This window comes from Vipera ursinii (assembly GCF_947247035.1).
Source record: "Vipera ursinii genome assembly, chromosome: 4".
In the NCBI taxonomy this organism is placed as follows: Eukaryota; Metazoa; Chordata; class Lepidosauria; order Squamata; family Viperidae; genus Vipera; species Vipera ursinii.
In genome coordinates, this window is record NC_139514.1 from 20,753,631 (window position 1) to 20,825,719 (window position 72,089).

At 40.3% G+C, this 72,089-nt stretch overlaps 1 long non-coding RNA gene across 1 annotated transcript; it reads left to right on the forward strand.

Moving 5' to 3' along the window:
• The first annotated feature begins 2,047 nt into the window (after positions 1-2,047).
• Positions 2,048-43,474, forward strand: LOC310639747. The gene is made up of 3 exons (XR_014492395.1): positions 2,048-2,102; positions 37,686-37,744; positions 43,436-43,474. It is a non-coding gene; the product is annotated as an uncharacterized lncRNA (long non-coding RNA).
• The last annotated feature ends 28,615 nt before the right edge of the window (positions 43,475-72,089 follow it).

The following is a 72,089-nucleotide window of genomic DNA, read 5'->3' on the forward strand; positions in this document are numbered from 1 at the left end:
ATATGATCCCGGGAGACTGCAACCATCATAAATATGAATCAGTTGCCAAGCATCTGAATTTCGATCACATGACAATGGGAATGCTGCAACAGTTGTGTGAAAAATGGTCATAGTCCCTTTTTTCAGTGCCATTGTAACACTGAACGGTCGCTAAATGAACTGTTGTTTACCAAGGACTACCTCCATCATGATTGGAACATGGTTTACACATTTGAAGGGTATTGAGTTGGAAATGTTTACTTTATAAATATGCCTTGGAGGTCTTCTGCCAGTAATTCACTGGTGGAGCAACTTTTCTTTTTCATTTTTTTAGCAGCACATTCAGGATAAGCTTCCTGCTTGTTCTTCTATAATATCCACTATTTTAAGAACTGTCCTATTTAGAATAAATAGAAACATGCTCTGAACATGCAGAGGCATATATTTAATTATAACTGGGTAAACTGATAGTCGGCTCCATACACCTGGCCACCAGTTGAGACAGGTATTGTTCTTAGGAAAGTAAGAGATGAGAAGGCATATTTGGTATATTGATCTTGAAAAGCAATTACTGTGTAATAGAGGTTCCTGCAAACAAAAGCACCTGTGATATTAAAATTATAGAAGGTAAAAGCATGAAGAAAAGATTTTAGAATGGCTGAAGATATCTGATTCCATAGTGCACTTAACAGTTTTGTGTTAATCTGGTTTGGAGGATTTCTTTTCTGAAAATGTCTTGTATGTTTTGTACAGCAGGTTTGTATAACATTTCTCCCTAGTAACTAAAAGACTTCAGCCAGAAGCTATTGTTTATCAAGCTCTATATTCTAATCATAAAAAGTAACCTCTAGTTTTTAATTGATTTTGATTTCATTACAGAAACTCACATGGCTGTGGGATTTTCTGTAGCCTTACTGGAATAAGGGGTACGTAATCAACCTTCTTCAGATTTCTGACATTAGATGAGTTTTTAAAACAAAGTTCTCAGAACATCAAGAAATACCTTTTAAAGGCAAAACCCCTTTTGTATAACTCAGTTCTTTAATGTGGAGCTAGAAGATATCAATAGTTAGGTTCATGAAAAAAAATAACTTCTCTCAGTTTTCCAGTTTGGCCACATTTTCAATGACCACAAATTAAACTGTGTTTGACCAGTGTCCAATATAACTGGGTTTCAATCTAGCTGAATCATTTATCAGATTCTGTCAGAACTCTGGCATCTAAGTTGGAACAGATGCTTTTGTAATTCTATCTACAAAAGAAGTGCAGCAAATTTATCACAGCAGGTTCACAAAGGTTCTGTTTTTACACAGCGGAGCCACACCAAAGAACTTTTCACCTATTCCTCTCCAGGAAAAATTCACCTTGATAATATCCTGTTTCTCTCTGCTTTTACTGCTTAGTGTCCCCTAGAAAATATGTGTTAATCATATTTGAAAATATGTGTTAGAAAATATGTGTTAATCATATATGCAACTTCAAATAACACTTCAATTAATTGAATTTCAGACTATAGAAACTTATGGCACTCTTTCAAAATAAAATAAATAACTTCAGGATTATTCTCAGATAGCATTAATTTTTTAAAATATTTTTTCAGAAACAACTGGCAAGCATGGTTTTCTCTTCAGCTGTTAGCTCTAACAGCAGAGCCATTATTGTCGAAGGACAGCATGTCAATCAATTCACACATACTGGAATTTTGCTTTTTTGTTGTTGTTGGGATTTCTAACACTTGCCTCTACCTACAGCTGCTAAAGTTTTGTAAGGCTGGACTGAAGATGCATACACATCTGGAGGGCACAACATTGGAGAAGGCTGTTCTAAACAATGATGTTGTTGTTATTATGATTTGGCATTGTTGAAGATCTCCTGGCAGGGACTCACAAAACCTGCTGTCATATCCATCACTCAACAAAAGCTTGCAGAAATTCTTTTCAGGCTTCTGGAGGAAGTAATTTACTCAGCCACAGATTAAAAAACTGGAAGTGCCAGCTTAACAAAACTTGACTCTTCTCCCTCCCTCCAATTTCTTTCTTTTCAGGATGAAAATGCAGGCGGAAGACCAGAAAGCCTCAGTTGTGTTCATGGAAGCATGTAAAGTAGCAGCAGCAAAGGAAAAGGTGTGGGGCACCTTCCCAAAAAATTCTGTGTTAGATGATACCATATGCCAATGAGCCCACACACATTCCGGCATCTGTAGTTTTGTATTTTTCAGAAAATACAGAACTAATATTAATTTTGTACTTTTAATCTTTGTGAGCTTTGGGGTGAATTCTCCCAAATGTAAGTACATAGGTTTCATCTTCAAAAACTGTAAAAGTGAGAAGTGAAGCAGACAATAATATACTGTAGAATGATGGAAGGCAGTTTTAGCTTTCTTACTGTTCTTAACTCCAGACTAAAATCTGCTCTGAGACATGCACTTTATTGGGGATTGGATACTTCAAATTATATAATGCCTAATTTATGAGATGCAGCCTGACTTGAGTCAGAATTCAGGATTATGATGATGATTAAACCACAACCATGATTTTATTTATTTATTTTCTATATTTATTCAATTTCCATAGCTTCCCAACTCAACCAAGAGACTCTGGGTCGCTTACAATTCTAAAATTATAAAACAATTAAAAACATTAAAACAGTAAAGTTTTAACAGTAGGTTATGCTCACGCTGTTCAAGCACATTTCCATGAATACAAATTATAAACCACTGGAAGGTTACAATATTACTTGCAACAATAATTATATAGATAGTCCTCAATTTATGACCACAATTGAGCCCCAAATTTCTGTTGCTAAGCAAGACATTTGTTAAATGAGTTTTGCCTCATTTTACCACCTTTCTTGCCAGGTTGTTAAGTGAATCACTGCAACTGTTAAGTTACTAACATGGTTGTTAAGTGAATACAGAATTTTGCATATACCCACATATATTATAGGACACAGAGAAACAACAGTCTAGTTCAGGTTATGTATACATGTGCATGGTGAGAAAAACGAATCTTGCGAGTTTACCAGATGGATGGCGTAGGGAACAAAGCTGTTACAGAATTGGGTAGTCCTGCTAGAAATACTTCAAAACCTCCTCCCAGAGGGGATCAACAGAAACAGACCGTAGAGTGGGTGTGTGTAGGGTCTTTAACGATGCTTTGAACTCTAAGCATGTAGCGCTTATAGGCAGCATCCTGAATACCAGGGAGCAAGCTTCCTATGATCTTCTCAGCTGTCCTTACCAATCTCTGTACGGACTTTCTGTCTGAGGCTCTGCTGCCACCAAACCAGACAGCGATGCAGTTTGCTAAAATGCTCTCAGTTGTGCCTCTGTAAAAAGCGGCAGAGAGAGAGAAAGAGAGAGAGAGAGAGAGAGAGAGAGAGAGAGAGAGAGAGAGAGAGATTCGCCCAATTGACCCAGTTTGCCTCCATGTCTAAGGCAAGATTAAGACTCATTTCTAGTTTAGCACTTTATCCATTCAAACACACTTTATCCATTCCAACAAATTGACCCTCCTGTATTATGTAGCCCATTCTAATCTACTTTTTTATTTCTGAGGCCAAAATTCCATAACTAAACTACTAACTCTGGTCAACTCAACATATATATAACTAACTATGGAAAGAGATCTTAACTGTGCTGCTCTTGTCTGAGAAGCTTTGCTCAGTATGATACACTTGAGAGCTGATGCACAGTCTTATTTTTTTTTAATTGTAGTTGGGGGCTTTTTTCCTTCAGGGTTTTGTAAACATTATTTAAATTTGGTTTTATTTGGATCAGAGCCAAACAGAACGATGGCTATGTTTCCTTACAGAACAGGCATGTAACTGCTATTTTATTCAATGGAGCTTATCTTGCTCTCCCAACATGTTGTAAGTAACATGAATTGTATTTAAAGAATGGAAATAGAATGTCTACCATGGAGAGAAAAAAATTGTTTACATGAGCTCTTTTTTTTGTATATAAACCTTTCGTTTTTAGCATAAATCCAAATTGGATCCATTTGCATTGAGAGTCTATGTCTTCCGTACTTTTAACAATGTAGATTTAGCAATGTAATATATTCATATGCTAATGTACAGATGGGTCAAGATTAAGATGCATTTCTTCCTGTCATGTGTTCTTTTTATTGTGTGATACTAGTAATTTTAAAAAAAATATTATTGAAAAAGTCCACATACTTGCTGAATTGAAAAATACAAATTTGGAATTGGAAATGGTGTCTTTCAAGAACTTTTTGTTAAAATCCAGAATAATGTAAAACCAGAAATATAAAAATTTAGATAATATCCAGTTCTACCTACAGGTGAAGTTACTAACTACACTGTAGATAGTACAGATGGCCTGGTGGATTTTTCAATTTTGCTGTATTAATCCAAATCAAATCAGATAAAAGTAATCAAAACATCAACCCCTGCTTTGAAATAAGCTAATTTCTAGAAATATACTTATGAGTAATTTTTGTTCAGAGTGGATATAGCAATGAGAGTTTGTTTTACATGATAGATAAATTCAATTTGGAAAAGAGGCATTTAGTTTGGACCTCTATAGGACTGGCATTTGGTGAAACCAGGAATCTGAGTCAAATACACAATTGCCTTAGTCTCATATCACTCCCATCTTTCTCAGTCATTGTGATTTTGTGCAACTGTCACATGTTCTTCTCTTCCCAATAACTCTATCCTTAAACATGACTGCGATCTACAGATAACAGCGATACCTTGATTTGGGCAAAATACTATATTCATATAAGCAGTGGTGGGATTCAGATATGTGAACAACCAGTTCTCTGTGTGGATGCCACTTCCAGAAGTCCATTCTGGGCCTGGGCAACAAAAAATTAGCTACCGATTCTGCTGAAGTGGTGCAAACTGACTGAATCCCACCACTGCATATAACCCATAATAAGGACTTCTTAAGCATGACTAATGTTTCAGTATAGTGATTCATCTCATTGAAATTAGAGAAGCATCTTTGTGAAATTAGAGAAATGGTTAACTTGAGCACTCTGAGTGATAAAAACAGGAACTTGGGGGAAAAATGCCCTAAATGTGGCAAGTCTATTGAATTATTCCTGCTAAATACGCTTTGTTGATAAGGGCAATCTGTAATAAAATGATGTCTTTGGGAGAGCTTCAGTATTCTATACCAGTGATAATGCTATTCTCATTGGATTGTACTTTGAATGAAGGCATTTCTCCTCTTATTTTACAAACACTGAACATGCTGACATCTTGTTTAATTCCTCAGTAGCCCAATGTTGACTACATATAGTAAAAAATTGGCATCTGGCATTGGTATAACGAATAATCATAATCTTGTGTCCAGCTGTATGGTATCACCTAAGCAACTTTTGTTCTTTTCCAAAAGTTAAGTTGAATGGTTTTAGAATTGATTGAGAGATCACCAGGAAATACAAGGTCAGTAGACCACAGTGAAGGTCTTAAAAGCTACAAGAAGAAAACAATACTTCCATATTGTTGCCAAAAAAACCTACATGGGCCTTTCCATGAAGCCATTGGGAACTGACTCAGCCTATTAGGCATTGCATTTTATACTGACCTGGCAGAATATGAAGACTTTTGCTCTTCAGTGGATCACTGGGAAAAATATGAATATGAGAAAAAGAGCTTATTGCACATTATTTGATTTAGAAAAAGCATACATTAAAGGATTGAATTATATAGGGTGTTACAACTCTACATTTGAAATTTGGTTGCTGCATGTAAGAAGAAAGCAAAGCATGTAACTAAGAACAAAGAGAATGCTCTCAGTGGTACTGAGTAAATCAAGAGATGTCATATTGTTTTGTTTAACTATTTATGAATTAATTTATAAGGAATGCTTGTTGTGATGTCTGAAGTGTATAGAATGAGGACATGCATGTGTGCATATTTTTATATATATTTATCAAGGCAGCTGAGCTTGATAGTAATAGTGATGTGAATAATTGCCCACTTTGTTATATGGAAGTCAAAGTAGGTTATGTCACATGAAACATACTTTGTTTCAAATGTAACTGAAGATGGTTACTTAAGAAGTATGTGTGATAAAACAAGAAAATTTGTAATTCACAAATAAGTGCACATTGAATGAATGTGAACTGAATACAGAAGTGAATGATCAGTACAAAAGAAGAATGCTGAAATGGTTTGTTCACATACCAAAAGTGCATGAGAATCAAAATTGTAAAACAAATATTTGAATATAAGCAAATGGGTTGAGAGGTTGGGGGGGGATGAAGAAAGAAAAAAACTGAGATTTTAAAGACCCAAAAGAATTCAGTGAAATGGTATGTGGAAGCAAGGATGTTCTGGAAGGACAGAAAAGTCTGGAGAGACATGGTGAATGATTTTGTTATAAAATATTTATTTATTTATTTATTTATTTATATTTATATACCGCCCTTTCCCGAAGGACTCAGGGCGGTTTACAGGGTGATTAAAACAAAAAATACAAAAGTTAAAAACAGATTTAAAAAATTATATCCGTCCCTGAACAAATAAAACCCCAGTTAAAATTAAAATTAAAATTAAAATTCTCAGCCTGGGCCAGAGATCTCGAAGAGCCAGGTCTTCAGGTCCCGGTGAAATGAACGGAGGTCGGGGGCGGTCCTAAGCTCCACTGGCAGCTTGTTCCAAAGGGCAGGCGCACCCACTGAGAAGGCCCTATCCCTGGGTGTTTTCCGCCGGCAGTCTCTTACCGGCGGTACCCTGAGAAGACCCTCCCTGTGGGAGCGCACTGGACGAAGGGAGCTTGATGCCGGCAGCAGGTGTTCCCTCAGATAACCCGGACCCAAACCATTTAGGGCTTTATAGGTCATATATATTTAGCTATATTTCTTTTTCTTTTCTTACCTCATGACTTTAATTTCTCTGCTTTGGTATTTTTAATTTCTTTTTTTACATTTGCAGAATATTTCTAACCCTGAACAGAAGCTCCATAATAGAAATGTATATATCCGTGTAATGTATTAAGATGGTAATGATTGGATTAGCTGTTTTAAATTCTCAGAGGGATATATTCTCTGGCATATCATTAGTCTAATTCAGATCTGATTATTTGATTGATTGATTGACTGATTATGTGCCATCACATCAGTGTTGCTTGAGATTACATAGATAGTGGCTCAGTGGGTTAGGACACTACGTTGGGAAGGTAACAGCGTTCCGTGCGCCTTTGGCATCTAGTCATGCCGGCCACATGACCATGGAGACATCCTCGGACAAGCGCTGGCTCTTCGGCTTTGAAATGGAGATGAGCACCGGTTCCTAGAGTGGGAAACGACTAGCACGCATGTGCAGGGGAACCTTTACCTTTACCTATGTCCATGATATACTGCACTAGTCAGGCCACACTTGGAATACGGCACACAGTTCTGGTCGCCAAGGCACAAAAAAGATGTTGAGGCCCTAAAAGTGTGCAAAGAACAGCAACAATGGGGTCTGGAGCCTAAATTATCTGATGAATGCCTAAAGGAACTCAGTCTGTTTAGACTAACAAAAAGAAGGCTTAGGGGTGACATAATAACGGTCTTCCAATAGTTGAAGGGCTGTCTCAGGGGAAAAGGCATCACTTTATTTTCCCAAGCACCTGAGGGCAGGACAAGAAGCAATGGGTGAAAGTTCTTCATAGTGAACCTGGAACTAGGGGGAATTTTCTGATGTGAGAAGAATTAATCAATGGAACAGCTTGCTTTCCAGAATTGTGGGTGTTCCATCGCTGGAGATTTTCAAGAAAAGATTGGACACCATTTGTCCAGAATGGTATAAGGACTTCTGCCTTGGGCATGGGGTTGAACTAGAAGACTTCCAAGGTCCCTTCCAGGCCTATGATTCTACCCATCCCTAACTCATTTAGTCAAATCTAAATCCCCAAGTTATGAGCATTCACTTAGCGCTCATTCAAAGTTATGAGAGCAAGTCTCAAAATTATGAATATTGAACCACCACAGCAGTTGTTCACCCTTACAATGAATGCAGATGCTCTGCAACATTCACCTTATTCCCCCCCCCACACAATTGGATTGCTCTCAAACAATAAGACCCGGGTGTGTTGCTCGCTCAAATGCACCGGCCTTATTGAGAGCAATCCAGCTGCTGCGCCTCTGCTTTCTTCCAATTTGGATGGAATCGGGCACCCAAGCTGGTGGTGGCCATTTGAGTGAAGAGGATGAGGCGAAAGAGATAAATAGTGAGACTTTGTGCCAGCCAGCCAGGAAAGGAGTAAGTCAAGTGGGGGTGCTGTCTGGCTGGGTAGGGGGATAGTGGCCACCACCTGCAGCTTGAGTGCCTTGCCTCCATCCAAGTTGAAGAAAGTGGAGGCACAGCAGCAAGATTGCTCTCAAACAGTAAGGCCTGTCTGCGCTGCTTGCTCCTGTGACTGGCCTTATTAAGGGCAATCACACTGTTGCACCTCTGCTTTCTTCCAACTTGGATGGAATCAGGGCACCCAAGCTGCTGGTGGTGGCACCTGAGTAGTCATAATCCCCAGCCAGCCAGCACCCTCGCCCGACCTACTCCATGCCTGTCCAGCTAGCACAAAACCTCCCCTCTCAAGCAGCTGTGAGTTCCATGGAACAATGGGGTCTCATTCCTCCCCAGTGTAGTGAGTTCTGGCAGACTGGACATGGGTGCGAGGGGCTGGCCCCACAATGCCTTCCAGATCAGTTGAAGGCTTCATTCTTGCCCTCAAATTAAGACCAGCACACATGAGTGAGCAGTGCACCTGGGCCATGGATGGCATTGGTTCCCGCACCCATCTGACTCTGATTCCACGCTTGCCCCATAGGCATATAAACGAAGCAAACACTTCCCCACCAGAATGGAAGTTTTCAGGGCCATGATCTCTTCTGCAGAGAATTTGTGTTTGAACTTGGGCAATATTACAGCAGCCAGGAGCTTCCATTGTTGGTGTGAAAAGCATTTCCAAGCAAACTCTCCTCTCCCTCAATGGGAAAGAAACTGTGGCAGAGAGGAGACAAATTTTGCAAGGTGAGTTGGCAGGATGGGAGGGGGAAGCCTTGGTTGCCTGTTCCATCACTAGCCCCCCATGGCCTATTTTCATGGGTCGGGGAGCCCTTCATGCCCTGTTCCATCACTAGCCCCCCCATGGCCTTCCCCACCCTGTGATATCTTATGTACACTTAACAAACTGTGCATTTGCCCCCACATTCGATTAGCAAATGCATGAGTGGAAGCAGGGAGTGATCGCATCCGAAATATGAGATTCACTCCTATGAATCCTCAAGTTACGAATGGAATGGGCTGGCTCCATTACATTTGTAACTCGAGGACTACCCGTAACAGTATTATCTGCATGATTCTAATCTTTGTAGGTAGACATATTGCAGCATTTGAATATATTTTGCAAGGCCTTCACAAATGCTCTACCAAGCATTTGTCTAGGGCACAGGTCGGCAACCTGCGGCTCCGGAGCCGCATGCGGCTCTTTGAGCCGTCTCTTGCGGCTCCCAGCCGCCCGGTGCGCGCGCACCTCTTCCAACGGGCAGTGGTGCGCGCGCACCTCTCCAAATGGAGAGTGGCACCGCCCGTTTGGAGAGGTGCACGCGCACCTCCCCAAACCTTTGGGGAGGTGCGCGCGTACCTCCGCGCGAATGGGCAGCGGTGCCGCTCTTTCAGGAAGCCCGCCGCGGCCCGTCTGTGAAGCTGCCGAAAGCGGCAGCTTAGCAGACGGGCCGCGGCAGCTTCCGCAAAGAGCGGCGCCCCTGCCCATTCCGAGAGGTGCGCGCGCACCTCTCCGAACGACCGGAGGTGCGCGCGCACCTCCCCAAACTTTTGGGGAGGTGCGCGCGTACCTCCGCGCGAACGGGCAGCGGTGCCGCTCTTTCAGGAAGCTGCCGCTTTCGGCAGCTTCCTGAAAGAGCGGCGCCGCTGCCCCTTCGCACGGAGGTACGCGCGCACCTCCCCAAAGGTTTGGGGAGGTGCGCGCGCAACTCCGGTCGTTCGGAGAGGTGCGCGCGCACCTCTCGGAATGGGCAGGGGCGCCGCTCTTTGCGGAAGCTGCCGCAGCCCGTTTGCTAAGCTGCCGCTTTCGGCAGCTTCACAGACGGGCCGCGGCGGGCTTCCTGAAAGAGTGGCACCGCTGCCCATTCGCGCGGAGGTACGCGCGCACCTCCGGTCGTTCGGAGAGGTGCGCGCGCACCTCTCGGAATGGGCAGGGGCGCCGCTCTTTGCGGAAGCTGCCGCAGCCCGTTTGCTAAGCTGCCGCTTTCGGCAGCTTCACAGACGGGCCGCGGCGGGCTTCCTGAAAGAGCGGCACCGCTGCCCATTCGCGCGGAGGTACGCGCGCACCTCCGGTCGTTCGGAGAGGTGCGCGCGCACCTCTCGGAATGGGCAGGGGCGCCGCTCTTTGCGGAAGCTGCCGCAGCCCGTTTGCTAAGCTGCCGCTTTCGGCAGCTTCACAGACGGGCCGCGGCGGGCTTCCTGAAAGAGCGGCACCGCTGCCCATTCGCGCGGAGGTACGCGCGCACCTCCGGTCGTTCGGAGAGGTGCGCGCGCACCTCTCGGAATGGGCAGGGGCGCCGCTCTTTGCGGAAGCTGCCACGGCCCGTCTGCAAAGCTGCCGAAAGCGGCAGCTTTGCAGACGGGCCGTCGCCATCGGGCAACCGGGAACCGGTTCCATCTCATTTTTTAAAAAATGGCAGCCGCGTGCGTCCGCGCATGCGCAAAAAACCTTTTTGCACATGCGCGTGCATGGACACACGCACGCGGCTCCCTCTTTTTTTAATTTGTGATGGAACCGGTTCCCAGTGGCTCTTTTTCTTTTTTAGGTTGCCGACCCCTGGTCTAGGGCATAGTTATTTAAATTTATATGCCACCCATTTTTTTATCACATTTCTTGACGGTTTGATCCTCTGTTATTGATGATTGATTCTAAAAGGTAGAATATATCATTTAAATAACTTCATTATCATTTTTAAGACTGATTATTCTATCACGTGTCATTAGCTTGGTCTTTTTTATATTTAATCTTAATCTCGTTTCTTCACTGTGCTCCCTAACTTTTATTACTAAAGTTGGCTAAATTCAGATCATATAGAGATCTGTAATTAAGACAGTACAGAAGCATTGTTTTATGAGACAGGGGAAGAGATAAATTTACAATAGTCCAAGGAAAGCAATAGATTAAAATCTACAGAACAGCAAACAGATAAAAAGGTTAAAGATAAACAATAGAAGAAATTTGAAAATGGAAGGAAAAAAAATGGGCAGACAGGAGAGAATTTCCCTGAGCTAGAAATATGAAAGGTCAAGATCAGCATGTTTATTTAAAATAATACCTAGGCACAGTAACATCTATACTTAGTTTTCTCTTCATCCAGCTTTGCCCTTCATTTTTTAAGTGTAGGTTTGAATATATGGGTTTAAAACGTGTTTTCACATTTCATTTTAAAAATATAAAACAGGATGACATTGTACAGCATATTGTTGTTTTTTTCTTTTCTCTGAACCCACATGAAGTCTACTAAAATACCAGTGATGGTCAACTTCTACTACTCAAGCATATTACAGCTGTATATATATATATATTGGTCAAGGTGAAAGATGCTACTTAATCCCCTTTATTCTTGATGACTACATTTTTCATCATGTTCCAATTCAGTTAAGTTTGTTTCATTCACCACAAGCCCTCTTCCAGGCTCATCCCATTGCTCCTGCCATTTTCATTACTTATTTTACAAAAATATGTACAAAAGCCATTTTTGTTCACCCTGTGGGATGTAATTAATTCCAAAAAGTCCTCTATTTCTCTTCAAAAACAAAATAAAAAACTCACCATAATTACTATGCTGATTCTAGCTGGCTGCATTTGATGTGGGATCAGTTTAAGTGCATAAGCTGATAGAAAATCAAGTTTGATGTTTCATCACTATATAGTGAGATATATTGCATATAGAGAACTGGCTTTATTTAGTGCGACACACACACACACACACACACACACAGAGAGAGAGAGAGAGAGAGAGAGAGAGAGAGAGAGAGAGAGAGAGAGAGAGAGAGAGAGAGAGAGAGAGACAGAGACAGACAGACAGACAGACAGACACATGGTCACCCTACGGAATAACTGTAATTTCCTTCCTATCAAGAGACACCAGAATAACCCAGTTTGATATGAAATGGCTAGAAAACAGGTTTTCTAAAATGACATTTAAAGTTTAGAAGATCTTGGATCATTGGGGGAGGGGTGAATCCATGTCACTGAAGACTAAAATAGAACATAGCCTATTGACATCATCCTAAAAGGGGGTTAATTATGCACTGCCATGTTGATTTGTATAATACACTATAATTGAGACTGAGAATTGTGTTTGTATTAAGAAAGAGAACTGGCTTTATTTAGAGAAAAGTGTATATGAGCTAAAGGAACACATAGCTTCAGGTTAATGAATGAAACCCTGTGGATATATATTCACTTCTTTGGCAACCCAGCAAGAATACTGTCTCTCAGAGCGTAGGTGTTCTCTGAATGTGCATTTATTTTGGGAGAAATTGATACAAACAAACAAGCATGGAGTGATATGTGGGCACAACCTGCAATTTGCAAGCCACATACTGAGAAGCAGTTGTATTAATCCCATTCTAGCTGTGGCTATAATGTGTGTTGCGTGTACTACATCGCTAGGAAGGGCTTGGCAGAAGCCCTTTCATTTTAAGTAGTATTTGCAGACTACATTTGAAAGTTGTATTTTTTTTCCTTCAGAAATGCTCACAGTAGAAAGCAGAGAGGACCAGTAAATAAAAACCATAAAAAGGGCATATTTTTAGCACACACAAGACCTATAGTATGAAGAAAGTCTTGCATGATGGCAGTAAGAGAGCTGTGATGTGAAAGGCTTATGCTACAGTAATTATGACAGTATTTGAAAGCTAAAACATATAAAGAATGGTTGAAGGAATTGGGTATGTCTAGTTCAGGGGTAGGCAACCTCGGCTCTTTTATGACTCATGGACTTTAACTCCCAGAATTCCTGAGCCAGCTATGCTGACTCAGGAATTCTGGGAGTTGAAGTCCATGAGTCATAAAAGAGCTGAGATTGCCTACCCCTGGTCTAGTTTAATGAAAAGAATGACTAGAGGTGACAAGATCCCAATATCTAAGGGGCTGCCACAAAGAAGAAGGGGTCAAAACACCTGAAGGCAGGACAAGAAGCAATGGATGGAAGCTAATCAAGGAGAGAACCAACCTAGAACTAGAGAGAAATTTCTTGACAGAACAATTAATCAGTGGACCAGCCACCCTTTAGAAGTTGTGGGTGCTCCAACACTGGAGTTTTTTAAGTGACTCTGTTATTCTGTTCTGTTCTGTTTATGTATGTTTATGTTTATTGGACTTATATACCGCCCTTCTCCCGTAGGACTCAGGGCAGTTCACAAGGTATTTAAAATAACAATACAAATTACAAAAGTTAAGAACAATTAAAATAATTAAATTTAGTCCTTGAATAAAATAAAACCCCTGTTAAACTCCAATCAAAACCCAATTAAAATAAAATTATAATTAAAATTCTCAGTCCTGGCTGGAAAGCTCAAAGAGCCAGGTCTTCAGGTCCCGGCGGAATGAATGAAGGTCAGGGGCAGGCGCCAGTCATTATCTCTTTACTTTGGGTTAATAAATTAATTCAGTTTTGGCAACTGTTACCCAGATTTAGTTGTGAATAAAAATACAATTTGGCAACATCAATAAACCTGCAACCTCTTACCTAAACTATATTGAGTAGAAAATAGCTAAGTACTAATCAGAAAAAATCCTTTAGGTTTTAGCTTTAAAGCAACAGTCAAGGGCAACGTCTAAGGTGATAGTTGGCAATCGTTCTGTGCCTGGATGATCTTCTATTATCACCAGGCTGCATCATCTTCATCCACATCTTCATTTTCATCATCATCATCATCTGCCTGTGGAACAAGCAGTTGTAATATTTGTGCCATAATTCATAAGGACATTTGCCAAAAAATTTTTGGTAAATTGTCTTCTAGTCTACATCAAGCTAACTTATATAAATAGAACTGTACAGTTTTCTTGGCCTGCTACAGAAACTGTCTAGTTTTTATTTTTGTTTTAATTTTCCAGCCTAACCTACAATCCTGGACTTGCCAGTAGTTTTTCTATCCAAGTACTAGTAAGAGTTGGCTCTGCTTAGTCAATGTCTGTTAAGTGTTTCCACTTGCTGAGGCAATCTCATGTGAATTTGCCCCAAAGTATTGATAAGGTGCATAATAATGCCAATTTTTATTTTATTTTGGGGAATAAAATAAGAGGGGGTGAGAAGTGGGCCCCAACTACAAATCTTGCTTTTTTCTAACCCTCTTCTCCTACAAGTGTCATGTAATATGCAAGGACTGAATTCCTTGCATTGGAAATTTGTCTTTTGGTTAAGAAGTTTCAGGGAAGAAGATTCCCGAATCCTTACCCTTCATCTTCTGGGGCAATCTACTCCTCTATTGAACAGTTCTTGTAATTACAGTATATTTTTGTGATCTGCTGGCAAATTTGCTAAATGCATATTTAGGTCATTATTTCTGTAAGCTAAAGTTTCAAATTTCAGTTAGAGTTTCAATTAATTTTGCTTCTCAGAGCCACTAAAATAATTTAATACAGAACTATGATATACACTTTAAATTTTGGCATTTGATTGAAAATTGGATATTTCTTAGAGATAGTTTCCTACATCCTTCTCTCCCCATTCTAATTCTTTTCTGAAATGATTACCTTTTCAGAATCATGAAGTTATCATGATAGCTCTATGATCTGCATCAGTCCAAGCCAGGGGTAGGCAACCTTGGCTCTTTTATGACTCGTGGACTTCAACTCCCAGAATTCCTGAGCCAGCATGGGAGTTAAAGTCCATGAGTCATAAAAGAGCCAAGGTTGCCTACCCCTCGTCCAAGCTATGTGATGACATCATTAAATAAAATAAGATTTGTATGAAGGAAAAAAGGGAAAGAAAAAAAATACTGTGTCCAGTTCTGAAGACTTCATTTAAAAATGATATGGATAAGATTGAACAAGTCCAGAAACAGGCAACAAAAATGGTACAAAGTCTGAAGGACAAAAGCTGTCAGGAGAGATTGAAGGGACTGACTACTCTATAGTATGTACATCCTGGAGGACACAAGGGAAAGGGAAAAGTAATGTTAGAAAGTATTACTTTACACAGAGAGTAGTGGAAGCTTGGAACCAACTTCCAGCAAAGGTAGTGGGTCAATCATCAGTAATTGAGTTTAAACATGCATGGGATAAACACATGTCCATAATCCAACAAAAAATAAAGTCAAATAAATAAAATGTTAAACAAACAAAGAAAAAACTTACAGGGCTGACTTGATAGAACACTAGATCTTTTTTTGCCATGTTTCTGTAAAAGAAGCAAAATGTTCTGGAAAATGCATCAGAAAGAAAAAACTTTTTCACAGTGGAATAAATAACCAATCAAACAAATCCTGCACAACTTCAAATCATATCTATTAAAAAGAGATTTTTAATGAAAAACTAAAATTGTGGCAAAATTACTTTTGGCTGAATTCCTGAGATAGGCATTTTTCATATTCCTCTTTCAAATTGTTTTCTCTGTGGCCATCTCTGTTAATATTGTCCTTTTCGTGGATTAATAGAAGGAGTTCTGACTGTGGTTATTTGATTCCTGGCAAGCAGAAAGCACACAGTGAATGTGTAAACCAAGTAGTCTAACATAGTTTCTTATCCCTGTTATCTACTAACACATACTAAACATCCAGATTTTAACAACTTCTGCCAATGTTCTCAACATCTTGTCAGGTGCATTCCGAACATCAGGGCCACTAAGTGAAAAAAAAATGTATAGAGAAGTCAACTTCCAATACTGTTCAGCACTTATAAAGAAAAAAAGGCATTTTTAAGTATACTGAACATTCTGCATTATCTTTATCCCCATTGCACAAACCTCCTTCTAAAATCTACAACATATAAAATTCCATTAGATTTGAGCAATTGATACAAGCACAAACCACACAACCACAACTACACACACACTTCATGGCTGGGGGGGGACCCACTGCTCTTCTAAACAGAAAGTAAGTAAGGGTCTTACTTCGACATTTTTGGATAGAATGAAACTGCCTTGTTATGCCTCAAGGAAATGTAATTTAATATGCAAGGTGGACGCCCTTTGCCTGAACTTCGCTGTCAGCATTTATGAAAACAAAATTCCAGCTTTACACAATAAAACCAATTTGCTTCTGGTTTTGGATGAAAAGGCCTCATCAAATGAACGAGTGGCCTTTGCGTAGCTTTTTCCTTACCCACTGAGATCTTACATCAGAATTCAAAATAGCTCTGGATTTGAAAATAACTTGCAGGCACATCAGTCAATCAAATAAAGGCACTGCTGCAGGAGGCCCCCAGATAGCTTAGTCACAACAAAGACAACTATTTTCAGAGACTTCTAAGCAGGGTCTGCTTGCAGCTGCAGTCTAGCCCTGAAAAAGAGCGGCAAGCTGGCTTTGGAGAGTATCCAGAAAAGGAATCAATTTGAACTCCATCAGGGCTCTTCTTACCTTCTAAGTGAGTGTGAGAAATTTAACTTGTAAGCCCACCACAGCTGTCAAGGGAGGTAAATGGGTTAAAGAAAGAGAGACCCCAAATAAACTTAACTTCATGCGAAGATGAATGCAACACACATTGCATAGTATTCAGTCAGAGACCTGCAATAAAAGGCCTATCAGCAAAGAATCAACTATGTCATTTATTTAAGGAGCTGGATAACATGAACTTCAGCTTTTGGTGCAACTTCCAGAACTGCAGCTGGAAATTCAGGGAGTTGCAGTGCAAACACATCTGGAAGGAGCCTTATTAGGGAAATAGGGAGTAGATAATCCTCACGTAATTTCCATGCTTCCAAGTCCTCTTCATATGGCAGACTCAACTGACTTCACCGATTCCCATTTCATATGCTGATCCTTTTCTACTATGACCCTATTGTTTTGGGATAGTCTGCTGTCTTATCCACATCTCAATTTATTTATCATGGCTTCCACTACATTCTTTCAAGGATGTCTGCAAAACCTCAAAATTAACAGAATAACAGAATAAAACACTTGGAAGAGACCTTGGAGTTCTTTCAACCCCCTGCTCAAGCAGGAAACCCTATACCATTTCAGACAAAATTGTATTTTAATAGAAAAAAAAATCTTACCAGTTCTCCAACTTGCATAATAACTCCCAAATTATCAGGGAACATTGATGAATTATAATTAGATTTGGCAATCATATGAGGTCTTGGTCCTTCCCCCCCCCTCCCCGACTTTCCTGGAGCTTGCTGAATTTTTACAAGATTGTACTCATAACTATATTTTGTAAAAAGAAAAAAAGGTTTTGTTGAAGATCCAAAGTTATATTCCAGTACAAAATATATTTCTCCATTTTGCTTGTACCCGATACCCAACCATAGCAACCTAACAGGAAAAGAAAGGACCATTTTTTTTACTCCCAAAAAGCTCCTGGGTGGAGGTGTGGTTTTTTTCCTTTTTTTTTCACAGTGCAAAGCCAGCCTTTTAGGACCCAGGAGTATGGTAAAAATGGGGATTTTGGTGTACTTCAGCTCATTTAAGATGCTTAGCCAGACCCATATGGCCCAATCTGCCTCAGCAGGAGGAGCATTGGAGACAGTGGAGGAGGTCAGCTGAGGCAGTAAAGGGCAGAGTGGCAGGGGGACATAGGAGAATTTCGATCATGGTATGCTGCAGCAACTGTTACTTCAAGCACGAAGAACAAGTTTCTTTGTTCAGCACCATCATAACTTTGAATGGGCACTGAATGAATGGTTGAAAGTCCAGGATTGCCTGTATTTGTGTCGCCCAGATCACGATTGTCCCAAAGGTACATTTTTGAAAGGCAACTGGATTTAGTTTTTCCTTGAAGATGTTTTGCTTCTCATCCAAGAAGCTTCTTCAGTTCTGAAAAAAAGTGAAGTGTCTTCAAGGAAAAACAAACTAAATGTATTGCTGCCACTGGATTATAACAAAGGTAAATGCTGTGGAAGAATTTGAATAGAAGGCTGTCAAAAAATAAGCAGTAAATGGGAAAAAAATATGGAAGCTCATTGGGAATGGATCTTGTTACACTCGTATAATATTACTGGGCATGACCAGGTGTAACTGGGAACTGATTCAAATAAGCTAAAATATTTTTCAAGTTTCAGAAATATCTGAATTATATGAGAAATCTGAGATGTCTGTCTAGAATTGGTGGTCCCTTTTTTATGAGGAATTTATGGCAACTAAAAGATACACTCTTTTTTATAATTAGAAGAGAGGGAATATAAATAAGTTTATTTGGTATTTACTTGCTACTTTTTACTATTCACATTTCTTCATAGCAATCTAAGAAAGACATTTTGGAAACTTTGCTGGTTTTGACCATATAGACATTCAGGAAAAAAAATGGTGCAGTATGCCAGCTGTGTATTTTACTAGCTTAGGTAGAAAGCTTTTGTTTCATGTAAACATGTGTTTGTGTGTATGTATATACACACAAACTAATATTTTAAGATAATTTTCAGTACCACTGCAAAAGCAGGAACAGATCTACAAAAATTATGTGATTTCAATTTAATATAATGGTTTTGGTGATATGGAACTGAATGGATTTTTTTTTAAAAATATGAAATTAGAAAATTATGAATTAGAAAACAAATATGGTGTTGTATGGCAGTTTATCGCTGAGAACAAAAAAGAAAGCAGCAAGTGGAATAGTTTATAGATGAAAAAACAAGAAATGTTAAATATTTCAAATGTAAAGTGATAGGACAATATATATAGCAAAATTATAAGTAAGCATTCATAATCCTCTTCTCTTTCACACTTCATAAATACAGTACATCAGATATTCTATGTCAAATTTGTAGATACCAAAATTAAGTAGATGATTTCTCTAAGTTCTCTAAAAGAAGGACACATTCTTGACACATTCTCAAAGCTTGGACTCTTCCTTGCAACAAATAGAAGCACTGGCCTAATTAAGAAAGACTACTGGGAGAATTAATCTTTCCTTGAGTTGTGGGAAGTCAAGGAGATATAAACCATTGGAGAGATATTTGTACAATAATTCAAGCACATATCTTGGCTACCTCATTGCTAAGTGCTAGGATGCTATAGTCTAAAATAATCTTCTCTTCTGAAATAAGTACAAATGCAAATTCTCTTTCAGCAGACTGTATTAGAACAACAACAATGAATAGCTAGCTAGCTAGAGATAGGTAAAAATGCAAGACAATTACTTTTTAAATTATTATTAAACATATATATATATATATATATTTTTTTTTTTGCCGGCTCCGAAGATGGCGGACGCGCTGGGGAGAGCTCCGTAGCCCCCAACATCAAGGCGTCCCCCCAGGAGCCCCCCAGGGACGTCGATGGACCCCTGGGGTGGGGCAAGAATTTCGGGCAAATGAGCTGGGTAACTATGCCGCCCGCTGCCTCCCGAAACAACTGCAGGGGTGCCAGGACATCCCTGCCCCGCCGCCTGGGTCGCTGGCGACCGTTATAAACGGAGCCAGCACCCTCCGCCCTGCCTCTGCCGCTTGTCAACTGCCGAGCAAGGGCTGCGCCTCCGCCGATCAGCTGTGCGGCGGAGGCCCCGGCGGAAAGGATGGCAGCGGCTGCGGCGGCGATTTTCAAGCCCCCAGGCTGGTCGCTGATCCAGGGAGCCTGGCAACGGCGATGGCGGTGGCGGCGGGGCGTCTCCAGGCCCCCCTGGCCATCCAGGAGGGGCCGGAGGCTCTGCTCTGCCCCGGCCCCCCCACTGGCTCCCGGGTGACGGCGGCGTCTCCAGGTTATCAGCGGAGACGCCGCGGACCAGCTGGACCAGCTGGGTGACGGAGGCGGAGGCATCGGCGGCGCCGGAGGTGAGAGACCCGCCCCTGGACCTGGACCATGACAGCCGTCGCAGCCATCCAGGAGGGGCCGGAGGCTCTGCTCTGCCCCGGCCCCCTGACCGGCTCCCGGGTGACGGCGGCGTCTCCAGGTTATCAGCGGAGACGCCGCGGACCAGCTGGACCAGCTGGGTGGCGGAGGCGGAGGCATCAGCGGCGCTGGAGGTGAGAGACCCGCCCCTGGACCACGACAGCCGTCGCAGCCATCCAGGAGGGGCCGGAGGCTCTGCTCTGCCCCGGCCCCCTGACCGGCTCCCGGGGACGGCGCCGTCTCCGGACTATCGACGGAGACGCCGCGGACCAACTGGACCAGCTGGGTGGCGGAGGCGGCGGCATCGGCGTCGAGAGGCCCGCCCCTGGACCACGACAGCCCTGGACCACGGCAGCCCTCGCAGCCATACAGGAGGGGCCGAAGGCTCTGCTCTGCCCCTGGCCGGCTCCCGGGTGGCAGCGGCATCTTCGGCGGTGAGAGCCCAGCGAGCCCTGGTCTGCGGTCTCCTCCGATGCCGATCACCGGGCAAGGGCGGCGTCTCCGCAGATCAGCTGTGCGGTGGAGGCGCCGGCAACGAAACCAACAGCAGCAGCAACGGGCAGCGGCGGCGTCTCCGAGGATCAGAGGAGGTGCCACGGATCAGCTGGGCGGTGGAAGAGGCGGCAGCGAGGACGACCGCGGCCGGGACTGCTTCTCCAGGCCTAGTCGTTCGCCACCCATGGGCCTTGACAGCGGCGGTAGCACTGACGGCGCGGCATCTTCGACCCGCCCCCTGTACCGCTACGGCCGTTGCAACAATCCTCAAGGAGACGCCGCAGACCAGCTTTACAACGGTAGCGGCAGCAACGAAGACATGGGCGGTGAGGCAGCTACTCTGGGCCCTGGTCGACCGTCCTCCGAGGGGCCTTGACAGAGGCCCTGACAGAGACGCTAGTAACAGCGGTGCGGCGTCTCGACCACCGTGGGCTGCCCCTGGACGGCGGTGCCTCCGAAAGATTCACACCAAAGGAGACGCTGGACAATGGAGGCGACGGCCCGAGCCACCTCCTCGAGACACCTTGATCGGAGACGGCAACACCAGGGGCATGACACCAGGGACTCCCGTACCTCTGGGAGACCACGCTCTGGACGGTCCTCAATCAATAGGCCGGGAGCAACGCCCAGAGGATCAGGGAGAGAACTGTTTGGGGCGGCTGAACCACCGGAGCTGACGCCAATTAATGGATCCCTCCATCCTGCCTTCTGCCCACTCTCACCCATCTTTGCCCATTCTCTCCCCACAGGACATAACGGGCCTGGGTGCTAGCCACAGTGGCAGAGTGGCTGGGCCTTACACCTGCTACCCCATAGAGGTGAGAGCTCTATGGGGTATGCCTCACCCAGAGTACGTTCTGGACCACCTCCGGAAGCAGAGACACAACCCATCGTGAGAGGATGAGGAGTGGCCTGCTTCTGGGGGTTCGCCCGGCCAAGTGGCAGTGGCAGGGCGACGATCCAGATACGCACCTACCCGACTCGACCCTCCTGCAAATTCACCATCCGGGGGACAGCCTTCCCGGAACCACCTGTGACTATGCTCGTTCAATACTCTAGCATAGCACTGCACGCCCTCAGGGGTTCCCCACTCTCCTGGGTGCGACCCGCCTGCATCACATCCAATCTTGATGACGGACCCAACCACTGGGCCTCTGAGAGATGGCCAGGCAGGGTCAGGGGCCTCCAGCATAAGCCCAACAAGAGGCCCCTGATTAAGTTCTTAGTTAAGTTTTTTGTGGGGTTAGGGAGGGGGGAGGGAGGAGACTATGGTTGTGCGGGAAAGGCACGCCTTCCAGCCACCATAACGCATGCCAGGCCCACGGCCGTTCGCGACGGCGTACAACGAGGACCAGTCGCCGATAACACCCAGTGGCGTACTGACAAACGTCCCATCCCTAGGATGGTGGGGAATGGCAGAAGGTGCACAGACAGAGGGCCGTATCGTCACCGGGAGTGTCATCTCCGCTCTGTACAGGCGGTGAGACGCTCCGACCCTCTGTTCTCCCCCGGAGGACCCGGGAGCAAAGGTGCGCACCCTCCCATGCTAAGGCTGGTCTACCTGAATGCAAGGTCCGCAGCTAACAAAGCTCACCTCATTCGTGACCTAGTGGAGAGTGAGCATGCGGACCTGGCCTGCATCACGGAAACCTGGCTGGGCCCAGAGGGGGGTGTTCCTCTGGTAGACCTCTGCCCGCCAGGTTTCCAGGTACTGCACCAGCCCCGGGCTCATGGGAGGGGTGGGGGAGTGGCAGTTATCATCAGGGAATCCCTTAGCCCGCGAGAGACCACCGTCCCTCAGATGGTCGGGTGTGAGTCTCTCCTTCTGAGATTCGGCCCAGGGGCGCAGTTGGGTCTGCTGCTGGCGTACCTACCACCTAATCGTGCAGCGGCGGCCCTACCCGAGCTACTCGATGTCCTCTCAGGGTTGGTGGTTGAATTCCCAAGACTCATGGTCTTGGGCGACTTTAATCTACCGTCCCTGGGAGGATCGTCCGAACTGGCTCGGGAGTTCATGGCTTCCATGACGGCCATGGACCTGCTGCAAATAATTTCTGGGCCGACTCATGAGAGAGGCCACAACCCAGACTTGGTGTTCTTGTCTGGACGGTGGCGTGATGATGTCGGTGGGGGTGCCACAACTATTACGCCCCTGTCATGGACCGATCACCACCTCCTGCGGCTAGACTTCCCCCTTGCCACCCCCCACCGTGGGTGCACGGTGCCAGTCAGATGGTACCGCCCTAGGCGCCTAATGGACCCTGATAAGTTCCAGGCAGCGCTTAGGGACTCGCATGCACCCCCTGCTCACAGCTCGGCAGAAGCCTTAGTGGAAGCCTGGGAAAAGGCAGCCACGGAGGCTCTGGACCGAGTTGTACCCTTGCGGCCTCTGACCCGGCGCAGATCCCAGCGAGCCCCATGGTTCACCGAGGAGCTCCGGGAGATGAAGCGTCGGAGACGGGGCCTAGAGAGCCGTTGGAGGTCCAGTCGATCCGAATCCGACCGATTGCGACTAAGAATCCTCACCAGGTCTTATCTCGCTGCGATAAGGGTGGCAAAATCCAACTACTTTTCCACCCTCATCGCGTCCGCAGATAATCGCCCGGCTGCCTTGTTCAGGGTGACTCGCTCCCTATTAAACCAAGAGGTGAGGGAGGAACCCTTGCAGGGTCGAGCCGAGGAATTTGGTCAATATCTGCTGGATAAAATCGCTCGGATTCGAACTGGTCTGGACTCCAACTGGGCTGAGATGGAAGAACAAGACATGGACAGTCTTGTCGACGTCATCTGGGAAGAATTTGATCCTGTAACTCCTAAGGAAGTGGACAGGATTATGAGAAGGTTGAGCTCCTCCACATGCTTACTGGACCCGTGCCCTTCCTGGCTGGCCTATACAGCTCGAGAGGCGACACGAGGCTGGTTCCTAGCGGTCATCTCTGCTTCTCTGAGTGAGGGTCACTTCCCCACCGCCTTGAAGGAGGCGGTGGTGAGACCTCTCCTCAAGAAGCCCACCTTGGACCCATCCTCTTTGAATAACTTTCGTCCAGTCTCCAATCTTCGCTTCCTTGCGAAGGTTGTTGAGAGCGTGGTGGCGCACCAACTTCCTCAGATCCTGGATGAAGCGGTTTATCTAGACCCGTACCAATCGGGTTTCAGGCCGGGCTACAGCACGGAGACGGCATTGGTCGCTCTGATGAATGATCTCTGGAGAGCCCGGGACAGGGGCCATTCCTCTGTCCTAGTCTTATTAGACCTCTCGGCGGCTTTCGATACCATCGACCATGGTATCTTGCTGCGACGCCTCAGGGGACTGGGAGTGGGAGGCACGGTTCTACGTTGGTTCTCCTCCTTTCTCCAGGGTCGCTCGCAGTCGGTGCTGACAGGGGGACAGAGGTCGACCCCGAGGCCTCTCGCTTGCGGAGTCCCTCAGGGGTCGGTCCTCTCGCCTCTCCTGTTCAACATCTACATGAAACCGCTGGGTGAGATCATTCGCAGTTTTGGAGTAGGGTACCATCAGTATGCTGATGACACCCAGCTTTTTATCTCAACTCCTAACAATATCAGTGATGCCCTAGACGTGATGTCCCGCTGCCTGAAAGCGGTCCGGGAATGGATGGGGAGAAACAGGCTTCAACTGAACCCGGACAAGACTGAATGGCTGTACGTACCGGCAAGCCAGGAGAGTCAGAACGTCCCACTGCTTAACATTGGGGACAAGTTACTTCCCCCGGCTGATAGGGCCCGCAACCTGGGTGTCCTCCTAGACTCGCAGCTCTCCCTGGAAGACCACATTGGAGCTGTGACCAAGGGGGCCTTCTCCCGGGTTCGACTAGTTCGCCAACTACGGCCTTATCTAGACCTGGATTCCTTACGTACAGTCACCCATGCCCTTGTGACATCTCGCCTAGACTATTGTAACGCTCTCTACATGGGGCTGCCCTTGAGATCCACTCGGAAGCTTCAACTGGTGCAAAGTGCGGCGGCACGGACACTCTTGGGAGCCTCCCGATACTCCCATATCACACCTCTCCTCCGTGCGCTGCACTGGCTTCCGGTTGCCTTCCGTGTGAAGTTCAAGGTGCTAACAATGACATTCAAAGCCCTACATGGCATGGGTCCGGACTACCTACGGGAGCACCTTCTGCCGATGTCAGCACCCCACCGTCCTGTGCGCTCCCACAGAGAGGGCCTCCTCAGGGTGCCACCGCTCAAGGAATGTCGGCTGGTGGCCCCCAGGGGGAGGGCATTCTCAGTGGGTGCGCCAGCCCTCTGGAACACCTTACCTACCGAAATCCGGATGGCCCCTGACCTCCGTACCTTCCGTCGCGACTTAAAAACTTTTTTGTTCCAGCAGGCTGGCCTGGCATGATAGCGTTAATTGGGGTCCCAGTTTGTGTGCATTAGTGTTTCTTATTATTTTATTGTTCGGTCTGTATACCTTCCCTTCCTCTGTACACCGCCCCGAGTCCCTCGGGAGAAGGGCGGTTTATAAAAACTAATAAATAAATAAATAAATAAATAAATATATGCCTCCTGGCTTCCAATGACTCTGTAAAACATTGGGTTTTCAATATATGTATTCCAAACTGCCCAAAACCTGTTTTGGTTAGATGAATTGGAGGACAAATGCTATCATCTGCTGCCTGCCTAACTATTAGTCAATAGGTTTACAGAAACAGTATGCACAAGTCATAAGATTTACTTCAGGCTTGCTTTAGAACAGTGTTTCTCTTTTTTAAAACATCATTAGGATTCTCAAAATATAAAATACAAATGAAAATAAAGATAGAAGGGAAATGGGAAAAGGAAAGAATGGGGAAAGAGAAATATAGGGGAAAAGGGGGGAAAAGCGTTGACTTCCAACTTTTTTCAGTGCAGTAAAATACAAAATGGAATTGCAGCCTCGTTTTTTACTTTATCAAATTAACAAATATCAGCCATTTCTATAACAATAAATTTAATAAGCGAAAACCAAAGTCAATTTTTTTTCTGTCTCAAGCACAAAGCCCAGAAGCAGTTTCCAAGTAGAAACAAACCTGGATATATTCCTTTCTCTAATTAAAACAGTAAATTTTGCCATCTCTGCTAGTCCACCACTTTTTCCATCCATTCTTCTATTGTAGGGATTGACATATCTTTCCATTTCTGTGCATGTAGAATTCCTGTTGCACTCAACATGCACAGTATCACAGTTCCAAAACTTTTTTCCAAGTCCTTATCCTAAAACTAAATCCTAAAACTAAAGCTACAGGTTTCAAATTTATGTTAGTTTTAAGGATCTTTTGCAGTATAACAGAGATCTGACCACAATATGTTTTTGCCTTATCACAAGTCCACCAAAGATGATGGACTTGTAATAAGATAATGGATGATTATCTTGTTTTGAATTACATTTCCTACATACATTTGAAACACCTTCATACATCTGTAACAACTTATCAAGTGTTAGATAACAATTGCACATATTATATAAAATGTTTCTTTCAAATTATAATTCAGTGTAAATTTAAAACTATTTCTCCACATATTTTCTCATTGTTCAAGATTATATTGTATCCAAAGTTCCTTGCCCACTGAATCATATATTGTTTCACATATTCATTTTCCAGATTCAATTTCAACATCATTTTATACACCTTAGCATGATCTTCATTAGTACATATATCAATTTCAAATTCATTTTTATAGATTAAAACCCATAGCTTTTTTTGTCTATCTGAAATCTTTCCTTAAATTGTAAGTATGTGATCCAGTGGCTTCCAATTCCAATTCTTCTTTTGACTAGAGATTATATTCAGCTAAAACGAGGAAGGGGAACATCTACAGGGGATATCAAAAAAGTTGAGATGGTAATCGCAATGACCTGTAATCAAAATATTGCTGCTTATGATGTGTGTCACATATATCTTACAAATAGAAAGAAACAGGACTTCAGTCATGTTATGGTCTCTAACTTGATTATTTTTTTCAAATACCCTCCTCCCTCCTGATTATATAAGATTTCAAATTTCTCAGTGAAGGCAGAACTAGATGTATTTATGTTACAAAGCTTGATAATTTACCTGGAATTCTCTGCTATTCCAATAAAATAAAATTTGGAAGTGTTCTCCTTACTCACTGAAGCACAAGAAGGAGAAAATACATCAAAATCAACTTTGCAAGGCTCTGTTATTGTAGCCAATCTCACTAAAAATTGTTTTAACCTTGCTATAGAGTTGATTTCCTGACAATATATACTATAAAGAAAAGATGTCCATCAAAGCAAAAGATGTATTGGAGCATCAGATCACAAAACCCAATTCATACTGAAATCTTATTATGAGAGAAAGGCCAAATGTTTTTTTCTCTGCTAGTATGTCTGTAGCTGAAAATGCACCTGGCTAAAATGAAAGCACAGTCTGGACAAATCAAAAACATAGAAGAAATGGCATTGTGTTTTCCTGTGACCACCTGCCATGATTTAAAGAACAAAGAAGGAAATGAAACTGAAAAATCATTATTAATTCAAAGGTAGTCAATTGGTGTACAGAAGGCATGTGGCACAATGCTGCCCATGTTTAGAAAGAAATTAAGTTCAGTGGAGATGCCAGATTTTCAAATGTTGTCTCATTCAAAATTTCCTCTCCATTGTTATAGAATAATAATCACTGTTGGCTTTGTAATGGAAAATGAGCTGGAAATCATTCACTGAACTGATAAAAAAATCAAACAAATTGGGACGTTGAATCTGTAATTCTTAAAAATAATGAACAGGCTTTATTGTTGTCTAACCATGACTGCTGCTTAAATTTTGAGACTTCTGTATTGCTGGATGGTGTAAATGTATGAATAGAACTTGTATGGACAGTGAACTATGTTCACCTGGAGAAGGTACATACATGGATTCATTGCTCATTAATACAAATGTAATAATTACATATAGTTCATCCTAATAGAAGCAAATGAATTGGACTTCAAGCACAATCCTCACTAGATTTTTACATTATAAAAGCTTGGCCAACAAAATCCACAATATGTTCAAACAGATGTACATTATCACACCACATTTAAAGGGGTACGTGCAATAGGAATAAATTATTTGAAGGGATTTATGTCCATGTCCATGGATCATTGGCAGTTAACAATGGTTTTTTTAGAGTTTTCTATCTAAAAGGTTTCTTGGAAATCTGATTTCTTATGTCATTGGTCTGTTGCCTTAGTGGGCATCCATGATAACAATGGTGGGTAAGAGCAGTGTTCCAAAAGGAATTAATGTTTTAATACCCCCTTGTGGGAAATGTTAAGTGTCAAGGTCTCAATACGGGGCTACAAAGCCTTCCATTTATTGTGTAATTGTGGAAAACTAAAAAAGAATCTTTCAGACCTTCCTATATAGTGAAACCTAAGATCTTGAAAACTGAATTTCTTCAAATCAAAAAGGATTCCCTCCACCATCCAAGTCATTCATAAAAATATTAAAAAATAGAAGCCTCAGAACTAATTCTAGTCATCCCCATTCAATATCTTTCTCCAATTTGATGAAGAACAACTGATGGACACTCTTTGAATCTAACTTTTGGAGCATTTTATTGCCATGGCACATAACCCACTCTTACTGCAATGGAATGTGTAGATGACCTTGGGAAAAGATGCTGCCTAGAAAACAATTAGATGAAATGGAGGAGCCCCCAGTGGCTTATCGGTAAGAGGAAGAACTTAAGAAGAACCCACTCTAATTTATCAAGCAGTTAAAAGTGGTGGTGGGAAGCATGTACCTTCAGACTTGCAAAATTTATTTAATGCAGCTTTACAATAAAGTAGAATTCGCTCATGTAGTTGAGTTCCCTGTCTGGTTTATTCGGGAGGGCTGACATTAATCACCTCTCTTGTCTGGTTGCTTCCTAAGCAGCATCTCTTCCCTTCATCCCCCAAGGTCACCCACACATTCCATTACACTTACCTAGCTTCCTAGTCATCATGTTCTCTGAGTATTTTGCCCACTGTTTCACTAAAGTAGTGATATATTATGTCTGCAGCATTTTCACATAAGAAATATACTCAATATAAAAATGAGATAAGGTTTTACTGGGATAGGATTAGAGCACATTTCTTTTGCAAAAGCTATACTAATCTTTTGTAGTTACTGTTTTGTTTTTAGGTGCCTATAGAGTTTTATTCTTATGATAGGGAAAATATTTGGGGTTTTTTCCCCCAGTCATTAGCTGTATAGGATTTTCCAAGGATAAGGCTTCAAGACTATCACCTAATTTCTTCAGTTCCCTGAGATACAATTTATTTGTTACTTTGAGGATTATTTATTCAAAGGAAAGAGGGTTTTTTGGGCTATATTTCTCTTAATCTGGAGCTTCAATTATATCCTTTCAACCTGACCTTTGTAATTTCCTATAATTTTTGTTGGGGAAGATTGAATAAAAGTAGGAGTACCTCTACCATTTCTTTGTTATCTGTTAGCATTTGTCTTCAATGCACAATGCTGATTCTCTCTTTTTCCTTTTATTTTGAATATAATTGAAGAAGCAAGCCTTTAAAAAAGCATCCTTCATTAATCTCAAGTCATTAAGAGGTTTCACTTTCCTAACACCAGCTCTATAGCTCTGGATGACTGGGTTTACTTTATAACCTGTGACCTGACCTTCTTTCCATTTCCTGTCTTTTAGGGTTTTCAGATCTTCACTAGGTTTTTTTATGTAGCCATAATTTCTTTAGCTTTCCTCATTTTTTTCCTTCATCAGAATTGTTTTTAATTTTGTTTTTAGTATCTCCTTCTTTAAGAATGACAACCTATCTTTAGCTCTTTTTCTCATTAGCATCTCCCGACATAGAGTCCTACTTATTACTGATCTTAGTCAAATCAACCTTTTGATGTCCACAGTATACATTTGACAACACTCAATTTATTTTAAAATTAAGTGTTACGTAGTCACTTTCACCCAGTATATATGCTTCTTCTACTGCTTAGTTGATTTATAGATATTGTATCAGAAGGAGTCTGGGAGTGTTGCTTTTTAATAAAAATGTGTTATTCCGAAAAGGTATTCCCAGACTCCTCCTGATTTTTGGATACCATAAACTAACAGTTTTCCTCCTACAACTACCTCCTCCAGATTAGGTTACTTTGATTTGTATGACAAAGCTCATCCAGTGGTTGCAGCCTTGTGAATGAAATAACAATAAATTAGAAATGAACAAGCCAAAAGGGATGGAGTGAAATAAACAGGTATAGAAAGTATTTGAAAAATAATCCAAACCCATAAGTAAGAAGGTCCTATCCACCAGTATGACAAAAGTTCATTTAAAAGTGCAAAAGGAGAGGCTGGGGAGAGAGAGAAAATGAAAGGAAAGGAAAAATTGTTTGATCAAATTTGTTAAGGCAATAACGAGAATTCTTTTAATAAAATTTACCATGCATTTTCCCCTTTCTTGCCCTCTATCCTAATAGAGGAGTCATTTTGAAATATTTGTGGTATGTGAAGCATTGGAAAAATAAGCCTGAACAGAAAAAGATACACAGATGTTTTCTATGTTTGGAGGTGAGGGTTCCTCCCCAACCTCCACTCTTCTAAAAATTCCTTAGCTTTCATGGCTGCCACTTTTTGCAGCTCTGCATAGTGCTGGGATTTCTGAACTGAACTTATCCAGTCATTTTAGGGTGTTGTATTTATGGCTTGGCTATTAATCAGTGTCTAAACCAGAGCCTTGCTGTTTAATCAGTGAGATATTATTAACCTTAAACAGATACTGCATTATTGCAGAGAATTTATGGCTGCGTAGCTTAACATAGGAGGCTTTAAGGTGTCAGCTTTGTATCTCAGACTTTTAGTCTTTACCGCAACAGCAATAAACCCAAGTACTTGTCACTGAATTTTGTCACCCTAATCTCTTGTTTCTTTGCCTGTAATTTCCATTCTCTTCCCTTCCTTCAACTAGGATATTCCCCCCCCCCCCAGCACTATCAAAGTTGAGATTGAAAGCTGATGTTCCAGGGGTACTTCTTTCAGGATTATGTTACTTTGGAAAAGTTAACTAGTACCATTAGTGCCCACTGTGATTAACAACATATAAACATAAGCACTACATACAGTAACAGTAATACATACAGTAACAGTAATATAAAAAATGGTTGCAATGCTGGAAAATAAAAACAAAATTGTGGATTATAAGACAGAGATGAGAGTTAAAGTGGAAAATTTGCATACGAAAAAGGGATGGGTTATGGGAAGAAAAGATACTTTTATGTAACCTTATAGTGGGCAAAGAACTACTAAATTTATACTTAAAAATGAGTTCTGATCTTCAATTCCACGCTGGTAGGTCTCCGTGAATTTGGTCCAATTTCACTGTCCTGTTTGAAGTGTGGTGCCCAAAAGAGCCTTGGTGGAGCAGTGGGCTAATGCCTCCTTAAGTAACACCAGCTGCCTGCAATTAGTGCAGGTTCGCGTCCCACCAGGCTCAAGGTTGACTCAGCCTTCCATCCTTCCGAGGTAGGTAAAATGAGGACCCAGATTGTTGGGGGCAATAAGCTGACTTTGTAATAATGCCGCTTGGGGGGGGTGGGGCAAAAGCCCTAATAAGCAGGCATATACATAGAATGAAGGCTATTGCTAAGCACATTGATTTGTGCTTAGAGTGTAAGCCGCCCTGAGTCTTCGGAGAAGGGCGGGATATAAATGGGATTAGAATAAAATAAAACAAATAAATAAAACTAAACACTGTACTCCCTCCAAGTGGGGTCTCAACAAATCAGGGCAGAGTTGAACAAATATTTCTTGAGATCTAGGCTTTGTGCTCCTGTTAATGCGTTATTGATAGCATTTGCTGTTTTAGCAGCTGCATTGCACTGCCGGTTCAATTTGTGTGCAACAGAAACACTCAGTTCCTTTTTTGCATATGCTGCTCCCCTTCCTATCTTTGTGCCTTGCATTTTTGCTAACCAGATACACAACTTACATTTCTCTCTGTTAGGGTTTTTTTTTTTTTTAGTCTGTTCACTTCAGACCACTGCTCAGAGGGGCAGAGAAGAGCAGAGGGATGCTCCTCATTTCTGCCCTTTCCAGCTCTGTGTCATCTGCAAAGTTTATGAATGTCTCCTCAACTCCCCATCCAAGGCATTGATAAAATCGTTGAACAGCAATGGTGCTGGTGAAATATTTCACTTGGAAATGACTGAAAATTTAGAAGACAGCCTGTCTTCTTTCAATAAACCCAGCACTAGCTTCTAAAGAAGGGCAGCATTGTTTTCCTGACATATCAGAAGCAGAGAGACCTGTGACCATCTAATCAGTTCAGGACTGATATTTAATTTGAACCATTGACATTTGGACTTCTGCTCATATTTTAGCAACTACCTTACTCTACTTGAACCCAATACATGTCAGTGTAAAGTCGCGTGCTTCAGACAAAGACGGACACAGAGCTGGGGTAAAGATGAGTTTATTCTGAACAGAACGAACTGGGGAAAACAGGGAAACCTGGCGTCTATTTGTACCTGCCCAGGTGGATGGCATCCAATCAGTTCAAACCTGGGCTTCCTGCCAGTGCAGGTGACAACGGGTGTAGATCCTGGCTTCCCACCAGGCTGACCATGCCTGGGGCTGTCAACAGCTTAAGTCATTAGGCTTATCCTGAGTGAGCAGTTATTGCCCGGAGCTGTCCAACCCCTCTGCTGATCTGCACCATCAGCCTCCTGCTGTGCTGTCCTTTGTGTATGCTGGGAGGCATACACTGCAGTCAGTTTCACTTGTCTTAATTTATTCATTTTCTACCATTCTGCAATAGAAAACTTGCATGTATTCATACTCCATATACTGTATATATTCATAGTCCATACTCATCTTTCACCAATAACACCTATTGTATGCAACAGTTTCTCCTCATCATAATATTTACTATAGATTCAATAGATGTATGTTTGTAAGTATAGTTCCATGGATAATATTTACATGCAATTTATGAAAAAGGGTGTGATTGAAAAGAAAACTGATCTTGCCCACTGTCTATGGAGACTCTCAGTCATCCAGGTCATGGTTGTCCCAAAGATGCTTTTTCAGGAGGCAATTGAACTTTCTTGTTTTTTCTTTGAAGACATTTTGCTTCTCATCCAAGAAGCTTCCTCAGCTCTGACTAGATGGTGGGAAACGGAAGGATTTATACTCCTTGCCCCTTAATCTTGCCCACCTACTAATATAAGCTAGGTTGTCCTGAATTAAAATGTGAACTAAATAACTTTGCTCCTATCCCTACTCACTTTATGTATCATTTTAATTTCTAGTAGTTTAATATAAAATCTGAAACAAATCAATTGCAAGTTGATAATTCAGCATTTATAGTACCCCAGATGGGAAAGATGATATATTAGATAGACTGGTTCCATGTTGTTAGGGTTTTATGAATCAATAATAAAACATACAGTAGAAATAGAACACACACACACACACACACACACTTTCCTTTCTGCTTTGATAAGTATTTATTTCATGAGAATGGTTTGATAGATAATAGCAGATGCTTCCAAATGCATTTATAGTTTTCCAAAAGTTATTATGAGTGGATGCCCATTTGGGAACAATTCTTGTAACCAAGATGTTATTTGATTGTGTTAAAGGTATAACCAAAGCAGATTTCCTTCTCAGTGGGATGGACCTCAGTGTTGCCATGCAGACAATGCAACTTAGCTCATAAGGATTGCCTGTTTAAATCTTAGCCCTGGAGTTCTGAACAATATGCTGGATTAACCAGCTGTTCAATCTCTCTCTCTCTCTCTCTCTCTCTCTCTCTCTCTCTCTCTCTCTCTCTCTCTCTCTCTCTCTCTCTCTCTCTCTCTCTCTCCATTTGAATCAATAATCCTTTTATTTTATATAAGCACAAATTGGAAGAAAAATTGGGGGAACTGACAAGAGGTTGCATAAGCAAGTACAAACATAAAGACAGCGGCTGTCATCACTGCTAACTGCAAAAGGTTTGCCATATGGATCATTTTCAGCCTGTCAATTTACACTATCCACACACTATCAAATGCCTATATCCAATTATGTTCATCCAAACTTGGATCACCCTGTCTAGAGAAAACCACGGATGCCTGAAATGCACCAGGAATCTGGTCATGAGCCAACACTGAAATGTTGCCAAGTCTCTGCAGGTCAAGACAAGCATTCCAAGTTAGCCATTTACCTTTCCCCATGATCAGACTTTTGCTTTACAGGGGCAAATTGCTAGCTTGCTTGGTGACTGCAAGATAAGCTTCTTTGTTCTGTAATACTTCTGTGTGAGGTTGTTAATCAGTATGATATTGCTTATTTATACTCCTAACATGACGTAAGACAATTCCACCTGCCCACATACACATCTTTACATCAGGCCATTTCATTATTTATACATGACATGAGAACCACTTTGTCAATTTAAACCACAATTCAGCTTGGCAAGTGTTCAGTTTCCAACATGGGACAGCCAGAGGCCACTAGGAACCTGGCAATCAAAGACCTTCCCTGTTGTTTATCCCCAAACCTTCTCATTTCTTTTAGCTTTTATCTGCAATCTGTAAAACACACTGTAATCACTGTGCTGTTTATTAACAAAAGAAATCTATAGTGAAACTTATTTTTCCTACTTGAGATCTAGTATGATGTAAGCTAAGAGAGAGTAATTAAAAGTTTCTTGGCACATTTGGAGAAAAACCAAAATATGACATAATTTTAGGATTCTTGGTATACTAGTGAATGGCTAATCAACTCTTCCTTACTGCAGACTAACATCCGAATATTAGTTGATTCATTAGTATATCTGTTGTATGATATTATACCAATACTTTTATTAATACAAAGAACATTGACAAGAAAATGGAATTTCCCATCAAATAGCACAGAAATGACCCTTTAACATAGTATTACTTGATGCACTTAACATTAATTGATGCGCCTAACATTAGAACCATCATTAAAAAGGCACAATAAAGAATGTTCTTCCTGCATCAATTCAGAAAATTCACACTTCCCCAGGAGCTGTTAATACAGTTGTACAGAGGAATTATTGAGTCTGTCATTTGTACTTCTATAACTGTCTGGTTTGGTACAGAACAAACAGGACAGTTACAGACTTCAGTGGGTAGTTAGGACTGCAGAAAAAATGATTTCAACCAGCCTGCCTTCCACTGAGGACCTGTATACTGCATGAGCCAGAAAGAGGGCTGAGAAAATATCTATTGATCCCTCACATCCTGGACATAAACTGTTCAACTCCTCATCTCAGAATGCCATTATAGGGCATTACATACCAAAACAAGTAGACATATAAACAGTTTTTTTCCATCATGCCATCACTCTGCTAAACACTACTGTACTGTCTTATATCTAAGGATATTTACCCATGTAGTATGGCTGTATTATTATCCTTCTCATCTTTTCTACTACCTTCTCCTATCGGTATCTTATGATTATATTACCTTGTTTGTATGTACACTTGTGGTTTGTAGGTACATGCTGTTTGTGTGTTTGCATGTTTGCATGTACACTATATTACCTTGTTTGTATGTACACTGAGAGCTTATGCACCAGAGACAGATTCCTTGTGTGTCCTATCAGAATTTGCCAATAAAGTATTCTATTTTGCCAAACATTTCCCCTAGTTTTCTGTGCTCCAGGTCACTGTCATTAAGAATCTCCTGTTCAGGCAAATTCATCTCCAAAGATGAAATGGGGAGGTGGGAAAGGATTAGAAAGAGTGTGAGTCCAGATGATCAATTTCAATATGTTAGTATCCTATTTCAATCTGCCTGAAATCTTTAATGATGAACCAGTTATATTATCATTCCCAATATTCAGAACCAATGTTTGCTATCATTTATTTGTTGCGTTTATATTCTGCTTTTTTCTCCAACTATATGTATCACTCCATTTTCCAATTTTCCCCATGACAACAGATGTACAAGATAGGTTGGAGAAAAGAGTGTGACTGCTACAAAGTCCCTTACAGAGCTTCTGGGACTGAACCTGGTTATCTTCAATCCTAGATCATTATCTTAAGTATTCTACAATCCTGGTTTTCTTCTGGACAATTAAAAAACCCACAATCACAACAACTCATTTTGTCAACAGATAGCTAGAAAAACAGAGAAACCAGACTGTGTTGAATTGGTATATTATTAAACCACCATTATAATCAGACTGATGATCTCACTAGTTTACACGTTGTAAAATTTCCAAATTACTAATTGGAATTAATAGCTAAGGCAGAGGTCCCCAACCTTATGGGCACCAGGGACCGATTCCGTGAAGAGAGATTTTCCACAGACCAGAGGGGGTGTGGTTTCATGGGGCTTTGCTTGTTTGCGCAGACCAGTTTCTGGCATGCTGCAGGACTGGTGCCTATCCACGGACCAGGGGTTGGGGATCCCTGATCTAAGGTGATAATATTTAAAGAAATGGAAAGTTCTGGAAGAAGTTATAGCAAAGAATATTATTTTTACTATGTACACTCTGAATAAATTTTGAATGATTATATGAACCATTTTTCATGAAATAAGGAACTTCAGAAGCATCCAACTGAACGATTTGAGTATTTTACTTTATACCACATTTATCATCTGTTTGATGAATTTAGTACAAGATCTGATGGCTAGTGAACTTCTCTCATATAAACAATCAATATACATGCATGTATCCAACATGTTATACTGTATATTTATTGAATGGAGTTAATGAGTGGAAAAATATTCATAGAATTTTTCTTTTTTGAAAGAAAGTTTGAAAATCAATTCCCCATCTTTAAATTGAATTAGATGTGGTAGAAAAAATAAAATACATTGGATTTTTTTCCTGCATGATACTGGTTTTTATTCAGTTGTTATCCAACATATTATTTGCCCCTTTTTCTGTTCATTTTGTTTTATCAATAATCTTATTTATTGCTTCTAGATAGTGATGTAGAAATGTAACTGAATTTTAAGATTGTTTTCAGCTCCTGATTTCAAGCTATATGATACACAATTACTGGAAAGGCAGGAGATTCAATTTTCTATAAAGTTATTTTGTGAAAAGCCTAGCAATCAATAGTTCCTGAAATTAATCCTAGAAGACAACAAACTTCTGAAGCATTTATTTACTTTTTATCATGTTCAGAGGAGGACAATCAAGGTGGTGAAGAGTCTTATGAAGCTTTATGAAGTTAAAGAATCTGGCTATGCTTAGTCTAGAGGGGGAGATACAATAGCTGCCTTGAAATATCTGAAGAGGGAATGGATTTCTCTGTTGTACTAAAGAACAAGTCTAGAACCAATTGATTAAAACTATGAGGAAGTATGTTCAGGCTGGATATCACAAAGAACTTGCAAATTGTACAAGCTGCCAGCCTGTGAAACAGGAATGTCAATATGAAGTGGAAAGTTCTTTGTTGAAAATCTTCAATCAACAACTTAAAGTTATTGATAATCATGTAGCAGATGCTACACTCAGCACAGTAGTGGTTTACTGTAAATTACTGCATTTATCACTAATTTCTTGAGCTGATTGCAAGATCTGAATGCCTAATTTAACCTTGATGTGAAAAACAATAGTTGTAAGCCTTATTAGGTTTTAAAAAGAGCCATGGATGAAAAATGAGTACAAATTTGGTTTCAATATGTTATAATTTATATAAATGGTTAATCGTCATTGATACTTTATCTTAGTCCACCCAAATATCCATCTGGCTCAATCTTGTTTTTCAATGGCATAATTGCAGTTAAACAAGATTTTGCCTAGTTGTAAATGAAAGGTCACAAATTAATTGGCTGTTAGTGTGTAAAACCTCTCAGAGATTTAATTGTAGGTTTTATGATATACAGGTGAAACTCAAAAAATTAGAATATCGTGCAAAAGTTCATTTATTTCAGAATTGCAACTTAAAAGGGGAAACTAATATATGAGATAGACTCATTACATGCAAAGCAAGATAGTTCAAGCCGTGATTTGTCATAATTGTGATGATTATGACGTACAGCTCATGAAAACCCCAAATCCACAATCTCAGAAAATTAGAATATTACCTGTAGGTAGTTTATGTTGATGTCTCTGCAAATTTGGCACAGAAGAGAAGAATGTTGCTTAAATTAACATTTTGGACGATTTAAAATACTTTGACAACTATCAGTATTTTTATTAGGAAATGAATCAGAAAGAATTAAAGTGAAATATAACATCTGTCACCAATCAATTGCTTTTCAGAGAAATTAATATGGTATTTCATTTTCTCTTTAAATATACTGATATTTTTTTCCCCAGTTCATGCCATTCATTGAGATCAGATGCATTTCAGGCTGGTTGTGTCAGATGTTGGACACGTAAGTAATAAAGTCCTGAAGGTCCAATAACAAGGGAACAATGGAATGTGCAACAAAATTATCAGCAGAAAAATCTATATTTAAAGTGCAGCTATATAGTAATATGAAGTTTGATGGTTCCAATCTTCTTTGTTCCTTAGAATTAGATTATTAAATGTCTAGTAGAGAATTTTTTCAAACAAAAAAGAAAAAGAAATCTGGTGCCATTTAATCTTAGCCAAGGTACTGTATAAAAATGTTTTTTCTGTTACTCTTTCTGAATAACAGAATAACAGAGGTCTTCTAGTCCAACCCTCTGCTCAAACAGGAAACCTGCTTGGTATACCATTTCAGACAAATGGTTGTCCAATCTCTTCTTAAAAAGAGAATCCACAATTTCTGGTGGCAAGTCATTCCACTCATCAATTGTTCCAACTGTCAGGAAATTTATCCTTATTACTTCTAGGTTGCTTCTCTCCTTGATTAGTTTCCATCCATTGCTTCTTGTTCTACCTTTAGGTACTTTGGAGAATAGACTGACCCCACCCACCCCTTCTTTGTTGCAGTCCAGTGGTGGGATTCAAATATGTAAATAACCAGTTCTCTGTGTGGATGCTGCTTCTGGAAGTCCATTCTGGATCTGGGCAACAAAAATTAGCTACCAGTTCTGCCAAAGTGGTGCAAACTGGCTGAATCCCACCACTGTGGCAATCCCTTAGGTATTGGAATACTGCTATCAAGTTGCCCCTAGTCCTTCTTTTCATTAAACTAGACATACACAATTCTAGCAACCATTCTTCATATGGTTCAGCCTCCAGTCCCCTAATCATCTTTGTTGCTCTTTTCTGCACTCTTTCTAGACAACTTTTTTATATCGTGGCAACCAAAACTGGATGCAATATTCCACATGTGGTCATATCAAGGCATTATAAAGTGGTATTAACACTTCACATGATCTTGATTCTATCCCTCTGTTAATGCAGACTAGGACTGTGTTGGCTTTTTTGGCAGCTGCAGCACACAGCTGGCTCATATTTAAGTGATTGTCCACTAGGACTCCAAGATTATATTATATTTATTAAACTTATATACCGCCCTTCTCCCGTAGGACTCAGGGCGGTTCACAAGGTTTTTTAAAAACAATACAACAAATTACAAAAATTAAAAACAATTAAAATGATTACATTAACCTTGAATAAATAAAATCCCAATTAGATCCCTATTATTGAGCCAGGTGTCACCTATTTGTGCATTTGGTTTTTCTTGCCTAAATGTAGAACTTTACTTTTCTCACCATTAAATTTCATTTTGTTAGATAGGGCCCAGTGTTCAGGTTTGTCAAGATCCTTCTGTATTCTGGAGTGTTGGCTATTCCTGCCAGCTTGGTGTTGTCTGCAAATCTGAGGAATTTCCCTTCTATTCCCTCATCTAAATAATTGATGAAGATATTGAAGAGTACTGGGCCTAAGACAGAGCCTTGAGCTATCTCACTGCATACTTTCCTCCAATTAGATGCAGTTCCATTAAGGACTACACGTTGAGTACAGTTGATCAGCCAGTTATGAACCCATCTGTTTAACCCACATTTTTCTGTCTTATCAAATAATAGGTTGTGGTCTATTTTATCAATCACCTTACTGAAGTCCAAGTAAATTATATCCACAGCATTTGATTTGATTTTGTCACTTTGCCAACGAATGCAATATAATGTCTGGCATGATCATGATCTGTTTTTGACAAGCCCTTGTTGGCTTCTGGTTATGACTTTGTTTGTTCTAGATGTTCACAGATTCATTGCTTGATTATCTTTTCCAGAATCTTTCCAGATATCGATGTCAGGCTGATATATCTGTAATTTCCTGGATCCATTTTTCCCCTTTTTTGAAGATGGGAACTATCCTTTTCCAGTCATCTAGTAGTTCCCCAGGGCTCAAGGCTCTTTGAAAAATATAGTTCAGTGGTTCTGAGATCACGTCTGCCAGTTCCTTGAGAACCTTGGGGTGTAATCCATCTGGTCCTGGTGATTTGAACTCGTCTAGGCTGGACAGGAGCTCACTTACCATTTTCTTGCCTATCTTAACTTGCGTTTCTATTCTGTGACAGCTCATATTTGTGTAATATTTAACATCTCATAAGGTTTTCTGGATATATATGTGTGTGTGTGTGTGTGTGTGTGTAAATTTTTTGGATTGCTAACAAAGAATTAAAGGGAGACTGATATAGCCATTTCAAACTTATTTGTTCTCATCAGTCAGCCATACCCTTCTGAGATTCAAACCTGTGCCGATTGCACATTAGGCAATTGTTCTAACCTTTAGGCCACTGGCTCTTTCTCACTTTGTTAGCTGAGAAGCAAGGGAGATATGTGTTAAGTGTTTGTTAACAATTGCCTAATTGAATGTGGCATCCTGTCATTTTTTGATATGTATGAGATATCCATGTTGTCTCCCCCCCTTCAAATAATCTTTCATCTATGTTTTAATTCAAAAGTCAATATATCAGTCAGTCAAGGCACTTTAAATCCTTTCTGTAGATTCTCCTCTAAAAGCTTAGCCAAAAGCCAAGGTTTTTCTTTCACATAAACAGGCGTTAGATTTAAGCAACAGTCCAGGTGTTGTTGTTTTTTCCAGACAACTTTTAATCTTATAGCTGACTCTTCCTTTGTTCCCATCTGTCTTCAAGGTTATTTACAAATCAAAGGAACAACCTTTTCTTTGTTTCTAGGCGTTCTGCCAATTTCTGAGTCCTTATTGTTAGTGTTGTATTCTCTGATTCTCCACTAGATGTCAGCAGTTATTTCTTTTTTTTCAGTTTTTCTTTCAATCAAAAAGTTATTTTTGTTATATATTTTTATAATTCCACCCAAAAATGTTTAGGGTATAATCTTGACAGTTTTTTAGTTCCTAAATTTGTCCAGACTGAAGTATTTTAAATCAAATTCTAATATATTTCCTCCCTCCTTTAATATTAATTCGCTGCTTCCATCTGTAAGGGAATGGGGATGTAGTCCCCTCCCTTCACTTCCAGAGGTTTTCTTGCTTTGGGGATCTTTTTCAAGGATTCAATTAGTAGATAGAAGAAAGAAGATCAGTACTCACACCAATTCCAAGCATGCTGTTCACCGATGTTCAGGTTCGTGCTCTGGGACTTCGGCTGCAAGTAGCTTGGGCTAGACCAGGGGTAGGCAACCTTGGATCTTTTATGACTCATGGACTTCAACTCCCAGAATTCCTGAGCCAGCACGGGAGTTGAAGTCCACGAGTCATAAAAGAATCAAGGTTGCCTACCCCTGGGCTAAACGCTGATCTCACGCTAGCCTTTCTCCTGTCGAGTTTGGAGGGCTTCCCCCAAATCAAACGAAGTGATTACTGTTGCTTCGTGATCAATGGCCCAGACCTCCTTCATGGTCATGTCTTCAGAGTGACTTTGGACCCATCTAGGGTCCCCCAGGCAGGACGAAACTAGCTGTGGGAAGCGGAGGTCCGCTCTCGAACAGCCATGCACTATGAGCACAAAACTGGAAGTTAAGACCAATAGCATCATCCATGTTTTTGCCCTGCAAAAGCTGTCATGGAATTCAAGTGCAATCATTTTATATCAGTGACTGTAGCCCTGATGAAGTTGTTGCTATTTGCAAGAAAAAAGGAAAGGAAAAATTTTCGGCGTGCCCTTTGATTGATTCCTGTTCTTTGTGTCTATAGGAAATGCTGTATTATTGTATTGATTTCTGAGTATTACTTTATACTATTACTTTATACTTAAGATTGCTTTGCAAATCTAGGTCATTTAGACATAAAAGAATGATTATTCCTTAAGCCAACAAAAGAAGAGAAAGGTCCAAGAATTGAAATGGGACACTTGATCTGCAAGTTCCATGAGTGGAAACTGGGAAAAACACTAGAGGGAAACATGTGTCTTGTCACAGGACAGCCACCCACCAGGAACAGGGAGGTAGGGCTCCAGGCAGTGCGGACTAGCAAAAGTTCAAGCTGGTAACATTGGCCTTCTTTCACAACAGTTTGTTCAATGCTCATAAATAAAGTATATTTTATTAATGGTTTAGAGATTTCACAATTTTGTTAAAAACCACATAATCTCCTCATTTTGAATAGATGTCCATGAAAAATCCATTTTTAAAACAAAAGCAAGTGAAAGCTTTCCCCTATGTTTATGCATATCTGTCATAAGAAAATGCTAAAAGTTTATTCCTTAGAAGGAAAAGGTCCATCTTCATAACAGGCCATGAGAATGGGCATGCGGAGAGCATGTTTTTCTTAATGGTGCCCATTAAAAGTGTTAGATATTATCTCCTTAAATTCCCAGCCAGCAAAGTTCCACCAAACATTACTTGTAGCTAGCGTTCAGAACATAGGAAAAACCACCAGATTGAGCAAGACCAGTGTGTAATGAGTATCATAATGCCTTTGGAAATGCAATAGTGCAAAATAGTCTATAAGACACAATGGGAAACTAATGGATAGTTTATCTCTACTGCAATGGTTCCTTGTCTTTAGATATACAGTAAGAATAAATGGTAGCCTGCTCTGGCTAATAATGATAGTCCTTGGATTAAGCAACTATGGGTCATGCTTTCCTAAGAATATCCTCAACTTATTGCTTCACTGTAAATTTTAATTTACAGAAGCAGAAAGATAAAAAAACAGAAAGGCAAAAAATACTAAATATGTAACCATATTAGATTTATTTTATGGTACTTAGATGTTTTTTTTAAAAAGCAGTTTCTGTCCCATCTCTATTCATTACTTTTTTGAATGCAAAGAAGCCATCCATGAGAATTTAATTAAAATTCTTTTTCCTTTGACAGACATTTTAAAAGAAAAAAAAATTCTGTAATAAGAACTGAAAGAAAAAAATACAAGATAAAATTTTGTTAGGACCAATCCTAACACAATTCACAAGAGTTATAAGAGTTCATAAAATGACAAAAGCTAAACTATTTTTCAGAAGGGTGAAAGGGAGAATGCCTTTTCTTTCTGTATCCCACCAGTGCAAATTCTCCCAAGATCACAAGTGTTGGATGTAAAGAATGAGTCTTTCCATCCACAGGTGTAAAAGCAAGATCCAGCGCAGCTGCTTTTAACTCTTTGTTAACATTTGACAAACATTACTTTAATCCTCATATCCATGAAATTAATTTCTATTAACAAAGGAGACTAGAGGTCAGAAAATAAATGAAAATCTTTCAAAAATTGTCAAGCAGGTGTGAGAAGTTTTATAGCCAAATATATTTTGTTCTTTATACTGTTTCCATCTTCCTTTAAAATATTTACAGAATCCGCAGTGATCTGAGAATCAGTGTCTCCACTAGATAATTGACAGTCAAGCTGAAACAAAGTTAATCAACTAAAATTAGCAAATTTCCTCAAAACCCCAAATAAGTTACTCAGACCTAGTCCATATATCAAAGGATAAGATCTCCAAACACAGTTAATTAAATTAGGTATCCCAGACGAACTGCATGTTCACAGGAATAATCATACCTACACAACACACACACACCCCATTCAAGTATCACCCTAGAATCAGCATGTAGACGCTTCCACACCCCAGACAAGCTCCCCTATAAAAAATCTGCTGTACCCCATTTCTTTGCAGCCTGATCCTAAAGGCAAACTGTTTTGCTTTCAGAAATAAATATTTCTTCTATCTTCACAGCTGTCTGGATTTCATTATTTATTTATTCTTGCACAGCCGCAGCTCAAGTTGGAACCCCAAATTATTCTTCTGACATAGGGAAAGAAGGGAATGAGAAACCTTTTGTACAGGTGACACAGGTAAGGAAAAACATTGTAGTGCAATAGTTAGAACTTCAGATTTGGATAACTGAGAAATCCTCACTTGGCCATGAAGAAAATTGGTTGAAACTTAAAACAGATTACTTTGCAGAATTATTCTGAAGAAAAAGTTGTGGTGTGATGGTGGTGGTGGTGGTGGTGTTAATAGTGGTCATAGTGAAATGTAGTAACGAAATCACAGAGGAAAGCATTTAGCTTCAGCAAAATTCTTGCCCAGTTTTAATTGTTGTGGAATTTAGGTCATGGATGTGTTACTGGCCATTGGTACTCCAAATGCAAAACTGGAGCTCAGTCTTTTTTTAGGTTTATGATCATGAAAGGCATATTTTATTTTGAATTAAAACTACAGGAATACCTGTATATTTTTTAAAATGCTGCCAGAGCCCCATTGCTTATGATTATCTGGGTTAATTTAATTACTTGCCTTAGCAGACCTCTCCTTTTAATGCCAGGTATTCATAAGAGACAGAAAATACCCCACCTATTTATTCCATTTCCAATTTTTTATCATGTGCTAAATTTTCAGATCAACTGAGCAAAAAAACCCCATCCGATAATAATCGTAAATCAGTTTTGTATTTTTGGAATTTTCCATTTTATTTTTTAAAAAAAGGAAAAGAAAAGTCTTGGCATTTTGATCTCTTCCATCTTTTCCTAAGCAGGGAATATTTGGCATATACAAAGAGGTTATGTGGCTTTATTTAACTTCATCATTCATATTTAACATCCAATACTAAAGGCCTGGGTTGCAACACCAATACTTTCAATGCTTTTGTTATGAACTCCTACATTGGATCAAAAAAGGTAAACATGAGAAAAATGCTTTTATCCAGAGCTGAATAGATTTAACATTTATTTTGTCTTTTCAGGATACTGTTGCCAGAAAACCCATCCATTATCTGAAGTGTTTCTTCTTTTTTTTACTATTTCACAGAATGAAGGCTAAAACTCGTCTATTGCCCTATTATACTCATTCAAATAGTCCTACCAAACACAATAAAAGATGTTTTGTTGAACATCTAATAGAGAAGAGTACACTGTCTGAATTCTTCTAGAAGAGACTATATCATTTTTATAAGTTTCTTCCATTACTTAAACTTCTCCTTAAGCCAAACTATATTTCCAGTCAGTAAAATAATGGAAGAAATAAGTTGTTTCTCTTCTTAAAACTTTGGAAGGCTGTCACAAAGTATAAATGAATAAATGATGTTACCTAGTTTGGGTAATGAAACATCTGCAAGAAAACAACCAAGTTCAGAGAGCACCAAGGACCCCTCACAAAGCATAAATATAGCGTCTGAGCAAGGCATTCCATAGGAATATAACCCAAATTTCTTGATCTTTTACATATTTTAAACAATTTTAGTACATTATGAATTACACTACTGACACAAAGGTTTTACGGTATATGTTTTAGAATATGATTTTATAAAAGTTGTAGCTCCAATAATTTGAACATTCATGTTTTTGCCATTCCACAATTCTAGGAAATTTGTTGGAGATTAGTCAAGGAACCAATAGCTAAACCCGCATTTTGCCCTACTTACTGAGTCAGTTTTGTACAAGTAGTGAAGAAATCATGAAAGATCTCAAGAAATCATCAGATCAATATTCTAGGACTTTGCAATTCATGGACGATTCTTTCTTTCCAACACTTCATGGAATCAGGAGAGAAGACTTCACTGGACCTACTAAGTCAAAGAACATGAACCTATGCTATTTACAATTGGCAATTTTAACATGATCTTCCTTTCTGGTGAATGAAGTGCCTGCTCTGAAGATATTATTTTTTATCATTAAACTATTAACATAGACCACAAGAGCCGTCTCTTGCGGCTCCCAGCCGCCCGGTGCGCGCGCACCTCTTCCAACGGGCAGTGGTGCGCGCGCACCTCTCCAAATGGAGAGTGGCACCGCCCGTTTGGAGAGGTGCACGCGCACCTCCCCGAATGGGCGGAGGTGCGCGCGCACCTCCCCAAACCTTTGGAGAGGTGCGCGCGTACCTCCGCGCGAATGGGCAGCGGTGCCGCTCTTTCAGGAAGCCCGCCGCGGCCCGTCTGTGAAGCTGCCGAAAGCGGCAGCTTAGCAGACGGGCCGCGGCAGCTTCCGCAAAGAGCGGCGCCCCTGCCCATTCCGAGAGGTGCGCGCGCACCTCTCCGAACGACCGGAGTTGCGCGCGCACCTCCCCAAACCTTTGGGGAGGTGCGCGCGTACCTCCGCGCGAACGGGCAGCGGTGCCGCTCTTTCAGGAAGCTGCCGCTTTCGGCAGCTTCCTGAAAGAGCGGCGCCGCTGCCCCTTCGCTTTCGCAGCTTCCTGAAAGAGCGGCGCTGCTGCCCCTTCGCACGGAGGTACGCGCGCACCTCCCCAAAGGTTTGGGGAGGTGCGCGCGCAACTCCGGTCGTTCGGAGAACGGGCAGCGGTGCCGCTCTTTCAGGAAGCTGCCGCTTTCGGCAGCTTCCTGAAAGAGCGGCGCCGCTGACCCTTCGCTTTCGGCAGCTTCCTGAAAGAGCGGCGCTGCTGCCCCTTCGCACGGAGGTACGCGCGCACCTCCCCAAAGGTTTGGGGAGGTGCGCGCGCAACTCCGGTCGTTCGGAGAGGTGCGCGCGCACCTCTCGGAATGGGCAGGGGCGCCGCTCTTTGCGGAAGCTGCCGCGGCCCGTTTGCTAAGCTGCCGCTTTCGGCAGCTTCACAGGCGGGCCGCGGCGGGCTTCCTGAAAGAGCGGCACCGCTGCCCATTCGCGCGGAGGTACGCGCGCACCTCCGTTCGTTCGGAGAGGTGCGCGCGCACCTCTCGGAATGGGCAGGGGCGCCGCTCTTTGCGGAAGCTGCCACGGCCCGTCTGCAAAGCTGCCGAAAGCGGCAGCTTTGCAGATGGGCCGTCGCCATCGGGCAACCGGGAACCGGTTCCATCTCATTTTTTTAAAAATGGCAGCCGCGTGCGTCCGCGCATGCGCAAAAAACCTTTTTGCGCATGCGCGTGCATGGACACACGCACGCGGCTCCCTCTTTTTTTAATTTGTGATGGAACCGGTTCCCAGTGGCTCTTTTTCTTTTTTAGGTTGCCGACCCCTGACATAGACCCTCTAAAAGCTATAGACTGGCAGATTCCCTTTAGTAAATAAATACCTTGTGTCTCTTTCTCTCTTTGTTGATACATTCTGCTTGCATTCGGTTATTTAGTAAATGAGTAATGCATGGCTTTCCAGACTTTGGTAAATTCACAATCTAATCAGCCCTAGATAGCATGGCCAATGATAAAGGGAAATGACAGTTGTAGTCGAGCAACATATAGAAGGCTGAACATTGTCCAGCCCTGGAGCTTATAAAGTTATCTGCATATTAGAATTTTCATAAACATTGTTTAATTTATTTGAAATTCTATTCTATCACAGATAATATATTTGATTTTATCCCAGTATTCTTTTTCCAACTTCATAGAAAAAGTGAACGGTTGAAGCCAAATTACAGGGACATGGTTGTTCCTAAATTGAAGGAACCAGTTTCATCTAATGGCTAAGGCTCCAGACTAGAAACCAGGAGACACTAAATTCTTGTTCTGCCTTAAGCATGACAGCTGGCTAGGTGACTTTGGGCCAGTCACTTTCTCTCAGCCCAACCTACTTCACAGGATGGTTGTTGTAAGGAAAATAGGAAGAGGAAGGGATAAAACCACAGTAGCTTCAATGCCCAGTGAGACTATTAGGAATACAGACAACAATCCAAGCTCAATGAAACTCAGCATTCACATTCTTAAATTCTTGATGTGAGCTTCCAACAAATTTATGGGGTGAAATTTTATTCCACAGAGCAGATTCAGATCTACAATGTACTGTTATCAAATTCTTGAAACCCAAATATAATGAGATTTATGAGGTCTGAATTTTTACTCATAGACATAGCAGAATGAGAAGCAAGAAGAGGCACTAGTTTGCATTGCTTACATTTGTGAAACTTTGTGAAATAATACATTCCTAGGAAGGCTATACTTTTAAGTAAATTCATCCCAGGTCATCTGCGGAAAAGATGAAGATTCAAATTGCTACCAAACAGATAACCTATTGATCTAATATCTCATGTTTGTCTACTATAACTTTCAGAATCATGCTCTGTGGTGGGCAAATCCCAGTACTTCAATGTGCTGCTACAGACAAGAAGTGCTGTGCATTTAAGAGCAATTTTCAGAACAAATTCTCTGGACTTTGAAAAGTAAGATTTGGAAGATTTCCAGTGCTTATATAACATGAATAAAATGACCCAATAATGTTATTGTTGGAATGAAAATCATTTATCTGCTCCCAGATTTTTATTGCAGATTATTACAATATGAAAACAACCCAAATTTCAACGGTATGATAGAAAGGATGATAATCATAAATGAGAATGAAAAGAACGACGAGGAAGTTAAATATGCAATTTTTCTGGATTTAGGGAACTTTTTTGTATTTCACCATTATGAACTTCAAAATGCGGTTCCTATACCTGGAATGGACAACTTAGCCTAATCTTGGGCCAGCCCAGATTCACAGGTGTTTAAACACATGTTCACTCCTTTCTGCCTCTCCGTCAATTTAAATAAGCACACACATAGCAGGTATTATTCATATATTTTTCACTGCATGGACATTGTAGATATTGTATTCTAATACTTCATGTGATTTTTTTAAAAAGTATTTTGACATTTGGAAATGGAGCTTTTGTAAAATAAAAATTGGATTGACCTGACTGGTATATCATTCTGGAAAATAAGAACCAAGTTAATTTGTTTAAAAATACAGAACAGAGAGAATCCTAAAGCATCCTTCATCAATAAATTCCAAGGAAAACAAATTCCTCAGAACAGAATGTGCAGCCACTGAGTGAGTGAAAGCAGAATTTAATAGCAAGTGCTCTGTCTGGTATTGGTGCCAAATTTAATCTGGCACTTCCAGGCAAACATTTTTATTGCTTTTAATATATTTTTGCATGTTCTAAATTGTTTTATTGCAGTGTAAAATCAGAAAACTGCTTCAGTATCTCAGGTTTCAAAGCTGGGAAAGACCTCGGCTGAAGCCTTCTAATAATTTATTTTATTTTTTATTTTATTAGATTTATATACCGCCCTTCTCCCAAAGGACTCAGGGTGGTGTACAGGGCAGTTAAAACATGGCATACAAAGTTAAAAATAAATTAAATTAAATTTAGCCCCAAACCAAGTAAATCAAATTCTAAAATTTAAAATCCCAATCCCTCAGTCCAGGCCAGCAAGCTCGAATAACCAGGTATTCAGGTCACGGCGAAAAGAGCGAAGGTCAGGAGCCATCCGGAGCTCAACAGGGAGCTGATTCCAGAGGGCAGGCACGCCCACAGAGAATGCTCTCCCCCTGGGGACTGCCAGCCAGCACTCCCTGACCGACGGCACCCTGAGGAGGCCCTCTCTGTGGGAGCGCACAGGACGATGGGAAGTTGATGCCGGCAGAAGGTGCTCCCGTAAATAATGATAAATAATAATGATACTTCAGGTAGTCCTCAACTTACCACCACAATTAAGCCCAAAATTTATGTTGCCAGGTGAGACAATTGCTACGTGACTTTTACCCCATTTTACAATTTTTCTTGCCACAGTTGTTAAGTGAATCATTGCAGTTGTTAAGTTAGTAACACGTTTCTTATGTGAATCTGGTTTCCCCATTGACTTTGCTTGTCAGAATGTCACAAAAGCTGATCACATGATACCCCCACCCCCCGGACACTGCAAATGTCATAAATATGAACCAGCTAATAAGCATCCAAATTTTGATCATGTGACCAAAAGGATGCTGCAATAGTTGTAAGTGTGAAAAATGGTCATAAGTCACTTTTTTCAGTGCCATTGTAACTTTGAATGGTTACTAAATGAATTAATGTAAGTCAATGACTAACTGCTTTAGAATTTGCAGGTTGTTTTCAAATCATCTCCAAACTTAATAGGTTTTCTCCTCCATCTAACTTTTTAAAATCATCATCATCACCATCAGGTTAATCATCCCTAGCCATTTTCCTTCGGGAAAGGGTGGTATATAAATCTAAATAAATAAATAAATAAATAAATTGGCGTGCACTTAATAATAGACTTAGTAATAAGTTTTTTCCCCATAGGGATTTAATTTCCCTATGAAATTTTAATTTTAACTAAGTTGCCATTAATATCAACAACTAAAATTAACAGTACAGAATGAAAGTACTGAAAGAGAAAAAAGTTTTCTGCATCAGGAAGTCTTTCAATATCATGTAGGTTGAGAAAGTAAAAGAAATAAAGCTAATTAAAGTGAGAGTGAAATGTTTGGTTTATTCTGCACTTGTCTATTTCCACCTGTTTTCACTTCAAATGCTCACCCACTAGTTCAACTCCATGAGTGCTTTTTTAAAATCAGAGTTCCAACAAGCCCTTCATGGTTTGGCACAAAGGACCTCAGCAGAAGAAACAGACGGAAAACTTTGTTTACTCACCCAGCTGGACTATGTCCATAGTATGCTCTCTTCCACTACACATAATTCAGAAGGTTCTCACAGAAAGTGATAAAAATCATTCTACAGAAAATGAAATGAAGTAACATTGATAAGACAAGTCAACATTTTTTGAACACTTGAATATGTGGAAAAAAGATCACTACTTTGGCAAGTCTAATGGAGTTACTGAGCTAAACTTTGGAAGATGATGCAAAAGACCAAGAGGAAAAAAGGAAGGGAGGGAGACAGACTGACAAGAGAAAAAGAATCCAAAAAAGGAAATTTAGTACGTAAGTGGTGGCTAAATATCTGGATGAAAATGTCTGTGGAGATTCTCAATCATCCAAGTCGTGGTTGCCCCAAACATGTTTTTTCAAAAGGTAACTAGATTTTTTTTGTCTTGAAGATGTTTTGTTTCTCAAGAAGCTTGTTCTGTTCTGACTAAATGGCGGGGAATGGAAAGATAATGACCAGATGACTGCAGGGAATATAAATCCTTCCATTTCCCAGAACTGAAGAAGCTTCTTGGATGATAATCAAAACACCTTCAAGAAAAAAAAAACCAAAGAAAGTCTAGCTGCCTTTTGAAAAAAGCACATTTGGGACATCTGGGTGAAAAAGAAAGCTGTAAGGAATATACACAGAACTTAATAGATTTGTGCCTTTTCAACCGGGGACCATTCAGATATGTTGGCTTTCGGCTCCCGTAAACTTTTAGCACACGTGAACCTCAGGGGGCATTTGAAAGAAAATAGAACTTCAATTAAGTTGGTGGGCTACAGGTTAGGAAAAGCTAGCAGGATCCAATCTGGGTCAGTCCCTGGGACCAGAGATGTAGTCTGCCGAGCTTTCGGACTTGTACTGAAGCCCACCCCCAGGGAACTTCTCTCCAGCAGAGAGCATAAGAAAAGCGGATTTATCCACAGAGAGAGAAAAATAGCAGGTACAACTTAGGATAGAAAGAGAAGTGATTAGAAATGAAGAATTTTCAAGTAGAGGGGTATAAAACTGAAATATGTATCAATATTTGTATTAGCATGTTCCTTTCCTTAGTTTTGGTGAATTTATTGCTTTTTTATTTTCTTCCACCAAACAGCTTAGAGAAACAGACATATGTTTATTATCCACCAATCATCCTACACAATAGGCTATACTGAGCAACAGTGAGTGGCCGAAGGCAATCTCTAAGATTCAGTGTGGGACTTTTCCCCCATGTCTTAACCCTTCATTCAAATCATTATTACACAGTGACTTTGTAAGCTTTATTTTCATTATTTTATAGAAGTGGAAAAGAAGTTGAGACGTAGGGGGATAATTGTATTAGACAACAAAGAGTCTTAAAACAAATTTAACATCTCATAAGGTTTTCTGGATATATATATATATGTGTGTGTGTGTGTGTGTGTGTAAATTTTTTGGATTGCTAATAAAGAATTAAAGGGAGACTAATATGGCCATTTCAAACTCATTTGTTCTCATCAGTCAGCCATACCCTTCTGAGATTCGAACCTGGGCCGATTGCACATTAGGCAATTGTTCTAACCCTTAGGCCACAGGCTCTTTCTCGCTTTGTTAGCTGAGAGGCAAGGGAGATATGTGTTAAGTGTTTGTTAGGTATTTTAGAATACCTTGCTAGGCCCCAAACACGGGACAAATCTTATTGCCTACTTCAGCCTAACCCAAGGCTATCCACAGGTTGTAGTCACATCAGTGACAGCTCATATTTGTGTAAATTTTTTGGATTGCTGACTGATGAGAACAAATGAGTTTGAAATGGCCATATTAGTCTCCCTTTAATTCTTTGTTAGCAATCCAAAAAAATTATATATTATATATTTATATATTATATATATTGTTTCCAGATGGTACCATAGGAATCTGATGAAATTAATTATTATTATCCACAGAATATATATGAAACAACTTGTTTTCCACAATTACTTCATATGTTTATGGGTAATTTTGGCATTTCACTACAAGTCTAGCCCAAAGGAATTAAGGTTGTAGATTGAATCCTTGAGGATTAACTTTGCTTAAACAGTTATTATATTAATAAAATGAGGTTATATGCCTGTCAAGTTGCTTTATTGCAATTATAATTCAACTAATAATAAGTATCTGGTCACATTTTTTTCCTAATTATAGTATTTTCATTTTAAATATGGCTTTAAATTATTGCTGAGACCTGTCTTTTCCTCTTACCCTCTTTTATTTATATGTGATACTTCAGTTCTGAAACTCTGGGGTGGAGATACTAAAATAAACATATTCACAATAAAATAATAATACATGCAATTAAAATAGTAATATAAAACCAGCAAGGCAGTACAATTGTAAGAAGAGCAGAAGAGGAAAATAAAATAAAGAATCCAAATTTAAAAGGTAAATAGGGTGGGAATGGGGGAGGGAGTACTTGCCAGACACAATGAACTTTGTTGGCCTTGTCCTTTAAAGCCCTTCAAAGCTTAGAACCTAATACTCTTCCATTCTAATACTTTTAAGTATGGATACTAAGAACTGCAGAAGTTCTTTTCAGATAACTTTGCCTATCATCAAGGGTTCATCTATCTAGCACACAGGTCTGCAACCTGCGGCTCCGGAGCCGCATGCGGCTCTTTCAGCTGTCTCCTGTGGCTCCCAGTCCTCTGCCATGTGCAGTTCAAAAAAAAAGTGGGACTAAAAAAATTCAACCAATCAATTCAAATATGCAGGGTAGGTGCATATCTCGCCTTGGCTCCACTCTTCAGTCAAACCCTGTTCCGCGCATGTACGCACATGTGCACACATTTTTTGCGGCTCCTAGTTTTTCCTTTTCTGAGGGAACCGGTTCCGAGTGGCTCTTTCACTGTTTCAGGTTGCTGACTCCTGATCTAGCATGTTAGAGAGGACTTTCCCCTGTGATGCACCCAAGCAGTGGAATTTAGGAATTGTGTTTTCGTGCCATGCTCTCAGTATAAATACAATCAGTAAAACCTGATTTAATGGAATTTTAATTGTTAGATGATTTGTGTATCTGGTACTTACTTTTAATAGTATTTTCTTCCATTTCCTTTTTTAAATTTTATATTTGCTCAGCAAAAATGTATTAATGTAACTGATTAATGGATATCACCTTCACTTTGATTCTTTGCTGATGTGGAATACTTCTAGTTCTAGAAGGAGCCTTGCTGGGTCAAGACATTGAGAATCACTTCTACAAGCAAAAGTGACTTGGCAAGGTGGCTCATACATGATCCTCACACACTTACAGCAAATCAAATTAAATCAGTCTTTATTATTATGGCCATAGGCCAGATGTTTACAGTACAGTTCATCCAACCAACTATTCTCATTCTTGCTGGCTATCTTGGAAACACAGTGAAAGACTTAAAACAGTTGCTGAAATAGTTATAAATCTGCAGCTATGATGTTATAAAATTCAATATAAATAGAAACTTTCCTACAAAGTTCATCACTTTTATATTTGAACACAAGTTGTGTAACTGGGGTAGAAAATGAAGAGGCTTAGTCACATCTACACTGAAAATCAGGAGTTACCACCAAATCCAAAAAACAACACTACTGTATGTGGTTATGTAGCCTGTGGTAGAAGGTCTACCAGAAAATGGATTTACTATATTTTCCAAGTAAGAACAGCAAAGCAGAACAAAAAAATGCAAGCAGATAATAAAAGAAGAAAGAACAACTACTAAAGATGTTTACACACTTTGAGAAGCATAACACTGAACAAATGAATACTACCAACAAAAATAATGGTCATCATCATCAACAATATAAATTATTGATTCTGAACCAGAAAATAAGTTGAATTGAACCACTTAATGATAAAAGATGTACTTGAGGAGTATGGACTGACAATGCATGGAGCTGTCTTCTTTAACCTCAGTTTCAAAATAGTCCTCATCATGAAATATTAAAATGGTACGTGCTTCAGTGGGCAGTGTGGTGGCTCAGTGGTTAAGACTCTGGACTTGTCAGCTGGAAAACTAATATCCCAGGTTTGAAATCTGAGTGCCAGGTGATGGGTGAGTTCCTGTCCTCCCCCCAGCTCCTGCTAACCTAGCAGTTTGAAAGCATGCAAATGCAAGTAGATAAATAGGTCCCACTTCGGTGAGAAGGTAACAGTGCTCTGTGATGTCATGCTGACCACATGACTGTGGAAACATTTTTGGACAGTGCTGGCTCAAGGGCCTTGAAACAAAGATGAGCACTACCCTCTATAGTCAGTTATGGCTACCAGAGTAAAATCCACAGAGATTGTTTTATCTTTTTTATATATGATTCAATGTAAGGGGAGGGCTAAGACACTGAGAAATCTGATTTTACTTTCTGAATTTGGAAGAAATCGTTTAAACTTAGTCTGGAGGAGAATGGGAATGAGAGAAAAAGCAGGGGGGAAACACTAAGCTCTTTTCTCTTTTTTTCCAACTTCTAGAATTTAATTTGCACTACTCCTCTTAAAAAAACAAATCAATGTGAGTCAAATCAGCAGATTTTGTTCTTACAAATGCATCAATAAATGCATCTATACCTTCAGACTGCAATTCATTGCTGCAATTTGTACATTGGCAGCCTTCTAGTTCAGATTCATTGGCTGGAAGTGGCAGGAATGGAGGGGGCCATAGAGAGTTTTGCAGAAACATTTACTGCAAACTCTATTCCTGCTGCTGGCAAGTACTAAACAAAAGCAGGAAAAGTCAACTTCACATTTGCAGGATCCAAAGCCTCTTTTTTCAGAGATCCCCCTCCTATCCAGAACTGGCTAATGCAAACCGCCACAATATTTAAGATTGCACTTATCAAATGTTTGCTTGGTAGGTTTAATAAGTAGTAGATCTAAGGGTTTATTTTAGTTACATTTGTTTAAAATAGCATTTCTTTAGTGGCTCTTCCAACATATCCTGCTTCAGGATAAAGATAATAAAATTGTTTGGGACAGTTATCTCATGCCTAATCACAACCTCCCTACTACTCACAAGAGACAAGCAAGGCCTTCTCAGGACATTATTTATTTATTTATTTATTTATTTATTTATTTATTTATTTATTTATTTATTTATTTATTTAGATTTATATACCGCCCTTTCCTGAAGGACTCAGGGCGGTTTACAGGATATTTAAAAGAAAATCAATACAAAAGTTAAAACAAATTAAAAAAGATTAAATGAGACCCTGAGAAAAAATAAAAACCCAGTTAAAATTAAAAATTAAAAAATTCTCAGCCTGGGCCAGAGAGCTCGAAGAGCCAGGTCTTCAGGTCCCGGCGGAATGAACGGAGGTCAGGGGCAGTCCTAAGCTCCGCGGGCAGCTGGTTCCAAAGGGCAGGCGCGCCCACTGAGAAGGCCCTCCCCCTGGGTGGGAGTGCACTGGACGAAGGGAGCTTGATGCTGGCAGCAGGTGTTCCCTTAAATATCCTGGACCCTCGCCATTTAGGGCTTTATAGGTCATCACCAGCACCTTGAATTATGATAGATACTCCACTTTTCTTTGCTGTTGTTAGTTGCAACTGAAGTTCTACTTACCACAGTACTGTAGAAACATGGGAGACTACCTCCTGTTTTTATCATTGGTCAACAACATTTACCAAAACATTATAATTTGTCGCCTTTCCCCATGCAGAATCCTCATAGGGAGAATGATACCAAAGTATTGTACGTGCGTCTATTTCATCAGAAAAATTCTGTACCACCAGTGCCATGTTACTCACACAAAGTTCCTTCTGAAACAGTAGGAAGACCTTCCAGGAACATTGAGCAATGCAAACAAGGGCACGGGAAAATTCCTCAGATTCTTTGAATAGGTTTCAGATTTATAGATCAAGGCTTTTCCTAATAGAGCATTTTTTTAAAAAAAAGTTTCAGAGCTGTAGTCTATACAGTTGGATGTTATTAACACATTTATAATATTGCAGTGTTTGAACTACAGGTCAACAGGTGTCATTATAAATGGAAGCCACACTTGGTGGCAGCAGAGCATTCAAAAAGAGAGAGAAGAGTAGAAACTTGGAAATGACATTAGAAGGGAAATGATGATACATGGTAGCTATAAACCAAGAGAGCACACATCTTATCTATCAAGGCTGCATCTCCAGCAGAGCTATTTGACCAATCCAGGGATAGAAAAAGGGTTAAAACAAGTGGTGAATAAAAGTTAGTGGAAATAATGCTTTTCTCTAAATGACATCCTTTTCTCTGTCTCTCTCATTTACTTCTAGTCACCTTTCATCTCCAGATTATCAAGGGAATGGCCAATATCCATTATCAGAATTCTTAAAAGATCATTCTCAGGTTTACTGAAGTGACACCAAGGACTATAAAATTCAGGTATACTATCTAAATTTCTTTTATATATATGTTTGGGGCCTAGCAAGGTAATCTAAATAGTTAACAAGCATTTAACACATATCTCCCTTGCTTCTCAGCTAACAAAGTGAGATAGAGCTTGTGGCCTAGAGGTTAAAACAACTGCCTAATGTGCAATCAGCCCAGGTTCGAATCTCAGAAGGGTACGGCTGACTGATGAAAACAAATAAGTTTGAAATGCATATCAGTCTCCCTTTAATTCTTTGTTAGTAATTTACACAAATATATGAATTGTCCGGTGTGACTACTGCCTGTTCGATAGCCTTCAAGATAGGCTGAAAACAGGAAATAAAGATTTGCCCCATGTTTGGGGCCTAGCAAGGTAATCTAAATAGTTAACATTTGAAATATATATATATATATATATATATATATATATATATATATATATATATATATATATATATATATATATATACATATACATACATACATACACACACACACACACACACACACACACACACACACACACATATATATATATATATATATATATATATATATATATATATATATATATATATATATATATATATGTGGATCCTTGGTTTTTCGGGTTTCTCCCCGCGTAGAACTAAAGGTGTAGGCGCAACGTTTCGACGAAATCCCATCCGTCATCATCAGGCTAGTGGTTTCTGCTTCCTTCTTCTGGGAGAAGTATGTGGCTGTTTGTTTTTCTTTTTTAAACTGCCAGAGGGGGTGTGTTCTGTGAGTGGAAGTGTGCTGATTGGGTGGGGATTATGTGTGTTCTGATTGGGTGGGAGTGTGTTTTGAATGGTGGGGGTGTTCTGATTGGGTGGGGGTGTGTTTTGAGTGGATGGGCTGGTCTCAGCTGCCAGCCTTAGACCTGAGCTGGTGAGTTGTGCTGTTTTTGTTTGCCTTCGTGTTTGTGGTGGTGCCATGTTTTTATAGTGGGTGTCAGTTTGCTTATTATGTGGTTTGGAGGGGTTTAAAGTGGCTGATGTTGCAGCTGTAGTTAGGTTTCTGTTTTGTGGTTGTGCCTCTTTATCATTGTGGGTTCGGATTTGCTTTTTGAATAGTTGTGTGGTGGTGATGTCATGTGATGTTATCATGAGTTTGGGTCTGGTATCATTCTTGGTGGTTGGGACTCGTCTGTCAATCAAGGCGGGTTTCCAAATAGCTGGTAGGCGAGAGGTATCATCTCGTTTGTTCATGCTGTGGGGGCGTTTTTCTATCTCAATGGCTTCTCTGATTATTCTGTTGTTAAAATGTTCAATTTTGGCGATAGTTTTGGTTTTTTTAAAATCAATTTCATGTCCCGTGGCTTCAAAGTGTTGGACCAGGGATGAAGTTTGTTCTCCCTTTCTGAGTGAGTTTTTGTGCTCTTCAATGCGTGCACTTATTCTTCTGTTGGTCTGTCCGATGTATGTGGTGGGGCAGGTGGTGCATGGGATTTCGTATACTCCTTGGTTTTCTAACCCAATTATGTCCTTGGGGTTTCTTAGGATGGTGGATACTTTTCTGTCTGTGTAGAATGCTGTTTTGATGTTGTGTTTTTGGAGGACTTTGCTGATTCTGTCTGTGGTCCCTTTTAAGTATGGGAGGAGGGCTTTGCCTGTTTCTTGTTCTCTGTCTTGGGTTTTTGTGGGTGTCTCTCTTCGGATTAAGTTGGTAATCATGTTTCTTTGCAATCCATTGGCTGTTAGTACATTAGTGAGGTTGTGTAGTTCGGTTTTTAGGTGTTGTTTGTCAGCTAGTTGTTTTGTTCTGGAGATGAGTGTCTTGGCTACGGAGTTGATCTGTGCTGGGTGGTGGTGTGAGAGTGCATTCAGATAGCGGTTTGTGTGCGTTTTTTTATGGTAGATAGTGTGTCCTAGGGAGCCGTTGGATTTCTTGTAGACTAAAACATCAAGGAAGGGAAGTTGGTTGTTAGCTTCTGTTTCCATGGTGACTCTCACACCACCACCCAGCACAGATCAACTCCGTAGCCAAGACACTCATCTCCAGAACAAAACAACTAGCTGACAAACAACACCTAAAAACCGAACTACACAACCTCACTAATGTACTAACAGCCAATGGATTGCAAAGAAACATGATTACCAACTTAATCCGAAGAGAGACACCCACAAAAACCCAAGACAGAGAACAAGAAAAAGGCAAAGCCCTCCTCCCATACTTAAAAGGGACCACAGACAGAATCAGCAAAGTCCTCCAAAAACACAACATCAAAACAGCATTCTACACAGACAGAAAAGTATCCACCATCCTAAGAAACCCCAAGGACATAATTGGGTTAGAAAACCAAGGAGTATACGAAATCCCATGCACCACCTGCCCCACCACATACATCGGACAGACCAACAGAAGAATAAGTGCACGCATTGAAGAGCACAAAAACTCACTCAGAAAGGGAGAACAAACTTCATCCCTGGTCCAACACTTTGAAGCCACGGGACATGAAATTGATTTTAAAAAAACCAAAACTATCGCCAAAATTGAACATTTTAACAACAGAATAATCAGAGAAGCCATTGAGATAGAAAAACGCCCCCACAGCATGAACAAACGAGATGATACCTCTCGCCTACCAGCTATTTGGAAACCCGCCTTGATTGACAGACGAGTCCCAACCACCAAGAATGATACCAGACCCAAACTCATGATAACATCACATGACATCACCACCACACAACTATTCAAAAAGCAAATCCGAACCCACAATGATAAAGAGGCACAACCACAAAACAGAAACCTAACTACAGCTGCAACATCAGCCACTTTAAACCCCTCCAAACCACATAATAAGCAAACTGACACCCACTATAAAAACATGGCACCACCACAAACACGAAGGCAAACAAAAACAGCACAACTCACCAGCTCAGGTCTAAGGCTGGCAGCTGAGACCAGCCCATCCACTCAAAACACACCCCCACCCAATCAGAACACCCCCACCATTCAAAACACACTCCCACCCAATCAGAACACACATAATCCCCACCCAATCAGCACACTTCCACTCACAGAACACACCCCCTCTGGCAGTTTAAAAAAGAAAAACAAACAGCCACATACTTCTCCCAGAAGAAGGAAGCAGAAACCACTAGCCTGATGATGACGGATGGGATTTCGTCGAAACGTTGCGCCTACACCTTTAGTTCTACGCGGGGAGAAACCCGAAAAACCAAGGATCCACATACAGGCACCCGCGAAAACCTCAGAAAACAAATATATATATATATATATATATATATATATAGTAAAGGTAAAGGTTCCCCCGCACATGCGTGCTAGTCGTTTCCGACTCTAGGAGCCAGTGCTCATCTCCGTTTCAAAGCCTAAGAGCCAGCGTTTGTCCGAGGACGTCTCCGTGGTCATGTGGCCGGCATGACTAGACGCCAAAGGCGCACAGAATGCTGTTACCTTCCCACCGTAGTGGTCCCTATTTTTCTACTTGCCTTTTTACGTGCTTTCGAACTGCTAGGTTGGAAGAAGCTGGGACGAGTAACAGGCGCTCACTCTGCTACGTGGCACTCAGGATTCGACCCGCCAAACTGCCGACTTTCTGATCGACAAGCTCAGCATCCTAACCCACTGAGCCACCACGTCCCTATATATATATATATATATATATATATATATATATATATATATATATATATATATATATGTGTGTGTGTGTGTGTGTGTGTGTGTGTGTGTGTGTGTGTGTGTGTGTAAATTATTCAAATTGAGCTGTCATAATTTATGACTATATCCTGTGGATAGCCTTGTTATCTTCTTTAACTGTTGTACATCTTGCTGTCAGGTGAATCCCCAGATATTTTACCTTCTTTACAATCTGTATCTCTAAGTTTCCCATCAATTCTTTTTTTTTGTTTTTCAGTAATATTTTTCACTAACATTTTTGTTTTATCCTTATTAATCTTCAAACCTGCTACCTCACCATATTTTTCTATTTGTTCTATTAATACAGGTCCTGTCGCTAGTGGCTCCTCCAAGATAAATACTAAATCATCTGCGAAAGCTTGTAGCTTATATTCTTCTCTCTTAACTTTCATACCTTTTATATCCTTATTCTGACTTATAGTTCTATTTAGTATCTCTAGTATCAATACAAACAATAATGGGGATAAAGGGCATCCCTTCCTTGTTCCCTTCATAATGTTAATCTTTTCAGTTATATCTCCATTAATCATTATTTTGGCTATTTGCTTATTGTAAATTGCTTTAATTACATTTATAAATTTCTCCCCAAAATCCATAATCTGTAGTTGTCTTATCATGAATTGCCAATTCACATTGTCAAATGCTTTCTGCGCATCCAAAAACATCAATGCCATCTGTTTTTCGGGATGTGTTTCATAATTTATTTATTTATTTATTAGTTGAATTTATATACTGCCCTATTCCCGAAGGACTCAGGGCAGTTCACAGGGCAAGTTAAAAACAATACAAAAGAGAGAATAAAATTAAATTAAATTAATACAAGCCCACAATTAAGATAACATTAAAAATTAAAATTTAAAATTAATTTAATTTAATTTAATTAATATAATTAATTAATATAATATTCTAATATGTTTAATATAATTCACATATTGTCTCTAATCTGTCTTTTGGGCAGGAACCCATTTTGATCCATATGTATAAATTCATTTAGGAACTTTTTAAGCCTTTCGGCTATGATTGATGCAAATATTTTATAGTCCACATTCAGCAAGGAAATCGGTCTACAGTTCTTTATTTTCTGTATTTCCATTTCTTCCTTTGGTATCAGGGTAATAAGTGCTTCCGACCACGAATCTGGTATCTTAGCTTCTAAATTGCTTATACACAGAGAGAAACCAATACATCTGGATTGTGTAGGGGTCAAAATGCATCAAAATACACAATCCAAATGTATTGGTTTGTATTGTATGTGTGTGCAAGAATTTTAGATACCCCAAGGTGCTTCTGGATTGAAAGGATTAGCTGGTGACATCACCATTGCCCATGGCACGCCCAATTGAGGGCTCATTGCATGTCCCCATTAATGTGCCCAACAAAGCAGTACCTGTTTATCTACTTAGGTTTTCCCACTTTCAAACTGATAGGTGGGCAGGAGCTGGAGTGAATGATGGGAGCTCACCCCAACACAAAGCAGCACTCGGGTCTCAAAGGCGGGCTTGCTGATTGTCAACCCAGTGTTCTAATCATGTGAGCTACCATGCTCCTTGTACATATGTATTAATATTAATTTATTTTGTTAATTAAAAAAAATTACTTACCTAGAATATGGCTTGAATAGAAAGATAAGGGCAACATCAAATTGATACATGTTTAATCTATCTTTTTTCTGCAGAAGCCTATTTTTGTTTTTCTAGCACTTGAGCAGCTCAGTTAATAGAAGTCAGAAAAATGTTGGCCTTGCTTTAGCCTCGTCCTTCTAATGACTGTCACTGTCTGAAGATTTACCACATAGGGATGAGTTCAACCTCTTTCACTGTTCATGTCATTTTATATATATATTTTTTACCTGAAAGTTGCCCTTTTTTCAAAACAAACTTTACACAAGCAGCTTCCAACCCTCAACATGTCCCTTCATCTCCTGCCTGAAGTCTTATGACAAGCCTTATAGAGATATTCTTCTCTGGAATGCTGCAGGTGCATTTGTTAGCTTAAAGAACAAAACATTAATAGTATCCTCTTTTGTGACAGACTGGAGCAACTTTTCAAATGGTGCTCCTTAATTTCTGAAACTTCCTACTCAATAAGGCACTATTGTCCTGCTGCTAACCTGATCTTGGAAACACCGCCAACCTGTCAATTCATCAGCCTCACAGAAAGGATGCTTAATCTTTTCAGCTGACTTGAATCACTTCCTGAAGCTCAGGTAAACCCCAAATATTTAGCTGCTACAAGGCCCAGGCTTCCCTTTTGATTTTCACTGATTAATTAGTAGAGGCCTGTCCCTCTTTTTAAAGCTTCAACTAGCATGTTCTTTTGCTGTGTATCTTTTCTTCCTTTGTTAAAACATTATCCAGTCATTTAAACTGAATGGAGCATTATAAGGGGGGTCGTTTAGATGAATCTGTTCAGACTTGCAATTTGGTGCACAAGGCATTCACTTATTATAGCCTGTGTTGTGTCTTAGCAATCAACTGCCTCTTCCACCTCTGTTGATTCACTTATTTATTTATTTATTTGGTTCCTCTCATCAAGTTACTCTGATTTGCTTACCCCAGGTAGATTGGACAGGAAGTTTAAACACAAAACACTAACAGCTGAAAGGTAAATACCTCATTGCAGGTGTTATTAAAAACAACTACATTTTTAATTAATTTGTTTACAATGTGAACTCTCAGGTTTCTCAAGTTTGAACTATGTGTTCAAAATGGACAGTGATCAGTACACACACACACACACACACGTGTATATGTTTTTTTTGTGTGTGTGTGTATATATTGTATATGTGTATCATGTATGTGTTATGTGTATGGGTAGGTATATACTTTCTTTGAGAGCAGGCAAAAGAATTTCATTTTAATATGGGCCATAAAGTTTACTATGACAATAAAGTTTATCTTATCTTATTCAGTCTGTTGACTCTCACTCCTTCGATTGGAAATTTCAGTATGTTACCTTGATTTGGTACAGAAGAGAAGCACAACATCCAGCATGGAAAAAAACTGATACATGCACTTGGGGTCAGAATTATAAACACGGGCCTCACTTCTGAGCAGTAAATATTTGGAGCTTGAAGGTTTTAAGGTGGATATAAATCAAGGAACTTACTTGAAAATGCCTCCAATTGAATACATCAGGGGTGTCAAACTCAATTTCATTGAGGGCCGCATCAGCATTGCGGTTGCCCTCAGGGGGCCGGGTAGGTGTGGCATGGGTGGGCGTGGCCTACTGGGTGGGCGTGGCTAGAGTGCGTATGGCCTACTGGGTGGGCGTGGCCAGCTCTACAACATTCGCATCAAGGGTGCCTATGGGGGCCTGGGCAGGAGTGGGACAGATCTGAGAGTCTCTGGCAGGAGGAGGGTCTCTCGGCCAGGGCCAAGGCAGTGGGGGCCGTTCCCTCACTGTTTCCAGGATGGCTTCGCGGGCCACATGAAACCACTTCGTGGGCCGGATCTGGGCCCCGGGCCTTGTGTTTGACATGTCTGGAATACATTGACACAAATTTGAGAGAAAGGGTGGACCCTGTTGATTACAAACTTTGGCTTTACTACTAGCCCCCCCCCTCCAAAACTGATGGTCCCTCTGACTACTTATAAGACAACTATACTTGTTCATTTGCTAATAATCCAGGAATAATTTAAATGTGAAAAAAATGAAAGATCCAATGTGGTAAAAGGGTTAAAATGATGAATTTAGGACCAGGACATAGATTTAAATCCATCTTCAGCTATAGAAATTCACTAAATGATTTGAGCCTAGTCACTACCTCTGAGCCTTGGAAGTGGGGTGGGGGTGGAATTAGAGGCAGGGTTGTTTTGTATGCTGTTTTGTACTCCTGAATGGAAGATAGGCCACGTATCTAAAAAATGGTCAGATGGTTGCTAAAACAACCAGAAAATTAATTCCCAAATAATGAAAATGTATTATGATTAGGACTGTTTAACCAGAAAATGTGGCAAATGCATGAATTATTTATGAAATATTATCCTGTTATGTAATATTAGAAATGAGGTCATCCAGTGTAACCGATAGAGTTAGGAAAAAGTGGCAGCAGGGTGCGAAGAACTACTCATTTAGCATTAGCATGGATATTATTTTGTATGATAGAATTTGAAGGGCTATTTAGGCCACCAAGCCCCAAGCCCCTGCTCAGTGCAAATATTCCAGAAGCAATGATGATATATCAATAATGTTAAAGAGAAATTAAGCAAGTGCACCCCATATCAAAGAAGCTGGAACACAAATTGCTAGAAAAAAAATAAGAAGGAATTATGCTTCTCTTTTGCATCTAGTTTACCAGAATGCGAGTCTAAACAAGGAGGATTATCTTGTACTTTTTTTTTACAATGTTGGTTCATATTTAACTGAGATTCTGCATATAGTCACATCAAATGCAGCAAGGCTCACTTCCAGAAACAAATGAAAGGATATAGTTTTCTATTATGGTAGACTTTTTATTTCAATGGAAGGTTAAGGTGGAATTGAACAGCAAAATAACTCCCCAACTCCTAATCTATATACAAAAGCCCAATCAGAGTAGTAAAAAAGTAAAACTAGAGTCCCTCCTGAGTAATTCTATGGAGATATTAGAGTAGTTTTCTTGGCAACAATATGGAAGCAATTGACCTTCTTTCAGGATTTTTTTCTAACTTCTTACTATAGCCTGCAGCAATAGATTTTCATGAAGGTCTCCCAACAAGAAGTACTGACCAAGTCTGTCTTTATGTTTCAAGGCCAGCTAATGTTAGTTAAATGCTGTCACATGCCAAGGTAACCACATCAGTAACTGTCTCTTACTTCACCAATGATAAAACTCTTCTCCACTATCCACTAACTAGAAATTCAGGTAAATGAGGGCAGATATGATATTGTTGCCATTACAGAAACATGGTGGGACGAAACCTACAAATGGAACACACAGCTAGAGGGATTTAAACTATTTAAAAGAAACAGACTAAACAAAAGAGGAGGAGGAGTTGCTCTATATATAAGAAATAACTTTATCTCTACAGAAATAGAGCACAACAATGACAAAAACTGTAAACCTGAATGCATTTGGGTCAATATAAAAGGGGGAAAAATGACATTGCCATAGGTGTATACTATAGGCCGCCCAACCAAGCAGAGGAAATAGATGAACTTTTTGCTAGTCAGCTAACTAAGGTATGTAAGAAGCACATCACAATAGTAATGGGGGACTTTAATTACCCTGATATCAACTGGGAGACAAACTCTGCACCAAGTGGAAGATCAAACAGATTCCTGACAAACCTAGCAGACAACTTTCTCTCCCCAAAAGTAGAGAAGGGAACTAGGGGATTAGCCATATTGGATTTAATTCTCACAAACAGAGATGAAATGATAGAAGGTGTCGAAGCCACAGGAACCTTGGGGGGAAGTGATCATGCAATATTGGAATTCAACATTCTGGAGGCACAAGCAATAGAATACAGCCAAACTAGAGTCTTGGACTTTAAAAGAGCTAATTTCAATAAACTTAGAGAGACCATGGGAAGAATTCCATGGATGAGAATCCTAAAGGGGAAAACAACTCAAGAAGCTTGGGAAATTTTGAAAAGTGAGATAATAAAGGCCCAGTCTAGTACAATACCAACAAAGAAGAAAAATAACAGCTCTCAAAAGAAACCAGCATGGCTGCATAAAGAACTCTCTGATAAATTGAAAGATAAAAAGGACAAGTATAAGAATTGGAAAGAGGGGCACATAACTAAGTCAGAATATCAGCAAATAGCCCGTGCCTGCAAAGATGAAGTGAGGAAAGCTAAGGCTCAAAATGAACTAAGGCTTGCGACCAAAGTCAAAAATAACAAAAAATGCTTCTTTCAACATATAAAAAACAAGAAAAAAGTTAAGGAAATGATTGGTCCATTAGTGGGTGAAAGTGGCAAGAAGGTGACAAGCAATAGGGAGAAAGCAGAACTATTTAATTCGTTTTTTGCATCTGTCTTTACACAAAGGGAAAAAACAGTCCAACCTACCCAAACCAGTGCCATAAAAAACAGAATAGAAACGCAAGTTAGGATAGGCAAGAAAATGGTAAGTGAGCACCTGTCCAGCCTAGACGAGTTCAAATCACAAGGACCAGATGGATTACACCCCAAGGTTCTCAAGGAACTGGCAGACGTGATCTCAGAACCACTGAACTATATTTTTCAAAGATCCTGGAGCACTGGGGAACTACCAGAGGACTGGAAGAGAGCTGATGTAGTTCCCATCTTCAAAAAAGGGAAAAAAAATAGATCCAGGAAACTACAGACCTATCAGCCTGACCTCAATACCTGGGAAGATTCTGGAAAAGATAATCAAACAACAAATCAGCGAACACCTTGATGCCAACAAAGTCATCACTAAAAGTCAACATGGGTTTGTCAAAAACAGATCATGCCAGACAAATCTTATTACATTTTTTGACCAAGTGACAAAACTAGTGGACCAGAGGAATGCTGTAGATATAATTTACTTAGACTTCAGTAAGGCATTTGATAAAGTAGATCACAACCTACTACTTGATAAAATAGAAGAATGTGGGTTAGATAGCATTACCACCAGATGGATTCGTAGCTGGCTGACAGGCCGTACTCAGCATGTGGTCCTCAATGGAACCGCATCTACATGGATGGAAGTGTGTAGTGGGTGCCCCAGGGCTCTGTTCTGGGCCCAGTGCTCTTCAATATCTTCATTAATGATTTGGATGAGGGGATAGATGGGGAACTCATCAAATTTGCAGACGACACCAAGCTGGCAGGAATAGCCAATACTCCAGAAGATAGGCTTAAGATACAGAAGGATCTGGACAGACTCAAACACTGGGCACTATCTAACAAATGAAATTCAATGGTGAAAAAAGTAAGGTTCTACATTTAGGCAGGAAAAATCAAATACATAGGTATAGTATAGGTGGTACCTTGCTCAATAGTAGTAACTGTGAGAGGGATCTCGGAGTCTTAGTAGACAATCACTTCAATATGAGCCAGCAGTGTGCTGCAGCTGCCAAAAAAGCCAACACAGTGCTAGGCTGCATTAACAGAGGGATAGAATCAAGATCAAGTGAAGTACTAATACCACTTTACAATGCTTTGGTAAGGCCACACCTGGAATACTGCATGCAGTTTTGGTCACCACAATGTAAAAAAGATGTCGAGACTCTAGAAAGGGTACAGAGAAGAGCAACAAAGATGATTAGGGGGCTGGAGGCTAAAACATATAGGGAACGGTTGCTGGAATTGGGTATGTGTAGTTTAACGAAGAGAAGGGTGAGGGGTGACATGATAGCAGTGTTCCAATATCTCAGGGGCTACCACAAAGAAGAGGGAGTCAAGTTATTCTCCAAAGCACCTGAAAGCAGGACAAGAAGCAATGGATGGAAACTAGTCAAGGAGAGAAGCAACCTAGAACTAAGGAGAAACTTCCTGACAGTTAGAACAATTAACCAGTGGAACAACCTGCCTCCAGAGGTGGTGAATGCTCCAACACTGGAAGTTTTTAAGAAGAGACTGGAAAGCCATTTGCCTGAAATGGTATAAGGTTTCCTGCCTGAGTAGGGGGTTGGACTAGATGACCTCCAAGGTCCCTTCCAACTTTATTATTATTATTATTATTATTATTATTATTATTATTATTATTATTATTATTAATCACTATCTGCTACCTGATGAAGCCACCTCAACTTTCTTAATGATCAAATTGTACCCCCACTGACAAACACCAAAAAATATTTACTGTTTCTATATTATTGTTCTGCTTTTTGTGATAATCAGTTACTTAAATTTAGAAGCAGGAGGATGGATTGAGACCTGGAACTGTATAAATGAAATGAAATAATGAAAAAAAGGGATGTGGAAGACAATTGCCTGGAGGTAAGTGTAATGTATTGGGCCTTGTTTTGCTGAGTGTACTACGTGGGTTTGAATGCTGGAAGGTTGCTTAAGCAAGGAGCTGGCTAATGGCCCCCAGCTCCTCAGACAACCCATCTCCAGAGCTGCCATTGGCTGCCTCTAGGGCGGCAATAGGTTGCTTTAAACCTATTCGCCGCCACCTAGAGGCCAGGGTATAAATAGCTGCATTCGCAGCCCTGTTTCTCAGTTCAGTTCCTGCAAGCAAATAATGTTCCTGCCTGAACTCACTAGCCTGGTCTCTTCATTCAAGCAACGAACCCAGTACACAACAGTAAGAGCAGTAAAGAAACATTTATTCTCATTTCATATATCTATAATATTTCTGCCCCAGTTATCTCATCAGAAGGAAAAAAAAAGTTGCTGGATTTGTATCTTAAGCAACATGTTCCTTATAGATTTTTTTTCTTGTAGAACCTAGTCTGACATTTCTGAATGTTATGCTTTTATCAACAGAACTATTTTAGCCTAGGGATACAGCTGCAGAACAGCATAAATTTATTCCAAGAGATCTTCTAATCCAGCTGTTTGACAGTGCTCTAGAGCCTCAAAAGCCTAAATCCAAACAGTAATTATTACCCAGTACTGAATGCCGGGAGAACACCTGTAAGAAGACTTCACTTTGAACAAAATAAATTTTATTACAGTAAATACCACAGACTCTTAGAATTACTCTGTTCATTTGGAATTCCAAATTGTGGTGAACCCAATAATCCCTGCTTATATAGGAGTTCTGAAGCTTCCTTTATTACAAACAGCTGACCTAACCTTGGCTTCTCTTTAAAAACAGAAACACATGGTTTTTTCATTTGCATTTAGCCTCTCTCTCTGCCTCAGACTTCAGATACCAGACATATGATGTTATGGAGATTTTCCCCCCCCCCTTCATAATTGGCCCCTTTGGCTCTAAAGAAATCAGATAAGCAGAACTTTAACAGGTGAAACTTTTCCTGGCTCTTGGTGAAATCTTCTCTAGCTATGTTTTTGGAACTCAAAGTACAGAAATATTTAAAGTAATTTAATCCCACTTTTTAAGTTAACAGATAGTCAAAACTGCTAACAAGGTAATTAAAACAATTTATATATAAAATCATTAAAATGCAGTGTATATATTTAGAACAGAAGAGTAAGAACCAATGGATGAGTAAGAACTATAAAACCAAATAAATAAGACAAAGAATGGGGGGAAAGAACCAATCTAAAATTGTCTGTGCTTCCTTTGGTTCCTTCTTTCAACTCCATCATCAAGGTGGAGGATCTGTAAGTTGTTAAAGGCACAATTGCAGGAGTTGTAATTTACTCCCAAAATATGTTTACAAGCTTTCAAGAGTTTTTCCACTGCAAAAGAAATTGGTTTTTTCCTACATTATATTCAAGAATGTGAAGGTTTTTGAATTTTTTTGGTGGCATTTTTGAATTTATAATATTTTGGAGATAGTGTGGTGAAAAAATTATTGCTAATGCTGCTGTTTTAGGTACAAGTCTTTCTGTTACCCTGAAGGCTTCTTGAATGTCCACACACGAATGTCCACCTGAAAAATCCTAACAGGCTTAGGCTCCTTAGAATATTTTTCTTTGGGGTTTAAAAAACAGGGAAACCAGGAAGAGCAAAAGAGAGATGTTTGTACGAAGATAATTCACGCATATTGTAGCCATAAAGAAATTAATGTAAGAACGTGCCCATGTCTTTACTTTGGATTGAATGAAAACTGGTAGAAAATAATTCAGATTGAGGATGAGGAACATCCTACAGGTTACAGGTATGAAAAGATGCAGAGAAAATGGAATGGTAAATAAAGTAGTTTAAAAATATCTGTGTTTGGGTGAATATTAGTTTCAGGTTTACTAATTATCAGGAATAAAACACAACTGCCACCCAAAGTATCTCGGAATAATCCTTGTGTCAATGCTGCTAACATCGGATGTTCTTGCTTTGACAACCGATGGAAATGCAGCCATTTTTCTCTATGCTTTTAGAGTTAGTTGATGCTGGCAGGGGAAATGTGGATGAGAGTCCAACTAATCCTAACAACAATAATTCAGCCATGGGAACCCAAGGTCACTGGGCCCAGAGTTGATAGAGTTTTGATAGAGTTTTGGCAGGCTGGAGAGCTGAGGAGAAAGCCCGTGCTTCAAGCTAATTGGGAAATGTGATTTATGACTGTTTATTGGAGGAGGAAATTGTGCTTTGTTACTTTGTATCCAGGGTAGGGGAATTTAGTTTTTGATTTCAACTATGTAGTAATGATACATTTTTCTCAAATAAAAGATTATTTAAGGTAAACAATGACTCAAAGTTCTTTCAAAGAGTTTCATCTGTTGGAACCATGACACCTTGATGGATCCCTAACATTTGGAAAAGACATTAAGTAATTGGACGAAAGTTGAAAACTCTGAACAACTTGATTAGGAAAATCATGGAGGAGATAGGGAGCTCAAGCAAAAACATGGTTTATAGTGGCACAATCATTAGTCACCAGATATTACACACCTGTATGGAGGAGTGGTCATACCAACAAGATTGATATTCATCTTAATGACACAATGAGAATAATATCTGCAACACTTAAATCCACGCTGCTCTCCTGGCTCCATGTTCTTACTAACATTGCCCCTCCTGATTTTAGGTGACAATAACAGACAGTTTGAGAGTGGAATAAGATAAACAGGCCATCAACTCCTAGAGATCCACCAATACATACAATATTAGACTGTCTACTTCACACCAGGCTTAAATCTATGAAACCAATTTGGGATGACATACCACAGTATTAAATGAAGAATAATGATTAAAATGGGCAACTTTTGTTAACCATAGCCAAACAGATCACACAGATCCAACAAAACCACTTCCAGGATTGCAGTTGCCCTGTAAAATATGGAGCCACCGAATAGAATCAGGACAGGCCATGCCAGAACTAAGGTAAAGCTCTTTAAGTGGAGAATGCCCGAGAGCTGGCAATGTGATTATGAATGCACCAGAACATATTATATAGTTCAAGAATGTCTCCTCAGCAAATTTCAAGGCACCCAAGATTATCTTATCTCAGCCACACCAGAAGCAGTTAGATGGTTAGCTCCCTTAGATATTGAATTATATAGCCTATAATCTATTGTGATTCTATGGCATCATATTATTGTGATTTTATTATGGTTTTACCTTAATTTAATACTTTTATTTCATATAACCACATGCCTTATACATTTGCTGATGTTTTAATTAAACTTTTATTTGTATATCAATTATTGCATGACCTCTGTAGATGCCATATGCTAAATAAATAAGGAATAAAAACTCAAGTGGTTTTGGGGGTATATTGACTTATTCATTCTTTCCCAAAAATATATTAAGGGATAAATAAAATGTGAAGTCTTTTGTGAGGTATTTTCCCCCAAATACCTCTTTGCTTTGCCTGCAAACCTAGTATGGAACTATTACACACTGTGCAAACTAATTCAGAACAAAATTATGTTATTTCTTTTACTTGAAATCTTATAACCTTTATTAGACAGTAATGATAAGGTGGAGGTAAGGTGGGGGGGTAATGGTTAAATAAGTCAATAATGGGTGCATTAGTGATGAAATCAGAATAAATACTGGCAGACTACAGGGTACATTCAGTTAATGCAAATTCATGGTGGTCCAAGAAAGTATTTGGGCTCTTGCCTAAAAAATGACACCCAGCACATAACAAATACCTCAGCAATGCAGTGCCTATTGTTCTTTATTGATCAAAGAATAAGCAAAAGCCATTGAACAAATAGTTCCTGGAAGTGTGGAATCCATGGTAAGGTTACTCAAGGTTTACCGAATCTAATAGACCAGAACACTGAACTAAGGGCAGGATGTTATAAACACAGTGTGGGTGTAAATGTGGTAAAGGTGGGTGGTTGTTAACAGAATAAGAAAAGGATTGATAGGTTCCACCAGCTTTGTGGTGAGTCTCCCTGTCTGATATTATCTGACAGCAACTTAAAATGCCTTTACTTTGATCTTGTTGCAGGGGCTAATCCAGCTAATGTTCCCATTTGAAAGCTTGTGGAGCTCCTTTTATTTCATTACCTGTCACAGAGCTGTAGAAACAATGTGTTTTGTTTCTAAATTAATGTCTTTTCTTTATTTAAATGACTGAATATTTCCCTTCCCTACTCTCCTGTGAGGTCAATTCTCTG